Source organism: Girardinichthys multiradiatus, chromosome X, assembly GCF_021462225.1.
Source record: "Girardinichthys multiradiatus isolate DD_20200921_A chromosome X, DD_fGirMul_XY1, whole genome shotgun sequence".
Classification (NCBI taxonomy): Eukaryota; Metazoa; Chordata; class Actinopteri; order Cyprinodontiformes; family Goodeidae; genus Girardinichthys; species Girardinichthys multiradiatus.
In genome coordinates, this window is record NC_061817.1 from 30,271,760 (window position 1) to 30,332,707 (window position 60,948).

A 60,948-nucleotide genomic window follows, 5' to 3' on the forward strand; every position below is an offset into this window, starting at 1 on the left:
AGGTCGCTGAGTGAGATTCATCTTCCTACTCTCAATTCTCACTTCAGGGGCACTTCAAAAAAGGCTGCATAATTAAATGGTATCCTTCCATCAAATATTCTGTGCTGATTGATATGAACTTTCCATTTCTTTGACAAAACCAAAGAAAAGTCCAAATTCTGTTTGTACTTCTATTTTAAAATCTGTGGAAGAACTTGGAAAAGTAGTATTTGTTATAACAGGCTTAAGGAACAATGCTCTCTAACATTTACTTGAATTTTCGGTCAAGACATTTTAAATCATATATTACTAAGTATTCAAGCAGTGGTTGGTTTGCTATTTGGCCATCAATTGCTCATACTGTACACTGTCCAGAGATAAGACAGTTAAGTATTAATCCTGTTTTGTGATTCTGTACTTTCAATAGTAATATTAGATCAATTCTGGTGGCAAAAACTACAGAAGACTAACAATAGTCTGAAAATAGTGGAAACAGGTGATTAATTAATTAGTTAAATCTGAGCAATTGTGGTGGGAAACTACATTTCAGTTTACTCAGTTACTTACTTATTTAGCTGAAATCTCTTTAGGAGAACCAGGGTATTTTTATGTAAACTGTACTGCCTTCTAACTTAAAACAAAGAGGCTGAAACAAAACACATTATTTGCAAAGGTAAGAAAAAAAAATTTGATGCTTCTACAGATCTGTAATAAATGCAAACAGTCATGTTGGTTTTAAACAAAGAGTGACGCAAAAACAATGTCAGTTTGCCATTTGGTTAGTGGTTGAATAAATAATGAAATATTTGTGCAAACACAATTATAAGGAAAGTGTATTTGTGAACTCGTTAACATATCTGCAAGTAATTCCAAACACAAGTGGTTGGTGGTTTTAATGATTCCGAGGTGATGCATTTTTGTGTAATAACCGGGTAAATAAAACAACTAATTAAAGCATGGTGTCACGGTGTTGTATGCTTTGATCATGTGTCTGCATTGTAAAATCAGAGAACTGACCCCACACACTTAGATAATACTCACAGCTGGCTCAAAGGAGCATTAACTCTAATGTCTAGCTTTGTCTCCATACATTAAACAGCAGAAGGCAACTCACATGCAACAACTTTGAGTAAAAATGTCAGACAGGTTTAGACCAGTTTCCTCCTGAAATTAACTGATCAATGCAAAAAAACACCATCCCTAGCTTCCTCTTGTCCTTTTATTACAAATGTAGAGATATAAGAGCTTGTGTATTGCCAAAGTACACTATGATAATATAGAAACTAAAACAAAATCACTGTATTATTTTCTGCACTCATATATTCAAATGAGATGTGGACTAAGAAATCTGAAAAGAAGTCATCAGCAGTTGATTAAACAGCTTATCCAACAAATTGACTAGCATGACAAAGATTTAATTTGTTAATACAGTTTTTGCCACAGTGTGATGAGAAATCCTCTTGCCTGAGAAGAGGGGGAAACATGCCCAATACACATGCTATTTTTTACTTTTACGCACTGCCTGGTTGTTCTAGGCTCTGCTTATATTCTGTCATGTTAGCACTGCAATAGAGGATATGTTGACAGAGAGAGGACATTGCATATCGAGTCTGTAGGGTTCTTCTAAGCCTGGTGGCACTGGGACACGGAGACAAGCGTGCATCTGTGTGTGCATGTATGCGTGTATACAAGTAGAGGGTTGCCTGTGGAACAGAGCATGTGGATCCCCACCCACTCAGCCGCCTCGCGGCAATCGTCATTTCGCATCAATCCACAGCCCTTCAGTATAAATAGGATAGACGTCCTAAAGCTACACACTACTATGAGAGGCACTGGCATTATTCATCGACCCTAGACCTCTGAGCTGGAAATACGGCAATGGCAGCTTGCTTCCCTCTAACTAGTGCACCACTTTATTAAAAGGGAATTCTTTCTGTTGGTAGTTACAGATCTTTACAGATTTCTTCTGTTTTTGCTTTTCTGGTACACTTACAAATCTCAGATTATTAAAAAAAAACAAATTCCTGATCAGAAAAAGATAACCTGAGTAAATGTAAAATGTGGTTTTCAAATGAACATTTCATTTATTAGGGGGAAAAACAATCAACACCAATCTGGCATGATTGCTCTACTTGATAAATCATGAATTAACTGATTAAACACATTTTTGGTTTAATTTCTCTAGTCACATCCAGCCCAGATTACCGTAGGAATAGAATAAATGAATTAATCAATAAATAAAACCGTAGAATAAATAAATCAATTCATGTCTGACAATACTAAGTAGGCCAAAAGATCTCCAAAATCAACATATCATGATATTCAAGAACAGAGGAGAAACAAAGTAATTGATATTCATCAGTCTGGAAAGGGTGAGAAAGCCTTTTCTAATGCTTTGAGTGCCAGAGAACAACAGTGAGAGTCATTTTCCACAAATAGACAAATAATGAAGAAGAAGAATGAAACCTTCCAAGTAGTGGTCAACGAACCAAAATTACTCCAACGGCACATCGACGACTTAACCAGCGGGTTACAAAAGAACCCGATACATCATCTAAAGCACTGCAGACCTCACTTGCCTCAGTTAAAGTCAGTATTTGTGATTCAACAATAAGAAAGTGGGCATAAATGGCATCCATGGGAGAGTTCAAAGGCCAAAACCACTGCTGACTAAAACGAACACAAAGGGCTGTCTAACAAAACATTATGATGACCCCTAAGACTTGAAGAAATACTCTGTGGACTCACAAAACAAAATTTGACTTACGGTATTAGAAGGAGTAAGTCCAGTTGCATTTGGCATGCAGCCCTTTAAGCTCTGGGCCTCCCTGGTCCCTATAAAGGCCACTCAGAAGGTGAACATGGACTAAATGTTTTCAGTGCTGCATGCGAGGGATCAGCATTGTGGAGAAATTGTATAAATGCAGACTATAAATGGCACGTTTTAAAGAGAGAAGAGGAGGAAAGAGGGTTCTGGGCCAAGTCCCAATGTTTCAAAACCCTAAAAATGTCCTTGCGTACCACAAAGACAGAATTTCCCTAAAAAAAAGGCAACATAGGAACATTCGAACACATTAGTGGTAGTGCCTGCATTGCTTCGTCAGGACTCGGACGATTCGCTATAATTGAACCTTTTCTACTCTCAAGCAGAAAATCCTAAAGCCAAATGTCCAACTGGGGAACCTCAGCTTAAGTGCAATTGGGTAACGCAGCAAAGCACACCAACAAGTACACTTCTAAACTGCCCTAACAAAAGTAAATGAATGTTTTGGTTTGGCCCCGGCAAAGTCTAGACTTAAATCCAGTTGCTGTGGCGTGACCTTAAACTGGCCTTTCCTGCTTGAAAACCCATATATGTGGCTGAATTGAAGCAGTTCTACAAGGAGGAGGGGACAAAAAATCTTGACTCCGCCGGTCACTGCAAACCTTTGACAGCAGTCACTCCTCTCGCAGGAGGTAATACTAATGATTTTGTATAGAGGGTAGGTACTTTTTACATAACACATAAAAAAATAAATAAAAAATAAATTATTTGAAAAGTGCATTTTTTTCGATTCGGGTTATCTTTGTCTGAAGTTAAAATTACTTTTGAACTTTTGCAAACATAGTAAACTTTATAAATAGCAAAACAGAACTGAGAAGAAAACAGCACTAAAACACTTTTTATAAACTCTTAAGATTGCTGGCATTTATGTTGTTAACGTGCGCTCATTAATGGTCTCTAGAGTAAGTTTAACTTTAGAAAATGCTCATAGAAACAAATATTTTAGCTTATGTATGTGACCTGCAAGGAACTGAAGATGGTGCAAATAAAATAAAGATTAGAGTTCCACCTGGGAGCCTCCCTCTAGCATCACAGAAACTTCTGTGTGCTCTATTATGAAAGAGCAGCAGAAAAGGCTGTATCTGCATGGTTCTGTGTGTATTTGTGTGTGAAAAACCCCACGCTGGAGGTGTAATTTGTAGATGTGCGGTAACTAATAAGCACCCCAGCACAAATTCCCTGCACAAAGCAGAATCCACCTATTCACATGAATACTGACTGTGCTTCATATCCACTAATCAGCTGGGAGGTGTTGTCTGCTGTTTCATTGTCAAATGAAAGAGAATGCTCAAACATCTGGCAGGGCATTATTTTGTTATGACTTTGTGAACAGTTCTACTGTAAAAAAAAAAAAAAAAAAAACACTCTAAAGTGCATGCACAGAGCAATTCAAATGAATCACACATTTATTAAGGTCAAAACGATTGGGTTGAATCTCAAGGTAACTTTTCTGTCAAAAAATGAGTACTACTTCCACCTAGTGGACAACATTAGAATGACACTCCTATTTGTGCAGTACTGAATTCACTAAATACAGGTCCTTCTCAAAAAATTAGCATATTGTGATAAAGTTCATTATTTTCTATAATGTAATGATGAAAATTTAACATTCATGTATTTTAGATTCATTGCACACTAACTGAAATATTTCAGGTCTTTTATTGTCTTAATACGGATGATTTTGGCATACAGCTCATGAAAACCCAAAACTCCTATCTCACAAAATTAGCATATTTCATCCGACCAATAAAAGAAAAGTGTTTTTAATACAAAAAACATCAACCTTCAAATAATCATGTACAGTTATGCACTCAATACTTGGTCGGGAATCCTTTTGCAGAAATAACTGCTTCAATGCAGCGTGGCATGGAGGCAATCAGCCTGTGGCACTGCTGAGGTCTTATGGAGGCCCAGGATGCTTCGATAGCGGCCTTTAGCTCATCCAGAGTGTTGGGTCTTGAGTCTCTCAACGTTCTCTTCACAATATCCCACAGATTCTCTATGGGGTTCAGGTCAGGAGAGTTGGCAGGCCAATTGAGCACAGTGATACCATGGTCAGTAAACCATTTACCAGTGGTTTTGGCACTGAGAGCAGGTGCCAGGTCGTGCTGAAAAATGAAATCTTCATCTCCATAAAGCTTTTCAGCAGATGGAAGCATGAAGTGCTCCAAAATCTCCTGATAGCTAGCTGCATTGACCCTGCCCTTGATAAAACACAGTGGACCAACACCAGCAGCTGACACGGCACCCCAGACCATCACTGACTGTGGGTACTTGACACTGGACTTCTGGCATTTTGGCATTTCCTTCTCCCCAGTCTTCCTCCAGACTCTGGCACCTTGATTTCCGAATGACATGCAGAATTTGCTTTCATCCGAAAAAAGTACTTTGGACCACTGAGCAACAGTCCAGTGCTGCTTCTCTGTAGCCCAGGACTGGGGAATGCAGCACCTGTAGCCCATTTCCTGCACACGCCTGTGCACGGTGGCTCTGGATGTTTCTACTCCAGACTCAGTCCACTGCTTCCGCAGGTCCCCCAAGGTCTGGAATCAGCTCTTCTCCACAATCTTCCTCAGGGTCCGGTCACCTCTTCTCGTTGTGCAGCGTTTTCTGCCACACTTTTTCCTTCCCACAGACTTCCCACTGAGGTGCCTTGATACAGCACTCTGGGAACAGCCTATTCGTTCAGAAATGTCTTTCTGTGTCTTACCCTCTTGCTTGAGGGTGTCAATAGTGGCCTTCTGGACAGCAGTCAGGTCAGCAGTCTTACCCATGATTGGGGTTTTGAGTGATGAACCAGGCTGGGAGTTTTAAAGGCCTCAGGAATGTTTTGCAGGTGTTTAGAGTTAACTCGTTGATTCAGATGATTAGGTTCATAGCTCGTTTAGAGACCCTTTTAATGATATGCTAATTTTGTGAGATAGGAATTTTGGGTTTTCATGAGCTGTATGCCAAAATCATCCGTATTAAGACAATAAAAGACCTGAAATATTTCAGTTAGTGTGCAATGAATCTAAAATATGAATGTTAAATTTTCATCATTACATTATGGAAAATAATTAACTTTATCACAATATGCTAATATTTTGAGAAGGACCTGTACATCACAGTGAATGGAGGAAAATCTTAAGTCACAATGATTTCCAACAATTTTCATAACCTTCAGAAACACAGTCCAACAAATGAATATTCATTTAGATGAAAGAAATAAAAGGTGCTATATTTTTAGTATATTGAGCTCAAATTAATTATTATGAATATGTTGTTTTAAGAGCAGCTATAGCTATGCAGTGGCTTTAAAGAAAATAGCTCATTAGTTTGAAATCGGAATGTAGAGTACCGCTGACACGTCCAGTCCTCAAACCATAAGAGTACCCTGGAACTTCAGGGAACTGTGAGACATTCAGACATTCATTCTTAATCCATTGTTTTGGATTAAGAATGAGCCCCATAAATGCTTTGACATTTGAGGCAAAATCCCCAGCCAAAGTTGGAGGTATAGCACTGCCTGCAGTTAGAGCACTTACAATTAATATAGCAATTCATTTTAATTTAATTAAAATTAACTAAATACAGGTGGTAGTATATTTGGTTACAAATAACATAGGGACATTTTTTTTTATATTTGCTGCTCATAAAATATTGTTTCAGGAGGTAAACTACTTAGCCTTAACTCAAAAGGCTCAAGTCAGTAAAGGGGGGGAAACATTTAAGCTCCCCTTAATTACACCACTAAATAAGGCTGTAATTATTTCAGCATTTTTTTAAAGATTGCATTTGTTTACTTTAATTTTAAATACTGGCTGGTTACTTTTAATCCTGATTACGCCATAGTACACACAAGTCTCCTGTCTGTTAAGTCACTTAATTCTGACTTATATATTATTCAGGCCTAAAAGAGGCTCCTAAGCACAAGGAATGAACCGTCACATATTTTGACATTAAAAAGTATAATGATACTAATATACTAATACTGCATCGACAAGCTTATTCCCAAAAAACTGTTAGCAAAAACTTGGCATTCAGTAAATAGTTTTGAAATCGTGGGAAAAGTATCACTGGCCTGCTTTCAGTGTGATTCCAAAAAATTTTGTTAAGGTATTTTTTGTGAGGTAAATACAAACACTGCTGTAATGCCGGTGGCTACTTCTGCTGTGTTCCAGTTACCTCTGAAGTCCAATTTATGGGGATGATGTCAAACCAGATTTAACCACATTCAAGCTCCAAGTAAAAAAAAACAAAAAACAAACGACATTTATAGTTGTGAAAATGAAGGAACGCGTCTTAATTCACCAGTATCGTATACCTTTATGTTGTTAGCTAAACCAGAAGTGCTACGCTTCAAGAAAGCCTCATTTTGACATCACTAACTAGAACCATAATCATGTGCATTCATTCGTTTGGTTATCTAATTAGTTATGCATTTTTTAAACAGGCAGTGACTTAAGGCAACTGTCTGAAACGAAGGACCTCAAAGCGCCAAGATGGCGGCGCCCGTGGGCGATACCGGGGAGTTTGAAAGCTGGCTGAACGACCGACTGGACTCGTTAGAAGTTGATCGTGAAGTGTACGGTGCATATATTTTAGGGATTCTAAAGGAAGAGGAGAGCGACGAGGAACAAGAAGATGCGCTTCAAGGAATTTTGTCTGCTTTTCTGGTAAGTAGTCAAGCGGCGTGTCTCGCTCTTTTACCGAGGCTGTTTTCACATCTGATTCTGTCCTTCTTTCCTCTGTCGGGTCCTATAGTGCTGCTGATACCTGTTGGTGTTGCTCGAGTTTGTCAGGATTAAATTATCAATGTGTCCTTATCCGCTGTCCGTTTAACTCGGAGAGAGGAGGTTTACTAATCTGCCATGCTAAACTTTACCCTATATTTATTTTAGCTAACCAAAAGTGTAGTTTGTGCTAGGTTAATGCTGACAAGAGTTGCAGGATATTGTATTTCTGCTTTAAAATTAACTTTCTTTATTCTAAATCCGGAATAGTTGTCGTTTGATAATTGCCTCTACTTTGGTTGAAGTTCACTTGAATTAGCGATAACTGTGTATTTACATGTTTCATAATCAAAATGCTTTATTATCCACTATGCTCTCCCGTGTTAAGGATGAAGATACCATAGAAGAGGTCTGCAAGCAGATCATCAATCACTGGAAGGAGTGTTGCAACCGATTGGCTGGCAGACAAAACACCGATGACGGTATCTATAAGGATTTGGTTTTTACTTTAATCATATTTCAACAAGTCATTTGGTAATCACTGGTTGGAAAAGCCAATATTTCAAGACATAACATCATAGTCACCTGTCACATACCTACATGTTAATTTAAAAAGACACAGAGAAGCTTTCCCGCAATGTATATCTGCACATATCAGGAAAATATGAAAATGCAATATTAGATATTTGCAATATAATGATTAATCCACATGTTCCTCACTACTCTTCATTTTCTTTAGTCTTTACAATTTCCCACCACTTCGTGAGCTTTAGCATCAACAGCAGGAAAGACAATGCAACTGCCCAAACATTTCACTGGCATAAAGGGAACTAGAGGGTGACACGGGAGTGGATTTTCTCTCCTGTCCCATCCCGCTCCCACAGAAAAATGTCTTGTCCCATCCCAATCCCAGGCCAGCATAACGAAAAAAATCCTGTCCCGTCCCACTCCTGTGCCACTCCTATTTTTGTTTTCTTCATTTAGTCTTTTGGCAATTTCTTTGTTTGAAGGACCAGTTAGGTCCCTGTTTTTAGCTGTAGTAAAGGCCAGTTAAAGTAAAAAGAATAATAATGAAGAAATAATAAAATATTAAACAAGGAAACAGACCATGCCTATCTTAGTTGAATAAACAAAATGTACCTAGTTGTATTTTACTCATTTATTAAGTGACTTTTTCCTTTGAACAATGACATTACTTTTATGTTTCAAGTTGCTGAAACGAAAGAAAAATGCACCTAGTAAGAGAACTGTACTTGTTGAACAAAAGGCCAAAAAGGCATTACCTTCACAATTTAGAAACTCTACCTCAATGGTTCACAGCCCTGGTCCTCAGGGACCTCTTCCCTGCAGGTTTTAGATGTGTATCTGCTCCAGAACACCTGATTCAAATTCTGACATGACCTCCTATACAGGCATCAAGAGTGGAGGGTCAAACTGGACAAAATTAATACAATAAAATCATAATTAAATAAATAAATGTTGTGAATGTCCCATAAGTGAAGTAAATGTAACATGAAAGAAATGTAACATTAAATGTGCCATTAAATTAAAGGTACCATTTATTTATTTAATACATCATTAGAAACAATAAATGTACCATTATATCATGAAATGGACTATAATGCAATTAAATGTGCCACTGAATAATTAAGTATAATTTTAAAGACGACATGACGTAATTAGTGGTACACTTAATATTTAATGATGTATTAAATAAATTGTACATTTAATGGTACATTCAATTTTTTTCTATTTCACAACATATTTATTTAATATCTTCCCTTGATGAAGCCTTCTACGGAGTCCGCGAGGGGACAAGGGGGGATTTTTTCTCTTTTGTGTCCCCACGCAATAGTCTTTGCGTTATTTCGCAATACTTTGTGGGATAGTTTCTAAACCAGATAACTGCAAAATTGAAACAAACACTACACCTGTTTTGAGATTTATTGAGTTTTATTTTGAAATCAGCCTTAAATAAAATTATCTTCAAATGAGACTAAAAGACAGTTTTTATCCACAAGCTGTCAAACAAACTACTGAACAATAAAACTGCACGAAACCACATCTGTGACACTTTATTTCCTTATTACTGCTGCATTTTGCACACCATTAGTGTTTTTGTTTTTATCGTGATTTGAACGGTTCTTCTTATCCTAAGCATTTTATCGCATTGTTTACTGCATGTTAACCTGCATATGACAAATAAACCATATCAATGACATATCAGTGTTTGTTTTATGAGCAGTTTATCATCTGTGCTGTTGTTCCAAAATGCCGAACGCAAAAGTATTGCGTGGAGACGCAAAAGTAATACATTTCCCCATGTCCCCTCACGAGCTTCCGTACCTTACCTCTTAAATCTTTAGTGCACATGCAGCAATTTTGTTGGTCAGATGAGACTTGACACATGTTGGTACTTTTGGTTTGATGAATGAAGAGATGCAGGGCTGATTTAAACCAGAATCTGTTTTACAAGTGTCCTTTAATCACTGGTGAACTTGATTACAACTAAACACGTTTTATAAGCAGCAGACTGCGTGTTAAAACCGCTACATTCAACTCTCCTGAAGTTCGGTAATATTTGCGACTTTCCTGTCAGCTCTATGAGTTTTATAGATAAGTCCTTACTTCTGACTTTACGTTACAAATCCAATTTTACCACGTCCAGTTCTCCACCTGCGTTTGTTCCCTCCATCCTGAACGCAGGTGGAAAACACCGAGCAGAAGCACTGTTGGCTTGTGGGTCGTGTAGTTCGTTTGACTCACATTATAGTATAGACTTCTTGGAAAAAAACTACACAATGGTGGCGTCGATCCAAGTTTTTTTTTCTTAAAGTTTATAACAAAGTCTCAGTTTACATTTCCAAGGACAATTGATCCTAGTTTATTTTCCCTCCTATTAGTTAGCTCCCGCTCCCGTCTGCTCCCGTTCATTTTTTATCCTGTACCGTCCCAATCACGGGATCTTTACTGATGCTGTCTCCCGTCCCGCGGGTTTCCCGTGGGAATCCCGTGACCCGTGGGACTCCCGAAAAAATGTCAGCCTCTAAAGGGAACATCAAATATAATATACCACCATCCAAGCAGTTCTTTGCAATTTAGATATGTTACATACGTGGGATGCTTTTTGTGATTTAATGAATTGTTCAACTCTACAAAAATGCCATCTAAATGCAATAAAATACCAAGATTTATTGATATAATATCACAATGAGGTGGTATGAAATTAACCAAAATGTCAGTTTTTGATAATCCGTGTTTGAATGTGGAGCAAATTACAGAAGTAAATTTTTGTTTCAGCGGATGGAAAGACGTTTGTGCCACTGAATTGTTTTCACAGAGTAATGTTCCAGGAATCTGGTAGCTCTTACGCTTTGTTTAATTAAAATGATTTGTTGAAATACTCGATGTAAGGCCCTGGACCCCAACAGGTCCCAATCATACTTTGTAGCAGCAAATTACACATGCTTTCATGAGTTACTGAACCAAAGTACTGTATTTTAGCTCAATGTGACAATTTCTGTTTCTTTCCCTTTTCTTAGCTGAGGTCCAGGCCATTGCTAGCATGATAGAAAAACAGGCTCAGATTGTCGTGAAACAGAAAGAGCCGTCTGAGTCGTCGAAGAAAAGAAAAGAGGCTCTTCTTGCTCAATACGCTAACGTAACGGATGAAGAGGAATATCCTTGACGATAAACATGACTCGCTTTTAGAAGTGTTCTGTATTTGTCAGTTAGCATATTGACATTTCTGACTGTGCAAATGTAAGGCGTATGAATGTAATCATGGAAAGTGTTTTTGTTTCATCCAGAGCAGTTGAATTTCAGATGTTAACCCTTTCCTTGACAAAAGCACTGAAGCAGAAGGGGAGCCACTGGCTGGAAATGAAGTTCCTGGAAGTGATAGATGTATCCTTTCCGACTGTTTTTATCTGAAATCCCATACTATTTAGCTTTATCAAATGAATGTTTCATATTTCATTCCTTAGCTGGATTATTAAACTTGCACTATGCATTTATGCATCCACACTGGTTATATGTTGGTAAATAAATAAATAAATGTGAATTTTAAAAGTAGTTGTCCTTTACTGTTGGCATCAGCCCTATTCAAGAACACCAACGTGGAAGAGGTGCTCAACAGACAGAAGCAAAAACGCGACCAGGCCCGAGAAGATGCCCAGAAGAAGAAGGAAACGGACAAAATGCAGCGAGAGAAGGACAAATTAACCAAGCAGGACAGAAAAGAGAAAGAGAAGAAACGTACACAAAAAGGTGAACGTAAAAGATAAAATCGGTAGAAAGGACAATTTTTGTCGTTTGTTTTGTAAGAAAACTAAAGAATGAGAAGTAAAATCTACAAATGTGCTTCTCTGTACAACTAAATCTAATATGTAAATCTCATGTTTGTCAGAAGCTTGGTAAAGATTCTCTTATTTGTGAGAAACACCGAATTGGATGTGCAGAACTACAGTTTATTCATAAATACATTTACATTAAGTTACCTTACGGTAAACTTGCACACTTTGTATGACAGATTAGGTGATCAATAGCAATGCTGGAAACTGTGTGTCGCAAACCTGGGTTAGGATTGGACAAGATCATCCCTTAGGTAATAACAGCATATAACGGAAACTCATGATGAGCATCAACCAAAACCCGTTTCCACTGTTGTTCTTGGAGCAAACATCTGATAAATGCTGGATATTTCTGCACAACCCTCAATAGCAAGTTATCTGCATTTTTGCCGCATTAGGTTTTGGTTTTACTTTCTATGCATTTTGACAGCGAATAAGAACAAAATCTGCTAAATTAACCTCAAATGTATAATGTTCCATCGTTCCAAATGTTTTCAGGTTAATCTTTTTAAAAGTATTAATAAAAGCAGATTTTCCAGAAAAGTGTGTTTATTTTTCTTTTATTTAGTTGTACAGAACAGATAACATGAAAAAAAAAAACTAATTTACGAAAAATTTAAATACATATGTTAAACAGACACCTTTCACACGTAGCAATTTGCTGACATTGTGATCTCAAAATTTACACTTAAACATTTAACTATTACGATTTTAGAAGATGTAACACTTCAAAAACTAGAACATTACAAGTTTAATTTTAAAAACTTTCAAAAGGTTCAACTTTTGTACTAAACTTTAAATAACAATTTTGAGAACTCTTTATTTCACTGATGTTTTTCACACATTTTCTAATAAGTAGTGTGATTAAAGCATTTAAATTGACGTTTTCTCTTAATACCGTCTAATCATTTTAAATCAAACTACAGATGAAACAAAAACATTTCTAATTACAGAATGTTATGGTTACAAAAGAAATATGAAGGATTTGATTGGGATTTTACTGAAACCAATTTAGTATTTATGTTTAAACAACTGCGCTTGTGATTCAGTTATTTCTGGGTAATACATAAAACCGAGGTTCTATTATACCCCAATAAATAAGTAAAATGAAGAATTCCCTAAATTCTTCTGCATAAATAGTGTCTTTAAAAAAACTGATGGTACAAGATTGTGTTGATCTGGAGAGGACACTAATTAAGTCAAATGAAGACGCTGCAAATTATAAATTACATTTCATGTAACTCCTGAGCAAAAAAATGTTTATGCTGTCAGAAAAATCAGTTATCTTCAAGGTTCAAACTGCTTGTTGTGATCATTCTTTTCCTCATAAATGGTTATTTACTCATTTGAAGGTAAGTAATACTGCAGAAATGTTTGTTTCTATCACCTTATTCGATATTTCCCATTTGTATCTAGATAATTCATAAGCAAAAAAAGTAACCCGGGAAAGGAGAGGAGCACCTCTCTGTGCAAGCGGCCTCCTCATACGCATCGTGGTCCTGAATCTTGACAGGTTTCGGCATGGTCGTTTGGAGAGCACACCACAGAGCTGTTCGGAGCTTCTTGGTGGTAGCAGTCAGGTCCTTCAGTGCCATTACCATCAACAGGTGATCTTTGAAAGACAAGCTAGTTAGGACTATGAGCATCTTTAAAAGAAGAGGCAAAAGTATGTGTGAGAATGATTACCTCTGTCCTCAGTGAACTTATTTCCCTGCTGCTGCTTTGTCATGTTTCCAATGTCCTCCTTACATCGAGTCTGGGTGATACAAACAGCCATGTGGTGCATTTTCAGCGCTGCGTGGATGTTGCTATGCAGGGGAACGCCACAGAGGTACTCCATTCTATCAAAAAGGCTTGTCACCTGCAACATATTAATATTACTAACATTTTATTCACTCACGTTTCTTTAAGAAACTGATCTGTACAAGTATAAGTAAAGAAACACAACAACTCATACTGATTTATTTATCAAGTATGTTATTTACTTTCTAGCCTACAATTACATTTAAGGACCAAAATGTTAAGCTGAGCCAGAGTAATTTGCATGTCACAGCAACCATTGTATGGCATATACATATTAACTGGATTGAAAAAAACATAAAGGTCAAAAGGCCAAAGTTCGATTTCTCTCATTACGTTTCATAATCAGCCCTCTTAAGTCTGCATTTGGGATATTCCTCCTTTGTTGGGATTCAAGATGGCCAAATGAAACATTTCTTTGATGCAATAAAACTGCTGCAACCAAGTTAACCACCAGGTGGAAGTACTGAAGACAGTCTTACCTGTGCTTGCTCCTTCATCTGATTAACAATAAGGTAGTCAACTCTTCTGGGTCTCGATGGAGTTTTAGGGGAATTGGTGTGGGTCATAATTGCAGTCCTTTTCCCAGGGAAAGCTATTTTAAGGATGACCTCTGTCTAAAATAGAAAACACATGAGACAGTGATGCCATAAAAACGTCTGATGATTCTAATGGCAAATTGAAATGAATTGTGTGCAGTTTGTTTTGAGCAGTTGAATAAAAATGTCAGGAAAAATGGCTTCAATATCATCCTAAAAGAAACAAAAATAGATATATATAAAGTAATACCTTTTGTCCTTCCATCTCCAAACTCTTCCACTGCTCGTAACACTCATCAAGATAGAAGTGTAGCTGGAATGCAGGCCCTCCTTGATTCATCACAAGAGAAGATGTCACAGCTGAGGCCATGCCATGATAGGTGCTCTCTCCTCTGTGGTTCTTCACATCGCTGATGAAGGAGTTAAATGCTGCAGCATCATTAGTGGACACGATACCACCCATATCCAAGTGATAACCACGGTTTTCACAGGGCAGTATAGATCTAGAGCTGAGGTTTGAGTTTACGGCCATGTTAAAGTATCTCCTGAGGTCATTTTGAAAATGTGGAAAAGGTGTGAACTGCTGTACATTCCCTGCACTGATCATGATGTTTTCTCCATCACGTCTGTGGGCCTGCATGTTACCCTGGAAATCAAAGTATGGATGTTGTGAGAAGTGTTGTATGTCTCCCTCTACCATGTTAGTATTGGTTTGCCTTCTAGTGAAGACTTCTTCTGTAAATCCAGGCACTTGCATCTTCTTGTTTTCTTTCTCCATTTGTGGCTTGATCTTTTTCTGGCTCTGCCTGGTATATTGTTTTGAATACTGGTTCATGCTTGGATGATGGTTCTCTCTGTGCATTATCTGGTTGTGGTGTTGGTTTGGGATGCTCAGATGTGCTGAGAATGCCTTTGGTTTCTGGAAGTACTCCATGCTCTCCGAGTTGAACTCAGAAGGATCTTGGAAGTCATCAAGTTTAAATTTTTGTTTCCTCACTTCTCCAATCCTCCCATTCTGCATCAGCTCCAAGTGGCCAAAGAGCTGCTTTTGGGTCTGTGTTGCACGGAAATTCTGTGTTGAGACTGCAGGATCATAGATTTTCCTAACTTGTTGAGCCAGTTCTTCTTCTCTGAGCATGTCCATAACTGGCTTATGCATGCTTGGAAAGTCTCGACAACAGCTGCTGTCACGATCCGGTGGCATGAATGACCGAAAACTGCTGACTAGTTGGTTCATGTCTGCTGGTACACAGCGCTCATTAAAGAACAGATTAACACTCTTTTGATTGTAGTGGTCTTCACATAGATCATCAAGGCACGAGTCATTTGCATCATTTTGAGGTCTGAAGATGTCACTGAGAACAGGGAAGTTTTTCAAAGGCATTTCATTCCCTCTGCTGTGATAAGGAGGCATTCCGATGTGATTATACTGTTGCATTTGTGATAGGTCAGCAGGTACGTTGTTGGACAACGGTAGACCTGGTGGCAGCTTTTGAGGACGGATGGAATAACTGCCTCCATTTGGTAAATAAAAAGACCGCTGCTGGTTGCCAGATAGACCACTGGACAGCTGACTCAGCTCATTGATTTCTTTATCTACTGACTGTTGTGATTTACTGAAGGTCTCATGGGGCCAGTGGTTCGAAATAAAGGAAGGGTTGTTGAATGTTTTGGGCTCTGGCTGAAAATACTGTAACAACTCTTCTTTCACTGTCTTCGGAGACCAGATGGGGTTGCATGTAGGTAGGCTAAAAGAAGATAATTGAAATGATTTACTGTCAGTGTTTCTGGAACATATGTTTAGTTTACTTAACACTGTCACACCGACAGATGTCATAATCCGTACAGCAAATTATATAGACTCGGTATTAAACGTTTAATCACTGAAATACCTTTCACTGTAGAAGCTATCCCGTGCATCTGCTTCATCCAAAATATCTGAAACAAGACCCTGCAGATCTGCCTCCCCATCACAGTTGCCATCAGTGGGTTTCCTCCGAGAAAAAAAAAAAGATCTGATATTACAACTATATTCTGTTCATTGAACACCTTCTTTATTTAAACAGAAGATTTTCTACACAGCTCTTTAACTCTCTAAAACACAATTAAAAAGTCTAACCTATTTGAGTATTACATAAATTACGCATTGACAACACTATATTGTATATCACATTACTTTAATAATAATAATACCTGTTTTTGATGGAGCTCTGGGCGTAACTGACTTCATACGGATCATCTTGAGACTCCTGAGACCAGTAAGGGTCCAAACTTGATGTAACTGGGCTGGGAATGAAGGGGACTGGCATGCAATCACTTTTACCACCCCAATTAACACCTGTCTAAAAGAGAGAAAATATTACATTCAACATTGTGCTACTTTCCCTCCTCTCACATGAACAGGTATTACAATTCCGAAGGTTTATAAAGCCTTTACACCTAATTTAAACATGTGTCTGACCTATACTGAACCCAGTGATTCTGTGTTTAGTGTGAATCTTTCCTTTGATTGCTTTAGTCTTTGCAAGCCTCAGCAACAACCCCTATTTAATCAGACTATCCATATAACATCCTGGATCGTAAAGAGCGACTACAGGCTTATCAGAATGGCCACCTTGCAAACAGGATTTTTTTGTTCCCTTTTTAGTTTTCACAAAATAATTTTCCTCCATTTATCACTGTTCAACTGTACAAGATGTTTCAACTAAAAAACAATTATGCTTCTCTTGTCTTAACAGAATGCAAGCAATATTAATGAAAGGTTCAGTGGAAGGAAGAAGTGTGAAAGAAAATACCTAAACCACATAGAGAAACAATAGCCTTTTGTCAAGAGGTAAATGAAAGACATCAGTAGACCCAGTAATGCAGACGGGCTGAAGGATTCAATTAAAGCAACCTGACAGTACTTTAATACTTCAGAAGTGCCAAAGGCCGATTGCCTTCATCCTACGCCACACTGATGTAGTAATTCATGCAAGGGAAACCAACCATGTGTTGAGTGCATACATTGTAAAGTACATGGACATACTTTTAAGTAATAAAACCTTTTTTTTATTTGTCTTTTATGAATCGTAATCCAGGATTTTTGTTATCTGTAAACCATAGAAATCAACATAAACACTTTAAATGTATCACTGAATATGTGACGAATCAAAGTGATGGGTTTCCCTTTTTGAATTGAATAACTGAAATTATTTAACTTTCCAATAATTCTCTAATTTCTAAGGTGCATTCTTGACTGGAGCTGTTCCAACTTTTTAAGTAAATAAAATAAAATACAGTTTGCTGTTATTTGTAGACAGTTTCAAGGTTGATGAATCAAAACCAAAAAAAATAATTGCATCATTTTTAACTTTCCAGGTAAATATAGACTAAAATGGTATTTCATTTGGTAGATTTATAACCGCGGTTGTGGGATAAAAATTTATTCCAAGGATTTACAAGTACTTTGTAATAAGATGAAGGTTATGATCAGTGTCTTGCTTCGGTCCAAATAGTTTTACAGAACAACCATTTAAACCCCATTTTAGAAGGTATTAGATGCAGAAACCACGACATAATATATAAAAAAGTCCGAATGTTAACTTACCTGACGCTGGCACGTCTGGAAAAGTGAATTTGTCAAACTGGTCTGATGCCCGTCAAAAGCCATTCTGAGCGCTGGGCGATTCTTTATTACTGGGCTAGCAAAACATAAGTATTTCATTGTTATTGCCATTTATACCCCTATATAGTGAATACAATTATCTGGTAAACAAATTTTCAACAATTTTAACCTAACTCTATTGCAAGAAAAGCAAATCAAATGGGTACTTTACCAAATGTGACAAGAAGTGTATTAAGCTAGTAAAATCTGACGCCGCTTTAGCTAGCTTTCTGACGTTAAAACCCGTAGCCTCACGTTTCTAAACTGACGTACGTCAACCTATCTAAGTCGTGATAACCGTCGAACGCCAGTAAAATATTTCCGAATTAAGTTTTATTTTTAAAGTAATAGTACATTTACGGGTTTTGCCGTTTTCTCCAGAAGTCGACCGACTTATTCTCGGGACCTTTGGAGTCCCTTCCCCACCCCCCAACTTGCCTGTTCCAGTCCGAGGTTCGATAGTTGCCGTTGACGACTTGAACGCGCATTGGCTGAAAGGAAGGAAAATCTTTATTTGGTCCAATTATCAAAAAGCAGCATATCTACCAGCATAGCAACAGCTGATATCAACTCCGCCTCTTTGTTTCAGTAATGTCCACCAGCAGTTTATGCTTAGTTCTATTAATATATTTATAATATAATACTAATATAATACTGCTTGTTTTTGTTCAACATCATGTAGTCCCTAAGTTGAGTTTTAGTCACCATTTAGCTTAATACATTGCCTTGCAAACAGTATTTCTGGCTTTAATAAGAAAGCATACTAAAGGGATAAAAGTAAAACACAGATCGACCAGGGAAAAAATCTGCCTGTAGCTTTCATCCTCCTTGTCTTTGCCTCCATTCTAGTGCTTTATATGCATGTAAGGCAGTAGAATGGTGCTGGGCCTCAGTAATACAGGTCCTTCTCAAAATATTAGCATATTGTGATAAAGTTCATTATTTTCCATAATGTCATGATGAAAATTTAACATTCATATATTTTAGACTCATTGCACACTAACTGAAATATTTCAGGTCTTTTATTGTCTTAATACGGATGATTTTGGCATACAGCTCATGAAAACCCAAAATTTCTATCTCACAAAATTAGCATATCATTAAAAGGGTCTCTAAACGAGCTATGAACCTAATCATCTGAATCAACGAGTTAACTCTAAACACCTGCAAAAGATTCCTGAGGCCTTTAAAACTCCCAGCCTGGTTCATCACTCAAAACCCCAATCATGGGTAAGACTGCCGACCTGACTGCTGTCCAGAAGGCCACTATTGACACCCTCAAGCAAGAGGGTAAGACACAGAAAGACATTTCTGAACGAATAGGCTGTTCCCAGAGTGCTGTATCAAGGCACCTCAGTGGGAAGTCTGTGGGAAGGAAAAAGTGTGGCAGAAAACGCTGCACAACGAGAAGAGGTGACCGGACCCTGAGGAAGATTGTGGAGAAGGGCCGATTCCAGACCTTGGGGGACCTGCGGAAGCAGTGGACTGAGTCTGGAGTAGAAACATCCAGAGCCACCGTGCACAGGCGTGTGCAGGAAATGGGCTACAGGGGCCGCATTCCCCAGGTCAAGCCACTTTTGAACCAGAAACAGCGGCAGAAGCGTCTGACCTGGGCTACAGAGAAGCAGCACTGGACTGTTGTTCAGTGGTCCAAAGTACTTTTTTCGGATAAAAGCAAATTCTGCATGTCATTCGGAAATCAAGGTGCCAGAGTCTGGAGGAAGACTGGGGAGAAGGAAATGCCAAAATGCCAGAAGTCCAGTGTCAAGTACCCACAGTCAGTGATGGTCTGGGGTGCCGTGTCAGCTGCTGGTGTTGGTCCACTGTGTTTTATCAAGGGCAGGGTCAAAGCAGCTAGCTATCAGGAGATTTTGGAGCACTTCATGCTTCCATCTGCTGAAAAGCTTTATGGAGATGAAGATTTCATTTTTCAGCACGACCTGGCACCTGCTCACAGTGCCAAAACCACTGGTAAATGGTTTACTGACCATGGTATCACTGTGCTCAATTGGCCTGCCAACTCTCCTGACCTGAACCCCATAGAGAATCTGTGGGATATTGTGAAGAGAACGTTGAGAGACTCAAGACCCAACACTCTGGATGAGCTAAAGGCCGCTATCGAAGCATCCTGGGCCTCCATAAGACCTCAGCAGTGCCACAGGCTGATTGCCTCCATGCCTGCATTGAAGCAGTCATTTCTGCCAAAGGATTCCCGACCAAGTATTGAGTGCATAACTGTACATGATTATTTGAAGGTTGACGTTTTTTGTATTAAAAACACTTTTCTTTTATTGGTCGGATGAAATATGCTAATTTTGTGAGATAGGAATTTTGGGTTTTCATGAGCTGTATGCCAAAATCATCCGTATTAAGACAATAAAAGACCTGAAATATTTCAGTTAGTGTGCAATGAATCTAAAATATATGAATGTTAAATTTTCATCATGACATTATGGAAAATAATGAACTTTATCACAATATGCTAATATTTTGAGAAGGACCTGTAGATGGTCTCTGTACCTTCTTTCTATCGCTTTGGAAAACAGAGATAGAAACCGTAAAAGAAAAGCATAATTTATATGATTAAAGTGGATTTTGTTCCTGCCTGAAATAGTAATTCTATCTTCTATTATAAAAAGAAGTGATTATTGTATAACTTAGTTCAAGACCACCTGGCTAACTGTAACCATCTGTTCCTCTGCGTACTGCCTGTATGTCTGAGCCTTCCCCTTAAGATTGCAAATCCCAATGTATTTCATTTGGGATTTGTGTAATGGATCAACATAAATTAGTGCATAATTGTGAGGCAGAAAGAAATGATTCATGGTTTTCATTTCTTATGACTAATAAAAATCTGAAAGGTGTGTTATGCATAGGTATTCAGACCCCTGCTGTTCTTTGATGCAACCTTGACTGTATTTACAGTTGCACATCTTTTGTAGTATGATTCTAGTACTTATGTTCATTTAAATACAAAATTTCTGCCCATTGTTCCTATGCAAAGTAGCTGAAGCTCAGTCATATTACGCGAGTATCTGTGAACTTAAATCTTTAAGTCTTACCAAAAATTGTCCTATAGGTGTACGGCATTTCAACACACAAATATGCTTTGATCTAAATCATTCTATTGTATCTCTGGCTGTACATTAAAGATCATTGTTCTGCTGAAAGGTGGAAAGGTGAAACCTAACATGGCTTGTGGTAAGCCAAAGAGGGGAATTCAGTCTTTCAAAACTTCAACAATCTTGCCTTTCTTCCATACAGCCCAGATTTGTGGAGTAAGGACAACTAGGACAGTTTCTTCCAACTGAGCTCTATTAATACTGAGATGAAATTAGTATATCTACTAATTAGAATACTTTTTAAGGCAATTTGTTTCACTGGATTTTATTTTAGGGGTGAAGTAGTAAAAGGGACTGAATGGAAATCAATGCCATACTTTTTAAATTTTTATTTAAATTTTGAAAACCATGTATTCTTTTCCTGCCTTTCCACAATTATACATTGTGCTGGTCTGTCACATAAAATCCCCCAAAAATATATTGAATTTTGTGATTGTAAGATGACAAAATGTGAAAATGTCTAAGGGGGTATAATTGCTTTGTAAAGCTCGGTATACAGGTAAAACCCAGTGGTCCAGCTCCAGGTTGGACCACAGGGTGTAGGTTGACTCGATTTTTATCTTAGTTTACATGTTAAGATTAAAATGTCTTTATTACTGGGCTAGCAAAACATAAGTATTTCATTGTTATTGCCATTTATACCCCTATATAGTGAATACAATTATCTGGTAAACAAATTTTCAACAATTTTAACCTAACTCTATTGCAAGAAAAGCAAATCAAATGGGTACTTTACCAAATGTGACAAGAAGTGTATTAAGCTAGTAAAATCTGACGCCGCTTTAGCTAGCTTTCTGACGTTAAAACCCGTAGCCTCACGTTTCTAAACTGACGTACGTCAACCTATCTAAGTCGTGATAACCGTCGAACGCCAGTAAAATATTTCCGAATTAAGTTTTATTTTTAAAGTAATAGTACATTTACGGGTTTTGCCGTTTTCTCCAGAAGTCGACCGACTTATTCTCGGGACCTTTGGAGTCCCTTCCCCACCCCCCAACTTGCCTGTTCCAGTCCGAGGTTCGATAGTTGCCGTTGACGACTTGAACGCGCATTGGCTGAAAGGAAGGAAAATCTTTATTTGGTCCAATTATCAAAAAGCAGCATATCTACCAGCATAGCAACAGCTGATATCAACTCCGCCTCTTTGTTTCAGTAATGTCCACCAGCAGTTTATGCTTAGTTCTATTAATATATTTATAATATAATACTAATATAATACTGCTTGTTTTTGTTCAACATCATGTAGTCCCTAAGTTGAGTTTTAGTCACCATTTAGCTTAATACATTGCCTTGCAAACAGTATTTCTGGCTTTAATAAGAAAGCATACTAAAGGGATTAAAGTAAAACACAGATCGACCAGGGAAAAAATCTGCCTGTAGCTTTCATCCTCCTCGTCTTTGCAGCTCTTCCAAAGTTACCTGTTGGTTGCTTCTCTGATTAATGTTCCCCTTACTCAGCCTGTCAGATTAGATGGACATCCGCGTCTTGGTAGGTTTGCAGATGTACCATACTCTATTTTTGGGTGATGGTAGAACAGTGATGTGGGAAATTTTCAAAGCTTGAGATATTGTTTTATTACCCAACCCTGCTTTAAATTCTTCTACAGGTTTATTCCTCTGAGACCTTTAACAAAACAGCTGTATTAATACTGAGATGAAATTAGTATATCTACTAATTAGAATACTTTTTAAGGCAATTTGTTTCACTGGATTTTATTTTAGAGGTGAAGTAGTAAAAGGGACTGAATGGAAATCAATGCCATACTTTTTAAATTTTTATTTAAATTTTGAAAACCATGTATTCTTTTCCTGCCTTTCCACAATTATACATTGTGCTGGTCTGTCACATAAAATCCCCCAAAAATATATTGAATTTTGTGATTGTAAGATGACAAAATGTGAAAATGTCTAAGGGGGTATAATTGCTTTGTAAAGCTCGGTATACAGGTAAAACCCAGTGGTCCAGCTCCAGGTTGGACCACAGGGTGTAGGTTGACTCGATTTTTATCTTAGTTTACATGTTAAGATTAAAATGTCTTTATTACTGGGCTAGCAAAACATAAGTATTTCATTGTTATTGCCATTTATACCCCTATATAGTGAATACAATTATCTGGTAAACAAATTTTCAACAATTTTAACCTAACTCTATTGCAAGAAAAGCAAATCAAATGGGTACTTTACCAAATGTGACAAGAAGTGTATTAAGCTAGTAAAATCTGACGCCGCTTTAGCTAGCTTTCTGACGTTAAAACCCGTAGCCTCACGTTTCTAAACTGACGTACGTCAACCTATCTAAGTCGTGATAACCGTCGAACGCCAGTAAAATATTTCCGAATTAAGTTTTATTTTAAAGTAATAGTACATTTACGGGTTTTGCCGTTTTCTCCAGAAGTCGACCGACTTATTCTCGGGACCTTTGGAGTCCCTTCCCCACCCCCCAACTTGCCTGTTCCAGTCCGAGGTTCGATAGTTGCCGTTGACGACTTGAACGCGCATTGGCTGAAAGGAAGGAAAATCTTTATTTGGTCCAATTATCAAAAAGCAGCATATCTACCAGCATAGCAACAGCTGATATCAACTCCGCCTCTTTGTTTCAGTAATGTCCACCAGCAGTTTATGCTTAGTTCTATTAATATATTTATAATATAATACTAATATAATACTGCTTGTTTTTGTTCAACATCATGTAGTCCCTAAGTTGAGTTTTAGTCACCATTTAGCTTAATACATTGCCTTGCAAACAGTATTTCTGGCTTTAATAAGAAAGCATACTAAAGGGATAAAAGTAAAACACAGATCGACCAGGGAAAAAATCTGCCTGTAGCTTTCATCCTCCTCGTCTTTGCAGCTCTTCCAAAGTTACCTGTTGGTTGCTTCTCTGATTAATGTTCCCCTTACTCAGCCTGTCAGATTAGATGGACATCCGCGTCTTGGTAGGTTTGCAGATGTACCATACTCTATTTTTGGGTGATGGTAGAACAGTGATGTGGGAAATTTTCAAAGCTTGAGATATTGTTTTATTACCCAACCCTGCTTTAAATTCTTCTACAGGTTTATTCCTCTGAGACCTTTAACAAAACAGCTGTATTAATACTGAGATGAAATTAGTATATCTACTAATTAGAATACTTTTTAAGGCAATTTGTTTCACTGGATTTTATTTTAGGGGTGAAGTAGTAAAAGGGACTGAATGGAAATCAATCCCATACTTTTTAAATTTTTATTTAAATTTTGAAAACTATGTATTCTTTTCCTGCCTTTCCACAATCATACATTGTGCTGGTCTGTCACATAAAATCCCCCAAAAATATATTGAATTTTGTGATTGTAAGATGACAAAATGTGAAAATGTCTAAGGGGGTATAATTGCTTTGTAAAGCTCGGTATACAGGTAAAACCCAGTGGTCCAGCTCCATGTTGGACCACAGGGTGTAGGTTGACTCGATTTTTATCTTAGTTTACATGTTAAGATTAAAATGTCAAACTACAAGTAGGTAATGTCTATATATAGAAAGCTATTGTTGTAGTCCAATCATTTTGTGAAGTAGCAGGGAGTTCTGGATGACTACCTTATGCACATTAGTTTCCATTATGACATCAGAATATTTTGTGGACTTGTTTTGCCTCCTGTGGCTTTCTTATGGTTCTCCTCGTGTACAACTGTTAAATTGTTGGCTGTCTGGCCTAGTGTCTGTAGGCCAGACAGTCACAGTCAATGTGTGAAACCAATGAAGTAAAAACCAAACAGGACCTTTTCATACAACAGGTCAAAGTTCAAACACACATCATTGTTGGGGGAGCTGCAGGGAAGACTGTGTTGGGACTCTTTGGCCTTAAACTGTCTAAGCATACAATGTAACTAAACCTGAGTCATGGGGGGTCAAAAATAAGATGCAATTGTGATAAGCTCATGTTTTGGTTACAAAGAAATGAATGCATTTATAAAAAATATATATATATTACTAATTTGCATATATCCTGGATAAGGATCTTCATATTAAAAAAAGGAATCCCCATTGCAGAAAACATATTTGATATGGCTAGTTGGAAAAACTTTGTTTATTGGCAATTTGGGTACCATACTCTAACCATATTTAGGAGTTTTCCGCCACTACTTGTCACATAATGGTGCAAATGACCAAATTTAACAAGAATCACAATTTCTTAAAGTAACGGGCCTGCTGGCATGTACAGAGTTAACCTCTAGGTGGAGCCAACTCTCTCCCTCTTGGTGTTAGAGCAACTCCTTTTACCAGCTGTACAAACGTGTAGCTGATTATGCTGTTTCAGGCCCAGGGGCTTAAAATGACTCTTAGATGACTTAGTTTTTTAGTGTTCTAGCTCATTTCCAGTTAACTGAACAGCTCGCCTCATGTGTTTGTGAAGCTTTGCTAATTGTGGTATTTGTTGGTTGTGGTAAAACTATTGGTTACTGTTTAACCTGTCTGTTTTCCCTGGCGACTTAGTTAGAGCTGGCTGGCTTGTTATTGTTATTAGTTAGACTTGTTAAATAGGCATCAAGTCTAGGGTTTGAGCTCCTTTGTGTGAGTTTTGACTGTTATTTGTTCCATGTTAACTAATTGCCTACTCACCAAGAAAACCTTGAGTGATTTATTTTGGGTTCTTTTCTTTTGTGCTACAGGCTGTTACATTTGTTGCCTCATGTTAGTGGTGCTTTCTTTTGCACACGTGTCTGTGACGTTAAAACATTACAAATAAACAACATTCATTAGACTTCCCATATCTCCATTTTCTTTATGTTACTTCCCCTCCTTCACCCCTGGCTGAGCCGGGTCATAACAGTAACTCTCCCAGATGTGGGGAAAACAGTAAAGGTGGACTCATCAGAGAACAATACATGTTCCACATTGTCCACAGCCCAAGATTTGCGCTCCTTGCACCATTGAAACCGACGTTTGGCAGTGGCATGAGTGACCAAAGGTTTGGCTATAGCAGCGCGGCCGTGTATATTGACCCTGTGGAGCTCCCGACGGACAGTTCTGGTGGAAACAGGAGAGTTGAGGTGCACATTTAATTCTACCGTGATTTGGGCAGCCGTGGTTTTATGTTTTTTGGATACAATCCGGGTTAGCACCCGAACATCCCTTTCAGACAGCTTCCTCTTGCGTCCACAGTTAATCCTGTTGGATGTGGTTCGTCCTTCTTGGTGGTATGCTGACATTACCCTGGATACCGTGGCTCTTGATACATCACAAAGACTTGCTGTCTTGGTCACAGATGCGCCAGCAAGACGTGCACCAACAATTTGTCCTCTTTTGAACTCTGGTATGTCACCCATAATGTTGTGTGCATTTCAATATTTTGAGCTAAACTGTGCTCTTACCCTGCTAATTGAACCTTCACACTCTGCTCTTACTGGTGCAATGTGCAATCAATGAAGACTGGCTACCAGGCTGGTCCAATTTAGCCATGAAACCTCCCACACTAAAATGACAGGTGTTTCAGTTTCATTGTCCAACCCCTGTACTTGATAATTCTAGCCAGAGTTTATTTGAAAAAGTAACTCTTTATATAATCATTTTGTTGCAGAAGACTTTTTGTGATCTCACATTTTTGAGCTGCAGTGTATGTTTTTTTATTTAAAGATTGGTTTCATGTTCACTCATATTGCATCACGTTCGCTTGAATCTTTAGACTTCCGTCTTTTTCTTCTTTGAAGGATAACTGCTGTCAAGCTACATGCATGTATAAAAATCAATAAACAAACCGTAGGAGATGCATGCTCTAGAATCATTTTATGTGTACCTTCAGCCTAAATAATCTTCCTTTGATTTGCTCCATGTCAAAACTCTGATAGTTATGCCGTATGTTCATAAAGCATTCTTTTAATAGGCAGCTGAGCATAAGAGTTTCACCCAACTTCATCTGACTGTGTTCTATTCTCAAGAATCTGTCATGGCTGATTAAAAGCTTTGTGTCATGTCTTATTAGTAACCGTGTCTATCATGAAGAGTAGCACTGGACAAAAGGAGTGTCTTGTTTTTCGTACTCTGCCATTTACCTCTAATTTCACAAGAATTATCAGGTTTTTCTCAAGAGACCAGGGCTCAATAAGCACAAATGTGCCATTTAAAAAAATAATCCCATCCTGTCTGAGTTGCAGTTTTGACAAGGTTTGTAGCAGCTTTTCATTCTGACTGGAAAACAACATTTACCTCCTACAGTTCAATGCCATCTAGATTGCACCTATCACTGGTGCTACACCAATCTCAGGCTACCAACCTGTTTTCAGTAAACCCTGACAATGCTGTCTCTGTGAATTCAGCCTTTTTTGTAAATGTTTGATTTAGGAAGTCTGCTCACAGAAACTAACACAAGCCCCCTGCAGCGCTATTCTGTGTGATCGCTGATGTGGAATTTGGGAAGCTGGGATGAGAGTGAAGTGGAAACCATTGCAGTGCCCATCTTAGGAGCTTTGTCCCGTCACATGTTTTTAACACATTATTCACCTCATTAGGGCTTGTATTTCAGTTTTCTGTGCAGTTTAGTGCAGATTGTCTTATTTGTCTTAATTGCAACCTAACTGATTCTGATTGTGCAATTCAATTCAGTCTCCTGGAATATAGTTGGTTAGTGTGTTGACTACCTGTTCAACAAACCGTCCTAAAACATCAGTCCCCATTAGAGAAATTATCCATTTAACCTGGCAGCAGATGAGTCGGTTGCCTTAGAAAAGACCATCCTGTGCTGGGATATACTATCGGACTCAAACTCATGATGGATTTAAAACCTTCTTGTTAGCAATCAAAGCTTTACGGTCCTCACACTTTGAATGAATGTGCTGATGTCAAACATTACAAAGTTCAGCTGGAGCATCGATAAGTTACAAGTCAAACAGAAACCAGTGGACAGCGGTGCATTCAACAAACGGTGCACAATATGACCTTTGCCTGGGTGGTGGAGATAAGCCATTCCTTTCTATTTTTTTGTTTTTTGTTTTCTCCATTTCCTTATGCAAAGTGCATGTCTGTAATCCATGACTATAAAAACAGAGGTTTATAGTAGATGCGGGTTCTGGTTAAAGGGAGAAAGTCTACGAAGATAAGCAGCTGCCTGTTATACCTGAAAGGGTCTGGGTAAAACAAAAAAGATTTGTTACGTAGGTGGAGTCAGTGCAGTTAAAGGGAGGGGTGAGAGAAGAGGGTCTTAACATGTGCAGAAAAATGTGAGGGCAGAAGGCAGAGTGGTTGCTGGTTTAACTGCTTGAATATAAGTGGCTTGTTGATTTTTTTTTTTTTTTTTTTTTTTTTTTTACAGAAGAGAAGGCAAGCTGTGGAGGCTCACACCACAGTGTCAGAAAGGAAGTGTGATAACCAGCCAGAGAAATGACTCTGTAACTTCTTTTTTTGTTCTATTTAGACCCTGGAGGGCTCTCTAAAACAGACATGAACGGTGACAGCAGTAAAAAGCGTTATGTGTCAACTTTCAAGCTGCACCTCCAGCCATCACATCCCCCATATGGTCAAACAAATGGGAAAAGAACAAAAGACACCAGGACTTCTGGCAAATGCTCTGAAATAGGTAAGAGCTGAGGAAAATCAGATGATGTCTGTATTATTCTAATATATTTGACTAACTTAGTAGCTTATTATTCCAATATATTTAGCTGGTTGCATTTTCCATGTTACTGATGTCAATAGTTCAACCAACAAGTCTGAACAAGGCAGGTCGGTACACTGAGTAAACAGACTGCAAACAGATCGCATAGCAGTTTGAGGTTTATTTTTTAAGTACAGTTTACAGTCATAAGTTATTCAGATAGATTATCTTTATATGTGTACACTTTAATTCATATACATCTTTTGCTTTCCTTTTAGCTCAAAATGTCTAATTTTCTATGCTAGCAAATAAAGAAAATTATCTTCGTCCCTCTTTCTTGTTTTCTTACCATTTAAAAGTGTTAAATTGTATTATTCCTTTAAACTCATCATGTATGTCTTTGTTGTTTATTCAGAGTATTGCATGATGTATTTGAAAAGACAATAATCATCTGGCATGCATGACTGCACACTTTTGTTTGCCAGTTGACGTGCTTGTCTGCTGAATTTGACGTGTCACAATTTTAGTAACTGAGAGAAGGAAACCATTATTGGGCTATCGGCAGGCTTTAATTGAAAAAAGATGGTGTCCGGAGCAACCTCTCGATCTTCTTAGCTCAGCTTGAATAAATAATGAATAAATATAAAGAAAGGGTTGTAAAGATCAACCTCTCACAGGACAATTTTCATAACTGTTCGTACATTTTACAGTGTATTTAAAGCTGTAAATGCCAGCTAAAGGTTGCAGTTAAAATACCTGCTTTGTTAAATGATAACTTGCATATTCCAAATTGGTTTATATGAATTAAAGCTGCTAAATCAGATCTTGTCCATTTTGGGATGTTCTGTTTTCTCAGCTTTGTTGCTTAGCATGCATCTGAAGTAGAACCGTGCAGGTGATGACACTTCAGTTAGCCTGCATCCCCAACATAGCATTTCATTTCTTTAACAAGACCGTGCCAGAATGAGGAAGGGAAATTCTTGAGAAAACAGAAACCAACCCCCACATGGCTGTGATCCAAATCTAACAAAATAACTGCTTCTGTCAAACAGAACACGACATTTACCTTTTGTGCATTATCAATCAAAGATTTGCACACACTCTCCAAAAAACAGCATAAGCTTTGACCAAATTATGCAGGTTTAAAATCAAAGTACATCACTAATGTCCATATATAGTTTTTCTGTGCAATGGTCACATCTTTTAACAGAAAAATGTTTAAAAAAGAAATACAGTAGTGCAACCATTTTTGGTAACTGAAAAAAAAAATAAGTTGCACACCATTCGATACTTCCTTGCATACTATTTTAATTTCTGTAGTGAAACATGTTACTTAGAAAACAGAGACAGAGCAAACTTTATACTCGGCACAATGGTTTACAATATTGATATAGGTGAAAGACCACGTTTCTTTTTTTAAATGTTCCTAAAAAATCTCAGGTGGAGACATTTTTTAACTTAAATTGAAGGTATACTTCACGGCCACTTCATTAGGTCCACCTGTTGGACCTAATAAATAGCCAGTCAGCCAATCTTTATGGGGCAGCAACTCCATACATTTAGGCATCTATATAGTAAAAAAGACTTGCCAAAGTACAAACCAGGCCTCAACCCAAGGCAAAACACAAATGTATGTGGCTTTGAATGTGCCATAGTTTTTGGAGCCAGATAGGCTGGTCTGAGTATTTCAGAAACTGCTGATCTGCTGGAATTTTAGCGCCCAATTGTTTGAGAAAATATCCAGGGAGCGGCAGTTGTCTGGACTAAACTGCCTTGCTGATGTCAAAGGTCAGAGGGAAATGAAAATACTGCTTTGAGTAAGAATGGCACCTTAAATGACCACTTATTACAACCAAGGTGTGCAGAATATTACCTCTGAATGTCCAACATGTCGAAACTTGAAGCAGATAGGAAACAGCAGCAGAAGAGCACACCAGGTGTCAGTCATGTTAACTAAGTACAAGACACTGAGACTCTGAGACAATTATTCACACAGGCTCACCTCAATTGGATAATTACTATTTGGAAAAACACATTTTAATGGTAAAGCCAGAATTTGGTGTAAACAACTTAAATCATGTATCCATCCTGCTTTGTATCAACTGGTCACAATGGTGGTGGTGCTGCAAGGGTAAGGGGGATAGTTCACACAACCCGTTAGTACCAATTGAGCATTATTTAAACACCACAGCCTACATGAGAATGTCCATTTTTTTATGACCATAGTGCACTCTTCATGTGATGGCTACTTCCATGAGGATAATGCAACATGTCACAAATATCGACTAATCTCAAACTGGTTTAGTCATCAGATCTCAATTCTGCAGAACCCTGTTGGAACAGGAGATTTACATTAAAGATTTGCATTCAACAAATCTGCAACTACTATGTGATGCTAACATGTCAATATGGACCAAAATCTTTTTAAACCTCTTCTCCTTGTAGATTGTCCCCAAACTCTGGATCCACCCATCTTTATAAAGCCGCTTGAAGATTGCTGTGTGGATGAAGGAACTGACTTGGTGCTGCGAGGAGTTCTCACAGGAAGTCAACCCATTAAAGTGACATGGCTGCACAATGGTAAGTAAGACACTATTTACACTGTTGTATCTTTGCTCAGTGGTAGACATTGGCTCAAATAAACAAAGCCTCTGACTTCTTATAGATTTTACTAGGTTTTATTTGAACACAGGTTCACATGTAAATTGTACTTCCATTCACCTAATTTGTGTAAGTTGGCAGTAAATATTTGGAAAAAAAAATCAAATATTGATAACTTAATTTTACTGCAAACATTAAGGATTAGTTTCAGATCATGCCATACTTATCTATTTTTATCTTTGCGTATGTAGCAGATACCAGCTACTCTAAAACATATCAGAGTTCATAATTTAACCAGTCTTATTAGTTGTCAAAAATAAAATTTTTCTCATAAATTATCAGTGAACTTAATTCCATGTGAAGCATGAATTTTACCTTTCCAGGGAGTTAATTAGTATTAGCATTAAAAGAATAAATATTGAAAATATAACAGTTCACTAAAATAAAAACAAAAGTCCAATATAAACCAAAAAACGTCAGTCAGGAATTTTTTATGAAATGGTTTGAAGGATTCAAAAACTTACTGAAGGTTAAAGCACATGTTCAAGATGTAAAAACAAAAATGGAGTCTAGCAGTGCTTCATTTAAAATAGACAACATGGCTTGGCATACAATTTACAACAAACAAGCTACAGTTCACAAGGGTTGATCAAGCCTTCGTGAATGGATTGGGTTTATGGCCTTTAATTAGTTTGGTTGTGTGTCTTCCAATACAGCATGGCTTCTGTGTGCTGCAAGCTTTCAGAAAAACAATCATCATGAGGTTTGAAACAGCCAACCAGAAGTCGATTTTGGTCTAACTGTGCCCATGGGTCGACAACAAAGGAAATATTACTTACTTACCTAAATTGGACTTTGCTTATGGCGTCTAAGAAGAAAAGCAGAGTATCAATAATGTCCTCAGATGCAAAAATAGTGGTGTTGGTAGCACAGTACAAAAGAATTTGAAGGTCAGATAAAAATGTTTGGGAAACTTGCTTATTATTTTGTAGACCTTTTTAAGCCCCTGGAATGGCTGAACTTGGAACTTGGACTAGATTAAGTAACTATATTGGTAAGGTAAGTTTATTTATGTAGCGCTTTTCATTAACGAGACACTCAAAGCGCTGTACATACAATTACAATACAATCACAAAGAAAATAAAAACAGATACAGACACAGAAAAACAAATCAAATGATACTACAATCCTTCTAAGAAATCTAAAAATCTATGAATCCTTCTGAGAAATCAAAAAATCTCTGGCCAACATTACAATGATACAGATAACATTAATAATCCTTTGGGTTTTACTGGTAAACGCTGGTTCTAAACCAATCTTTCTAAAGAGGTAATTATATACAGGTCCTTCTCAAAATATTAGCATATTGTGATAAAGTTCATTATTTTCCATAATGTAATGATGAAAATTTAACATTCATATATTTTAGATTCATTGCACACTAACTGAAATATTTCAGGTCTTTTATTGTCTTAATACGGATGATTTTGGCATACAGCTCATGAAAACCCAAAATTCCTATCTCACAAAATTAGCATATCATTAAAAGGGTCTCTAAACAAGCTATGAACCTAATCATCTGAATCAACGAGTTAACTCTAAACACCTGCAAAAGATTCCTGAGGCCTTTAAAACTCCCAGCCTGGTTCATCACTCAAAACCCCAATCATGGGTAAGACTGCCGACCTGACTGCTGTCCAGAAGGCCACTATTGACACCCTCAAGCAAGAGGGTAAGACACAGAAAGACATTTCTGAACGAATAGGCTGTTCCCAGAGTGCTGTATCAAGGCACCTCAGTGGGAAGTCTGTGGGAAGGAAAAAGTGTGGCAGAAAACGCTGCACAACGAGAAGAGGTGACCGGACCCTGAGGAAGATTGTGGAGAAGGGCCGATTCCAGACCTTGGGGGACCTGCGGAAGCAGTGGACTGAGTCTGGAGTAGAAACATCCAGAGCCACCGTGCACAGGCGTGTGCAGGAAATGGGCTACAGGTGCCGCATTCCCCAGGTCAAGCCACTTTTGAACCAGAAACAGCGGCAGAAGCGCCTGACCTGGGCTACAGAGAAGCAGCACTGGACTGTTGCTCAGTGGTCCAAAGTACTTTTTTCGGATGAAAGCAAATTCTGCATGTCAATCGGAAATCAAGGTGCCAGAGTCTGGAGGAAGACTGGGGAGAAGGAAATGCCAAAATGCCAGAAGTCCAGTGTCAAGTACCCACAGTCAGTGATGGTCTGGGGTGCCGTGTCAGCTGCTGGTGTTGGTCCACTGTGTTTTATCAAGGGCAGGGTCAATGCAGCTAGCTATCAGGAGATTTTGGAGCACTTCATGCTTCCATTTGCTGAAAAGCTTTATGGAGATGAAGATTTCATTTTTCAGCACAACCTGGCACCTGCTCACAGTGCCAAAACCACTGGTAAATGGTTTACTGACCATGGTATCACTGTGCTCAATTGGTCTGCCAACTCTCCTGACCTGAACCCAATAGAGAATCTGTGGGATATTGTGAAGAGAACGTTGAGAGACTCAAGACCCAACACTCTGGATGAGCTAAAGGCCGCTATCGAAGCATCCTGGGCCTCCATAAGACCTCAGCAGTGCCACAGGCTGATTGCCTCCATGCCACGCCGCATTGAAGCTGTCATTTCTGCAAAAGGATTCCCGACCAAGTATTGAGTGCATAACTGTACATGATTATTTGAAGGTTGACGTTTTTAGTATTAAAAACACTTTTCTTTTATTTGTCGGATAAAATATGCTAATTTTCTGAGATAGGAATTTTGGGTTTTCATGAGCTGTATGCCAAAATCATCCGTATTAAGACAATAAAAGACCTGAAATATTTCAGTTAGTGTGCAATGAATCTAAAATATATGAATGTTAAATTTTCATCATTACATTATGGAAAATAATGAACTTTATCACAATATGCTAATATTTTGAGAAGGACCTGTACAGAACATCCAGGAGAAATGTTTTGATAAGAAGCCTGTGAAGGCCATCTCGGGGCACCTGAATTAGACATACAATAAATGTTTTGGTTCAGGCCGGCTGTGATTTTCCGCCTGCCTTCAAAGTCTTATTGGCATTCTCAATTTCAAATCCAAATAGCCAAAATTCTGGTACTTTCAGTAGATCCTGAGCAAACAACTTTTTCCAAGATTAAATCATATCACCTTTGAGTCCGGGAAACGCTGCCAGCTGCAATTCTGCTCTCTTAACATATCAGTCTAAGTGCTGAGAGCTCTAAAGATCCCTTCAAACATCCCAGGCAGCTTTGGAGTGCTTTGAACAGCTGCCGATGTTTTACAAATCTTTCGATAAGCCAGATAACCGCCAACTCCAAAAAGCAGAAATCCTGTTAACAGAAATCCAATTATGTACAAACCTTCCACGTCCTCAACTGACATTGTTGTCAGGCACACAATCTTCCACTGCTGCCAGGAATCCATTGCGTATCCGGAGAAGAACGTCCCGCCTGGACAAGAGGGTTCTCCTTTACTCTGTCTTCCCGTCGAGAAAATTTGATCAATTCAATTCAGTTTATTTATATAGCGCCAATTCACAACACATGTTGTCTCAAGGCACTTCACAACAGTCAGGTACATACATTCCAATTAATACTAACAATGGAACAGTGCAGTCGGAGTTAGCATTTTATTCAAATTGGATAAAAAGTTTTTCTATCTAAGGAAACACAGCAGATTGCATCCAGTCAGTGACTTGCAGCATTCCCTCCTCCCGGATGAGCATGTAGAGACAGTGGACAGTCACTGGCGTTGACTTTGCAGCAATCCCTCATACTGAGCATGCATGTAGCGACAGCGGAGAGGGAAAAACTCCCTTTTAACAGGAAGAAACCTCCAGCAGAACCAGGCTCAGTATGAGCGGCCATCTGCCACGACCGACTGGGGGTTTGAGAGAACAGAGCAGAGACACAAAAAGAACACAGAAGCACTGATCCAGGAGTACTTTCTATGGGAAGGAAAAGTAAATGTTAATGGATGTAACTCCTTTAGTCGTTTCACCTAGAAAGAAAGAACCGATAAACTCTGAGCCAGTTTTCAAGGTTAGAATCTGAAAGAGAGCACATAGAGTTTGTTACAGTTAAGCTCAGTCAATCGACATGTCTAGGAGAGAGAAAGGGTTAAACACTAAACGACAAGGCTATGTGGATCATTGGTAGAGGGTGAGCATTAAGTTGTTGTAAGGAGAAGCCCAGACGATTCCCCTCTCCAGAAAGGTGTCACAGGTAGACACAGAACCAGGCCAGGTGTAGCTTCTAGGAAGAAAATAGAGAGAACAAGGTTAAAAGCTGAAATAACAGGAAATAATGCAAAATTGGAGAGTAGTGTGAGAATGTAGCGAAGAGGGTGAAAGTGGTCATTATGTCCTCCAGCAGCCTAAGCCTATAGCAGCATAACTACACAGATAGTTTCAGTTCAGATCATTTAGTTAAACGGTGCTTATTTACAACAATATCGTCTCAAGGCACCCCACAAAGGGTCCCACTGATGGTCATTGTTATACTAAAAACCACAAGGATTGGGATACCTCTCTCTTTTAGACTGATCACAACCATCGGAAAAGAGAAGGGGTCACACATGTAGCAGAAATGGAGGGTGTGTTTGCACCTCAACCATAACTGAGCCGGTTTAGGCTAAACCTGACTCCCCCTTACTCCAACCAACAGGGAGGGAGGAAGGCTCCCTCCCTGATAAACTAAGACACTCTTACTATAAGCTTTATCAAAAAGGAAAGTTTTAAGCCTAGCCTTAAAAGTGGACAGGGTGTCTGCCTCACGGACTAAAGCTGGGAGTTGGTTCCACAGGAGAGGAGCCTGATAAATAAAGGATCTGCCTCCCATTCTACTTCTAGAGACTCTAGGAACCACCAGTAAACCTGCAGTCTGAGAACGAAGTGCCCTGTTAGGAACATATGGAACAATCAGATCTCTGATGTATGATGGCGCTAGATCATTAAGGGCTTTATATGTGAGGAGGAGAATTTTAAATTCTATTCTGGATTTAACAGGGAGCCAATGAAGGGAAGCTAAAATAGGAGAAATATGATCTCTCTTTTTAATTTTCATCAGAACTCTTGCTGCATCATTTTGAATCAGCTGAAGGCTTTTAACTGCATTTTGTGGACATCCTGATAGTAACGAATTACAATAGTCCAGCCTTGAAGTAACAAATGCATGGACTAGTTTTTCAGCGTCACTCCTGGATAGGGTATTTCTAATTTTGGCAATGTTCCGGAGATGAAAGAAGGAAATCCTAGAAACCTGTTTAATATAGGATTTAAATGACATGTCCTGGTCAAAAATAACACCAAGGTTTTTTACTTTATTACTGGAGGTCAATTTAATACCATCCAGGTTTAGTGATTGACTAAGCAGTTTCTTTTTTAAAGACTCCGGTCCAAAGACGACAACTTCTGTCTTGTCTGAATTTAGAAGCAAAAAATTTAAAGTCATCCAAGTTTTTATATCTTCAAGACATGCTTGTAGTCTATCTAACTGGTTGGGCTCATCAGGATTTATGGATAAGTAAAGCTGAGTATCATCAGCGTAACAGTGAAAATTTATCCCATGCTGCCTGATAATTTGACCTATTGGAAGCATATATATAGTAAAGAGAATTGGCCCAAGTACTGAACCCTGTGGTACTCCACAATTAACCCTGGAGTTTAAAGATGATTTATCATTTACATGAACAAACTGGAATCTGTCAGACAGATAAGATTTAAACCAGCCTAGCGCTGTTCCCCTGATCCCTACAGCATATTCCAGCCTTTTTAAGAGAATATTATGGTCGACTCTATCAAATGCAGCACTGAGATCTAACAGAACCAGAACAGACACAAGTCCATTATCTGAGGCCATAAGAATATCATTAGTGACTTTCAGCAGAGCTGTTTCAGTGCTATGATGAGCTCTGAAACCTGACTGAAACTCTTCAAACAGGTCATTGCTGTGTAAATGCTCACACATTTGATTAGCAACAATTTTCTCAAGAATCTTAGATAAGAACGGAAGATTGGATATAGGTCTGTAATTTTTCCAAGTCATCTCGATCAAGCAAAGGTTTCTTAAGTAAAGGTTTAATTACAGCTAACTTAAAAGCCTGTGGTACATATCCATTTACTAAAGATAGATTAATCATGGGGCTAAAATGGGGCTGGTAATCAGAGGGAACACGTCCTTAAATAATTTGGTTGGGATTGGGTCTAACATACAAGTTGAAGGTTTAGATGAAGCTAATATTTCTGATAACTCAGGAAGCTTCACAGGATCAAATCAGTCCAAACACAAATCAGGTTCTGCAGTTATTTCCAATGTTGTCTCACTTGCTGAGGATGAAGTAATCATCTTCGGGAGTATGTCAAAGATTTTCTTTTTAATAGAATCAATTTTATTTAAGAAGAATCCCAAAAAGTCATGGCTGCTAAGAGCTAAGGGAATCGATGGCTCAACAGAGCTATGACTCTGTGTAACTTTAGCAACTGTACTAAAGAGAAACCTAGGATTATTCTTGTTCTCTTCTATTAATGATGAGAAATAAGCTGTTCTAGCTTGGCAAAGTGTCTTTTTATACAACAGTAGGCTATTTTTCCAGATTAAGTAGGAATCCTCTAGGTGTGTAGAGTGCCATTTTCTCTCCAATTTTCTAACATTGTGCTTTAAAGTACACAGCTCTGAATTAAACCAAGGAGCTAGCCTCCTATGAATGATTACCTTCTTTTTCAAGGGGGCTGCATTGTCTAATGCATCACGCAATGATGAAGAAACACTATGAACAAAATAATCAATTTGTGAAGGGGCAGAAACAGAGTTATTACCCTCCATTGTGCTTTTCAGTGATAATGAGGAAATTAAAAGTGGAACAGATTATTTAAAGGTTGTTACAGCATCGCCTGATAATGATCTACTATAATGAAATTTTCTTTCAGGTGTGGAGTACTCGGTTAAATTAAACTCAAAGGTTATTAAGAAATGGTCAGACAGGACAGGGTTATGAGAGAATATTGTTATGTCTTTACACTCAATGCCATATGTCAGCACAAGGTCCAGAGAATGAAGACAAAGGTGGGTAGGTTTGTTAATGTTTTGAGCAAAGCCAATTGAGTGTAAGATAGCATTAAACGCTATAGTTAGGCTATCACTTTCAGTGTCAACATGAATGTTAAAATGCCCCACTATAATAACTTTATCTGTATTTAACACTAAATCAGATAAAAGGTCTGAAAACTGATCTAAAAATTGAGAGTAAGGGCCTGGTGGATGGTACAAAACAACAAACAGAAGAGGTTTTAGTGCTTTGCAATTTGGATGAGGAAAACTAAGGATTAAATAATTCAAAAGAGTTGTAGCTATTGATTGGTCTGGGACTAATCAATAAATCCGACTGAAAGGTGGTTGCTACTCCTCCTCCTCGCCCAGTAATTTGAGGAATGTGAATATTTTAATAATTAGTAGGAGTTGACTCATTTATAGTAACATAATCCTCTTGCTGCAGCCAGGTTTCTGTGAGGCAAAATAAATCAATCTGATTGTCACAAATCAGGTCACTAACTAGCAATGTCTTTGAAGAGAGAGATCTTATGTTCAGTAAGCCACATTTAATAGTTTTATTTTTCTTTTCGGTCTGAGTTGTTTATTTTTATGAGATTTTCCTGATTTCCTCCTTTTAGATTATTTTTTAACCTATTCAATTTTGGCCGAGGGCGAGACACTGTCTTAATAGGGTAATGGGTGGGTAGCAGTACAGAAGCTGCAGAGAGGAGTATTAAACTACAACCCTGCTTCCTGGTCTGAACCCTGGGTTGTCAGAGTTTTGGAGAACTAATAGATTGCGTTGAGAGACCTCCTGACCAAATCCATAATGAACAAATTAGGAGGATATGCGAACAGAGGCTCTAAGAAAAGCTTAGACAAAAAGCTGAAGCAGGGCAAAAAATGGGGGAGGATCAAGGAGAGAATGGAAAAGCGTCTGACCCCACCGAGAGCAGAAGAGAAAGCAATATTGACTACTTAGTCAAAGAGAGAAAAAGCAAAATATATTTTACCACCAAATTAACATTACAAGATAAAAAGTGAGGTAATTCTGTGTTTCAAGAGAGATTGTTACATAGACAGTAACAGCAGGCATGTGGAAACATGATTTTAAAGGAGTGAAATCAAATTCCATAGTATGATAAAAACACAGTGCTTTACTTGGAACCTCCAATTGTCTATAAGCTGTTTTCTCCCATGATTGCATTTTATTAGATCACCAGCCAGATGTGATACATTGTCAGCAAAGTTAAAACAGTACTCCACTCTGCAAAACATTTGTCTTACAACTGACTGAAGATTTGGTTTGAAAGGTGATATTTTAATGTTAATCTTTTTATCTGTAGAAGAGCTTTGGGAAATGATATTTTTGATTAAAAAGGAGAAATCTGAAAGCCAAAAATACTGACCACAAAAATTGTGTATGTGTGTGACTGAATTTCTGTTCCTACACTAAAAATGACCACACTATTTACAGAAAAGTATGTTTTTCATTATATAATTGTAAAGTTTCACATTGATTGCGTGTCGATTTTAGTTGTTATTGGTATAACAAGTACTTGCCTTTGCAGCAACACAGTCTTTGTGTTAATGGACAGGAGTCAGAGGGGTGTAAGTTTGGAGAACCAGTAGGAAACTCTCATGAGGAGCTCAAGGTTATATTTACTCGGAATCAAGCTAATAGCTATTGAGATTCTTGCTCCCGTCTAGTCAGAACAGGTCCTGTTCTAGACTTATTTGTCTGCTTCAGTGAATGCTGTATTAAGTGTTTTTGTTACACCTCATCACCTTTGCTTTTGATAGGTCTTCATATTACCACCTTCTTAAATCCACCACCTTGCACACCTGACTTTGTGTGCATTGTTGCCACAATGCTTCCACTGCCAACTCTAAAGTTCCTCTTTCTTCTAATCAACATGTTTTCCTCCGTGTATTTTGTTTCCTACAGATTTCTTATAATTTCCTCTCAAAAAAAAGCACAACGTCTCTTTTTTTGTAATACACTGAACATTAATGAATCTGTAGGAACTATCTGTTAAGCATCTGTGGATGTAATGGCCCAGTTTTGGACTTGACAGTAGAAAAAACAGTCATTGTAAATGAAAGTTCTGGGAAAATAGTCTAATAGTCAAAACGTACCTCATTTAAACAACAACCATTTCATTCATATATTTTCTATCCACATCCAGTCCAAGGTGCACCTTGAACAGTTCTCTAGTCCATCACAGGGCAACACATAGACACAACCAACTGACAAATGACTTTGCACACATTCTCACACCCAATTTAGAGTGGCCAGTTACCTTAACATGCATGTCTTTTGACTGTGGGGGGAAGGTGAGTTGACCTGGGAGACCCTGTACAGAAGGTTGCTCTGTTGGGATTAAAACCCAGGACCTTCTTGCTGTGAGACAACAGTGTCAAGAACTCTACCACCACACTGCCATTTAACCAGCTGTCTAAACCAAAAGTAACAAAGTGTACAACATTTAGTACAGCGTTAGGTCAAGTAACCTCTAGGATAGCGTTAAGTGTGGATGTTTTTTTGGAAAGTTGTTTTCAACAACAGAGATTTGACTCCATGCGATTATTTTTTCCTGTTTCTCCAAACCAGAATACCTCTGACCTCTGCAGGCAAGACACAGACTGATAGTATCTACAGTTCCCTACACAACCCCACTTTAGTTAAAGCGAACTTTCCCCTGAATATAGTGGAGAAGAATGTTCCTATTGTTTTTTTAATTGGCAGGTGAATTGGCGCTTTTTGGAAACTCCACCTTAAATGGCAGGGATGTGAGTTTTGTGGTGAGGGAATGCTTACCAGAAGATGCTGGGGCCTACACATGCTTGGCTGAAAACGGTGCAGGGATGACATCCTGCAGTGCAGCTGTGTTTGTTAAAGGTAAGACAGATCATCTTGAGACACATTTTCATGCTAGTTTATAAAAAAAACAGCTTTTGCAGTTTTATTGTTTGACTTCATTAACCAGCAAACTACTTTCCAACACAGTTAATGACAGTTATTTCTTCTGAAAAAAGTGCTGTGCAATGGAATTAATACTCATTTAACTGTCTCATATTATGTTTCATTACAATAGCAAGCCATCACGCATTCCGTGGTGGAAACAGAGGCTGGGGACTCGGGGTTGGACTCTTTCATCACCCAGGCTGAAGTCACCGAGGTGGTTAAAAAGCTCCGCGGTGGCAAGGCTTCGGGGGTGGATGAGATCCGCCCTGAGTACCTCAAGTCTCTGGATGTTGTAGGGCTGTCATGGTTGACACGCCTCTTCAACATTGCGTGGCGGTCGGGGACAGTGCCTCTGGACTGGCAGACTGGGGTGGTGGTCCCCCTTTATAAGAAGGGGGACCGGAGGGTGTGTTCCAACTACAGGGGGATCACCCTCCTCAGCCTCCCTGGTAAGGCCTACGCCAGGGTATTGGAGAGGAGAGTCTGACCGATAGTCGAACCTCGGCTTCAGGAGGAACAGTGTGGTTTTCGTCCCAGCCGTGGAACACTGGACCAGCTCTATACCCTCTACAGGGTGCTCGAGGGTTCATGGGAGTTTGCCCAACCGGTTCACATGTGTTTTGTGGACCTGGAGAAGGCATTCGACTGTGTCCCTCGTAATGCCCTGTGGGGGGTGCTCCAGGAGTATGGAATCGGGGGCCCTTTATTAGGGGCCATCCGGTCCCTGTACGAGCGGAGCAGGAGTTTGGTCCGCATTGCCGGCACTAAGTCGGACCTGTTCCCAGTGCATGTTGGACTCCGGCAGGGCTGCCCTTTGTCGCCGGTCCTGTTCATAACTTTTATGGACAGGAGTTCTAGACGCAGCCAAGGGCCGGAGGGGGTCTGGTTTGGGGACCAGTGGATTTCGTCTCTTCTTTTTGCAGATGACGTGGTCCTGCTGGCCCCCTCTAGCCAAGACCTACAGCATGCGCTGTGGCGGTTCGCAGCCAAGTGTGAAGCGGCTGGGATGAGGATCAGCTCCTCCAAGTCCGAGGCCATGGTACTCGACAGAAAAAGGGTGGCTTGTCCTCTTCAGGTTGGAGGGGAGTTCCTGCCTCAAGTGGAGGAGTTTAAGTATCTCGGGGTCTTGTTCATGAGTGAGGGAAGAATGGAGCGGGAGATCGACAGACGGATCGGTGCGGCTGCCACAGTAATGGGGGCGCTGTGCCGGTCCATTGTGGTGAAGAGAGAGCTGAGCCGAAAAGCAAAGCTCTCAATTTACTGGTCGGTCTACGTTCCTACCCTCACCTATGGCCATGAACTTTGGGTCATGACCGAAAGAACGAGATCACGGATACAAGCGGCTGAAATGAGCTTCCTCCGTAGGGTGGCCGGACACTCCCTTAGAGATAGGGTGAGGAGCTCGGCCATCCGGGAGGGGCTCAGAGTAGACCCGCTGCTCCTCCACATTGAGAGGAGCCAGTTGAGGTGGCTCGGGCATCTATACCGGATGCCTCCTGGACGCCTTCCTCGGGAGGTGTTCCAGGCACGTCCCACCGGGAGGAGGCCCAGGGGACGGCCCAGGACACGCTGGAGGGACTATGTCTCTCGGCTGGCCTGGGAACGCCTTGGGCTCCCCCTGGAGGAACTGGAGGAGGTGTCTGGAGAGAGGGACGTCTGGGCGTCTCTGCTGAGTCTGCTGCCCCCGCGACCCGGTCCTGGATAAGCGGAAGACGACGAACGAACGAACAATAGCAAGCTTTCATGTGTTTTATTGGGATCTTATGTGATAGACCAACACAAAGTAGAAAATAATTGTTCTAGAAGTAAATAACTTACATTTCTTTCTTTTACCGATAAAAATCTGAAAAGTGTGACCTGTATTTGTATTTGACACCTTTTATTCTGATACCACAAATAAAAGCAAGTGAAACCAATTGCCTTCAGAGGTTCACTGATATGTGTTTTCACCTAAAGTGGTAGGCTAGGCAAGGAGACCATTAATCAGAGAAACATAAGAGGTTGATGGTAACCCTGGAGGAGCTTCAGACATATACTGCTCAGGTGGGGGAATCTGCTGACACAGCAACTGTTAGTGGTGTACTCCACAAATCTGACCTTTTATCAAGAGTCTCAAGAAGAAAACAATTGCTGGGGTATAAAACTGCAATTGGCCCAATTTTTAAAATGACCACAAGGCACATAGGGTAAATAGCAAACATGTAGAAGAAGGTGCTCTGGGCAGAGTTCATGGGAATATGGATTGAGCTGAATACAGGACCATCCTGGAAGGACACCAGTTAAGCTGCAGAAGACTTGACGTTGGGAAGGAGGTTCTTTTCCAGCAGAGCAATGACACTACATATGGAGCCAGAGCTACAATGGAATGGATTAGATGAGTCATATTCATGTGTTCAACCAAAATGCAGACCTAAATCCAATTGAAAGTCTGAGTCAAAACTTAAAAACAGCCGTTCACAGATGCTCTCAATCCAATCTAAGTTCCAAGCTCTTTTGCAGAGAAGTATGCACAAACAATTGTGCATCTCTATGTGGTGGTAAAAGGTGTTTTCCAAAAGACTTGCAACATTAAACGCAACGTCGGCTCTTACAACAAACTATGAATACAAAAAAACATGATTTTGTCAAATAATATATATATATAATAATATCACATTTCTTCCTATTCACTTTATGCATTGCTTTGCTTTTATTATCAATGCTTTTGCCAGACACAGTAATAGCTTGTTGGCGTTTTGTTTTTGATGTTCCCCACTTTTCCTTTCCTCTTAATTCCAACCAATTCAGACTTCGAAACTATCTGCGGTGTCTCAAAGTTACCCGCTTCTGCATTCAAGAGTCTGATGCAAAATGGACAATCTTCGCAGCCCTCCAAAACTGAGCTGCATAAGTTTAAAGAATCAATTTGTACGTCGCCTGTACAATCTGATCAACAGAGCCCAGTCTCCTCACCAAAAGGTACAGACATTCATCACACATTTAATAGTATCTTAATTTGTGGCCATTTTCATTATTTTATTTTGAATGTTAGAACCCATATACACTACCAGTCAGAACATTTGGACACGTTATTCAATGGCTTTTTTTTTTTTTAAATTCTTTTCTACATTGTAGATACACAGTGAAGACATCAAAAAAGTATATAGAATTATGTAGCAAACAAAAAAAATGAAATTACTCAAAACATCTTTTATATTTTAGATTGTTCAAAATACGCCCCCCCCCCTTTGCTTTGATCACTGTTATGCACACTCTTAGCATTCGGTCAATGAGCTTCATGAGGTGGTCACCTGAAATGGAACAGGCTTGAGGTAGGAATAGAAATAAAGACAAAATAGTGAGAAAGTCTGTTTAAATGTTTGGCTGACATTGTATATCATGTTGTAGTCTGGAGGAAAATCTAACAGTTTTTTTTTTCCTGCATAAGGAAATTATCTTGACCTCAGGATGTTTCTTTGTAGTTTCTGAAAGGAAACACACTTCCAGTCCTTGCATGATTGGCTGTCAGGCGACATGTATACCAATTTTACAAGCCTTCCACAACAATGTAGCTCCCTGATACACCCACTGAACGTTTTCAGTCCCAACTAAAAGCCATGTAGGGTAGTGGACATTGCACTGTGGGAACACTGAAACTTCCTGAGTCTATAAACTGATAGCCATAGTGCTCAAATTGAGCCACACCTTCAATTCCAGCAGCTTAAACCTACCTGCTCTTCATCTCTCCCCACAGAAGTCATCCCGAAGAAGAGAACCAACTCAGCGACAGGTCAGACAAGCAAATTACTTTTTTTTTGCCAAACTTTGATATGCACCTGAGCAACATTTTTTAACTTTGTGCCAGATGTTGTTTTCAATATTAAATATATTTTTCAGTCACTGCTTTTTCTGTGATATAGCTGTTGCAGTTTAAATTGGGGCTGTAAATTCCTTTTAAGTCTTTGTTAGAAAAGAAAAATATTTGGCACTAAGGTATTGGGCTTCTTTATACTGAGAAACATTGCCTTAGGGTGTTGGCTGCGTGAACAAAAGCATGAGAACCGCACATGATAATGCCTGGACATCTGTTGTTGAGAAAACATACTGTGTTATATTTGTTTTTCCTTGTTTTAACTTTGTGAATTAGATATGACAGTCGGCTAGAAATAAAACACAGTGAGTTATCTGTTACCACTAAAGCTGTTTAATATAAGGTTATCTTATTGAGCTCATTTAAATTTACCACCCTGATTCCACAATATTTACATACAGACAGTATGTGAGAAGAAGATAATTTAAGCTCTTATATGGACTTATTTTCAAAGACTGAGCTGTTTTATCTGTATTTAACATGCTTGACCATAAAAAGAACTGGGTTAGTGAGTATATCATCATTGTTCTGCTCTGTTTCTATATACAACTTTGTATTCTGTAAGCAACAATAATAATGGTATCAGGGTGACTGAAAGACTCTCTCTCATACTGCACAGCACAGACCCCAGATCCCTCTGTCAGACATTTTTTAACCTTTATCTCTAAGTCACACACCATGTTTCATAGTTTCCTTCCAGTGTTATAAAATTCAACTCTGACCTCAAAGTCAAAACACTCTTGTTGCTTTGTCTTTGCAGGCCCAGTGTTAAGCTTCCAGAATTCACCCCAGCATTTTGAAGTGAAATTGGGACAAACTGCCAAACTAACCTGTTTTTTTACCGGAAGCCCCCCTGTGGTATCCTGCTGGATCAGGAACAAAGAACAGGTAACAGCAAAGTAAATGAGCAGCTGTTTGTTTTTCCACAGCATTTCTCTAACCCCATGGGTTTTTTTTTTTTTCTTTTTTGTGTGCAGTTAGTCGATGGTCCAGACGTGTGGACAGAACATACAGAACAGAGCAGTACACTGGTCATAGTAGAGGCTAAACCACAGCACACAGGCTGCTACACTGTTGTAGTAAAAGACCGCAAAAGCTCAGCCCAACACACACTTACCCTTTCTGTCCTAGGTAAGGCTGTACATACAGTATTACATATTAATTTTTTGTAGTATAGATTCAAGAAGATATCAAACATTTCTCAGGGGTTTTATTACATTACACAGCTGCTAAGTACAGATTCAAATTTGAAGGGTAAGTCCTTCTGTTAATTTAAAATTTTATAAACCTACAAGAATTCAAAAGGTTGATATATTGCATCCAATGTCTACCCCTAAGCAAAGATACATCAGTGTAAATAGTCTCTTGCGTACCGTGGTGCAGCAATGTAACTTTGATGGGGTGACTTCCTGTGAGAACTCCTCCTACTACCAAGTCAGTTACTTCACCACACTGCAGTGTTTCAGTGGCTTTTTAAAGACAGGTGGATGAAGAGTTTTAGGAAATTCTACAATGGAAAAGAGGTTAAAAAAGATTTTGGTCCATATTAACATCACAGTGTCACACAGTTGCTGCCAACACTAGAATGAAAGTCAACCGAACCACCACATCCCAAAGGAGCTTTGTTGGACTGAGATCTGGTCGCTGTGGAGGTGGTTTGATTACAGTAAACTCATTATGTTTAAGAAACCAGCTGGAAATTAGTTGAGCTGTGTGACACAAAGGGATGGACATGGTCAGCCACAATCATTTGGCAGTCTCCATTGGTGGTAATGGGGCTCATATTGTGCCAGGAAAATATTCTCCACACCATTACACCACCAGCAGTCTAAACCCCTTGATATAAGACATAATGGATCTATATTTACCAAACTCTGACCCTACCATCTAAATGTCACAGCTAAAAGCAAGACTTATAGGACCAGCCATCGTTTTTTCCTATATATTATTGTCCACTTTAGGTAAGTCTGTATGAATTGTGACCTTAGTTTCCTGTTCTTACCTGACTGGATGACAGACTGGTGTGGTCTTCTGCTGCTGTAGCTCATCTTCTTCAAGGTTCAAAATGTTGTGCATACTATTTTACACACCCTGCTTAGTTTGAACCAGCCTGCCCATTCATCTCTGACCTTTGACAATCAGCAATTTACTTTCTTCCACATGACTGACGCTTAGTGGATATCTTCTATTTTTTAGAACATTCTTTGTAAACCAGAAAGACAGTTGTACTAGAGAATCCCAGTAGATCAGCACGCATGGCATCAAAAACCATGCCACATTCAAAGTCACTTAAGCCCACTTTCTTCCCTTTTTACATGCTCTGTTTGAATTTCAGCAATCCGAGTTCAGATTTAACAGGTGTACCTACTAAAGTGCCAGTGAGTGTATGAAGTGTTTAAACCAAGTGTGGCAGTGTTTTATACATTTCAAACACACCATCCTTCCAGACAAACCAGAGCCTCCTGCTTCGTGTCCGGTGGCCTCTCTCATATCTGTATCCAACCTTGTGTTGTCCTGGTCCGGACCCTGCTACGACGGCGGCAGTGCCATCCTGGGTTATGTGGTGGAAGTGAGAAGCCAGGGACCTTCTGAGTCTGGGGAGTGGAAAAAGCTCACTGTCGAGTGTGCCAGTACCTCATACCAAGTGTCGTCCGGGCTGCAACCAGAACAGGAGTACTGTTTTAGAGTGAAGGCCTATAACGCAGTGGGGGAGAGTGAGCCCAGCCCACTTTCAGCAGTGGTGAAGATGGAGAACACAGGTTGGGTGTAATTAATATTTGAAACCATACCTGACAGCTGTAATTATAATAAGAAACCTTTAATTTAATATGGGTTGTGTTTGTTTTTGTAGAGTTTAAGAAAACACAAGAAGAAGCCACTCAACACTCCTGTGTCATTATTGAATCTTCCCACAAGGTTACAGATCACTACAACGTCCATGAGAAATTGGGAACGTAAGTATCTGCAGCACACACATTCACTAGCACTTGTTTTTCTTTGAACTTGAGCCAAAATTATCTTTCTCGAGAACTTCAATGATTGCATATGGGAGGAGATGAACAAGAAAATGTGACGTAAGAGTAGCACGATAGAGGGGAAGTTCTGCCTGAAGCTGTCATTGCAATGTGAGCTTGTAGAAACATGTTCCTCTAAAAAGGAAAAAGAGTTTATGGCATAAGGTATCATGATGTTTTACTGTAAGTAATAAATAAGATGTCACTTTGACAGATGAAGCAAAGAGGAATCACTTATCTGAAAAAATACATTTAGTATCCAGGTTTGGTTTTTAGCACAAGCATCACTGCTCAAAAGCTTTAAACCACAGCTAATTTTTCTTATGGTTTACTCCCATAAAGCCAGATTTTCTTGTAATCTTTTAATGTAACCTCAAACTTCAGACTACCTGAAGGTTTCTCAAAGTTTGCTTTTTGGGAATGTGGCTTTGTTTCTCTCTCATTTTCCATCCAGTCCTCTTACCTGACCATGACAGCACATGAAAATACTGGGCAAAAACAGTTTAAGGGTTCAAACATACTACACAACATAAAAAGTGTCTTAAAGTCATGTTTTTGATAAACAGAAATAAAATCCAGTTAAGACCTGACAAAGGACCTACAATCTGCAACATCTTTCAGTTTGTCCATCCACTTTATGCAAAGATTTCTCTTCTTAAGAAATTTACCTTGTTTGTGCAAGAAATCCTATTTTATGTATGCCAAAAGTAACATTTTTCATTAAAGTAGTGGTAATAAAATAACTTTTTGTGATAAGCTGCCAGTAATAAAGTGCTTCGGGGTCTGATTGATTCTATGTAAATAAAACATTAGATCATCTATTTTTTGTATACCTTGATGATTGACAAGTCAGAGTAAAGTGACTGGACTAAAAAAATATATTCTTCTAAAATAATGCCTGGAATATAAGAAACTAAAAAGGGGTCCAGAGAAAATCTTGAGACCTTCGGAAGGTTCCAGGCCCAAGATCAGCAAAATGAGGGATGACTGACCAGCTTTGCAGAGTAATAAGCTTGCTCACCTTTATCTGCTGAGATGTTCTGTAAGGCTCACATTTCATCCCTAAAGTTCTTAAGTGGAACTGACATTTGTCCCCTTCAGGGGAAAATTTGGCCTGGTGTTCAAGCTCACCCACAAGGACACAGGGCTTGTGTGTGCGGGAAAGTTTTACAAAGGACGTCGGGCCAAAGAGAGGGAAGCTGCTCGCAAAGAAATCGAACTGATGAACCACCTCCATCACCCCAAACTGGTCCAGTGTCTGGGAGCTTATGATCACAAACCGGAGATGGTCATGGTAATGGAGTTGTAAGTATCGTTATGTTAAACTCATTGCAATACTTAATCCTGGGTGTCTGCCAGATGTCAGAGTTGTATTTCTTCCTGCAGTATTGCAGGCGGGGAACTCTTTGAGCGCATTGTGGATGACAACTTTGAGCACACAGAGCCTGCCAGTGTGCGCTACATGCAGCAGATTCTGGAGGGGATCGCCTTCATGCATCAGCAGAACATTGTTCACCTGGATCTGAAACCTGAAAATATTGTTTGTGTAGACACCACTGGCACCTCCATAAAGATTATTGACTTTGGATTAGCCAGTAAACTTGGTACAACAAGGAAAAATTATTTTAATATTTATCCATCTCAATTGTGTTGGATATGCGTCTTCAGTTTTGTATCTCACATTTGCACAGATGGCAACACAGCTCTGAAGGTGATGCATGGCACTCCTGAGTTTGTAGCACCTGAAGTTATCAACTATGAACCCGTGTGTTTGGCTACAGACATGTGGAGCATCGGCGTCATCTGCTACATCCTGTGAGTCACCTTGTTGTCCCATCTGCATCAAAAGAATATTTTGACAAAGTTATTCACTTTATTTCCAAAATGTAACCCCCTCAGAACTAATCCTCCTTTTCTCAGGTTTAAACTACAAACTTCAAAGTATTTCACTGGGATTTTATGTGACAGACCAACATAAAATAAAGCATAATCATTAAGTGGAAGGAAATAACACTCTTTCTGGAGGAAAGCTAACGCTGCACCATAACTTGAACAAATTATCCCCACAGTGATGCATGGTGATGGCAACATCATGCTGTGGGGATGGTTTTCCTCAGCTGGAATAGGGAAGCTGGTCAAAGGCGTTCCTAAAAACACAGTTATGGGGGATGAAGACATTAACGCCACACACCTTTCTGATTTTAATTTGTCAAAAAATTTTTAAACTGTTTCCTATTTATTTTCATTCCGCTTCTCAAATATGTGCAGCTTGTGTTGGCAAAAAATCCCAATAAAATTAATTAAAGTCAGTGGTTGTAACATTACAAAAGGGAAATTGTTTAAAGGCTATGAAGAGTTTTGTGAGGCATGTAGATGTAAAAATATAGTTTTAAGATTTTCAACTATAAAGAATACTAAATCACACTGAAGTATGATTTTGAAGGGATCTTCTTACTCCAAATGCCCAACAGAATGAAATATCCTTTGAAACCTCAGACATTGCCACCTAGTGGAATAAAATTTGCAAAGACTCTTCTCAATCTGTCTGTTTTAGGCTAAGTGGTGAGTCTCCATTCCAGGGAAACAGTGATGCGGAGACGCTGGCCTTGGTCACAGCAGCTCAATGGGAGTTTGATGAAGACAGCTTTGAAGATATCACAGAGGAGGCCCAGAATTTCATCAGCTCTCTACTAAATAAGAACCCCAGGTCATTGTACAGACATATGACCAAAACCTTTCAACAGACACTGTTTTCTGACCTTCTAACCTAGCTTTCTTGCATCTACAAGGCGGAGAATGTCTTGTGAAGAGGGCCTGGCCCACCCCTGGATGGAGAAGTTTGACTCTGAAAACCTATCTTCCACAAAGAGTCTGTCGAAGGAGAAGATGAAGAAGTTTTTAGCTAGGCAGAAGTGGAAGGTAGTACACTATATTTGAGCATTTTGTCCTCTGGAGCTGAGTTGGTTTGTTGTCTCATTAAAATGTGTCTTATAGAAAGCCGGCAAGGCCATGCTAGCCCTAAAGAGAATGGCTTTGTTGTCTAAAAGTGATAGCACTGCAGTCCTCTCAAGCCCTGGAAAGGGTGAGGCACTTTCTGTTCTTTCCTCATCTTACCTGAGCTATTTTACTTTATTTGTATGACATTATTTATTACTTTTGTCTCCTAGACCTTCCACTGAGCCCTGAAGCAGAGGATGCCCTGCAATCTTTGGAGCGTAAGATGCAGGGACCACCTAAATTTGCCAAGAGCCTGGAGGACCAGAAAGTAACTCAGGGCTCCTGTGCCCGCCTCTCATGCCACCTCAGTGGTATGCACCTGCCCCTTTCAAACAAAGCAGCTAGCACTGAAATTAAGAATAGACTTTCTGCTGAAGTTAATTCAGAATGGTTAAAATTAAAGCAAGTTATGTAGATCAAAACCTGTCAAGACTGTATGTTCATTAAGATTTATGTTAACCAGAGCCACTTGTCCATCCTGTTGGTCTTTTTGCTATTCATCAACCTGGTCAACAGGTTTGGTATTTTAGTCTCATGATCTAAGGTGCACCTGATTGTGAAACCAACAAGAAAGGAGAGGTCAAGGTTGCATAATTCCAACAACCAGTTTTAAAGCTGGAACTTCCAGCAACAGGAGTGAGTTCAGTCTAAAAGAGACTTAACAACCAAGAAAAGATGTTTAATTTCTTTCAATGCAAAAACTCACAGCAAGATGATAACTGGAGTCTACATAGAAGTCTTGCATTTAAGAAATATTGATTGGAAGACAAAGGTAACAATTGAAAAGTGAACACTAATAAAAACCATTTTCAACATTTTTGAACAACTGAATATTTTGTTTGATTACTAAATATTCTGTAGTAGAGGTAAAGGCAAAGTTCCCTAGAAAGGTTATTTAGGATTAAAATTGACATATGTAATATTTCTCTGAACTGAAAGCAAACCTTACACCAGGTCCACGTCCATATATACACAAACAAAACCAAAATAAACGTATATACACATTAACCCAAAAAAGCTGAATTAATAATCATACATTATATTTAAAGTATAATTAAAAAGAAAGTAATTTACATAGAGAATTTTCAGCCAGCAAAGTGTAGAAGACAAGGTCAGCTTGTCCAGCTGATCAGAAACTTTTTAATCTACATTTACAGATTTAAAGCTGCGATAGAGGAGAGTAACTCAAATCTTTTCGTTTTATTGCTTCATTTATGCAATTTCAACATTATTTTTTCAGATGCAGCTTTGTTAGAAAATCATTATTTTAAACAGTTTCTTTTTAATATACTAATAAAAAAGAAAAGAAAAAAAAAAAACAATTGGACTACCTATTTACTTGTTACTGTATTCAGCCCCGGATGGCTCTTATTTGACTTCATGGTGTAAAAAAACGCTCCAACACTAGATATCTCACTCCTCTTATTTTTTTTGTTGTTTTTTTACTGCAGGATATCCTGATCCAGAGGTGGTGTGGCTGTGCGGAGATGAACCTGTAGAAGAATCGTCCACAGCCCAGATAGAGTATGAAGACGATGGCCGCTGCACCCTAATTCTTTCAAACGTTGGACCAGAGGACGCCAATGTTTACACCTGCAGGGCAACTAATGATCATGGGGAGATATTCTCCAGAGCTAAACTAACAGTTCTATAATAGTCAATCTATCATATCTATCTAGCTATATGCAAAGAGGAATTATCGAAACATGATGATCTTGAGTGCCTTGAATATGTACAGTTACAATATCCTCTGATGTGGGGAGGTCAAATGAGGAATGTACTATAAAGCTTGTGGTGCAACTGGAAAAGTATAACATACACGGTTTATATAAAGTACCTGAATATAGTTACAAAGCATGATGCCTAAGTGATATTTCCTTATACGGCTTAGATACATTTATACACTGATTTAAACGTAGTTTTAGCTCATATTGTGAACAACGGAGCATAGCTGCACTAGTCGATAAATTGATTAATTTTAACTGTTGGTATCAAATTGTGAAGATGACATATTATCTGCTTTAAGGTTTTGGGGGAACATTTTTAAAATGTCTTAAGTCTGAATATATTGCTAGAATGAATGTAATAAACTCTTATTTAGTTTTAAATAAAATGCATCTTAAGTTTTTGTCCTACAGTGTGCCACCTTTGCTGCTGTTTGTCCCATCATTTGGTTGTCAAGAACCTGTGAAAATTTGTATGCTGCCAAACATTGTGCAGAGTCATGGAGACATTGTGCAGAAATATTTTTATAATAAAACTTGGTGAAATGTCTTGGGTTTTTTTTTACTTGGTAAATGGATTCAATATCACCTCTCTGCCTTTTCAGACAAATAGCTGCTACTCCTTTAAGGGGAAGGTAAACGCTATGGTTTCATTGGGAGTCAGTGCAATATGATGCAAGACAAGGCCAACAATAACGTAGCTGCTAGTCACTAATTTGTAAAGTTATACAGAAAAACTTTAAAGGAAAGGGGCTTGCAATAGAGGCAAGCTGAAGTGTCTCTTTACTTTGTTTTTCAGTCTAATAAACAGCAGACAGAAGTAACACATACAGGTCCTTCTCAAAATATTAGCATATTGTGATAAAGTTCATTATTTTCCATAATGTAATGATGAAAATTTAACATTCATATATTTTAGATTCGTTGCACACTAACTGAAATATTTCAGGTCTTTTATTGTCTTAATACGGATGATTTTGGCATACAGCTCATGAAAACCCAAAATTCCTATCTCACAAAATTAGCATATTTCATCCGACCAATAAAAGAAAAGTGTTTTTAATACAAAAAACGTCAACCTTCAAATAATCATGTACAGTTATGCACTCAATACTTGGTCGGGAATCCTTTGGCAGAAATGACTGCTTCAATGCGGTGTGGCATGGAGGCAATCAGCCTGTGGCACTGCTGAGGTCTTATGGAGGCCCAGGATGCTTCGATAGCGGCCTTTAGCTCATCCAGAGTGTTGGGTCTTGAGTCTCTCAACGTTCTCTTCACAATATCCCACAGATTCTCTATGGGGTTCAGGTCAGGAGAGTTGGCAGGCCAATTGAGCACAGAGATACCATGGTCAGTAAACCATTTACCAGTGGTTTTGGCACTGTGAGCAGGTGCCAGGTCGTGCTGAAAAATGAAATCTTCATCTCCATAAAGCTTTTCAGCAGATGGAAGCATGAAGTGCTCCAAAATCTCCTGATAGCTAGCTGCATTGACCCTGCCCTTGATAAAACACAGTGGACCAACACCAGCAGCTGACACGGCACCCCAGACCATCACTGACTGTGGGTACTTGACACTGGACTTCTGGCATTTTGGCATTTCCTTCTCCCCAGTCTTCCTCCAGACTCTGGCACCTTGATTTCCGAATGACATGCAGAATTTGCTTTCATCCGAAAAAAGTACTTTGGACCACTGAGCAACAGTCCAGTGCTGCTTCTCTGTAGCCCAGGTCAGGCGCTTCTGCCGCTGTTTCTGGTTCAAAAGTGGCTTGACCTGGGGACTGCGGCACCTGTAGTCCATTTCCTGCACACGCCTGTGCAGGGTGGCTCTGGATGTTTCTACTCCAGACTCAGTCCACCAAGGTCTGGAATCGGCCCTTCTCCACAATCTTCCTCAGGGTCCGGTCACCTCTTCTCGTTGTGCAGCGTTTTCTGCCACACTTTTTCCTTCCCACAGACGTCCCACTGAGGTGCCTTGATACAGCACTCTGGGAACAGCCTATTCGTTCAGAAATGTCTTTCTGTGTCTTACCCTCTTGCTTGAGGGTGTCAATAGTGGCCTTCTGGACAGCAGTCAGGTCGGCAGTCTTACCCATGATTGGGGTTTTGAGTGATGAACCAGGCTGGGAGTTTTAAAGGCCTCAGGAATCTTTTGCAGGTGTTTAGAGTTAACTCGTTGATTCAGATGATTAGGTTCATAGCTCGTTTAGAGACCCTTTTAATGATATGCTAATTTTGTGAAATAGGAATTTTGGGTTTTCATGAGCTGTATGCCAAAATCATCCGTATTAAGACAATAAAAGACCTGAAATATTTCAGTTAGTGTGCAATGAATCTAAAATATATGAATGTTAAATTTTCATCATTACATTATGGAAAATAATGAACTTTATCACAATATGCTAATATTTTGAGAAGGACCTGTAAGTGCTTACCTTGTCCGCCATTGTATCCATGCATGTAACACTCGTTTACAATATTTATTGGCTTATTTTATGCTTTTAGGGCTCCAAAAACCTTAGGTTTTGCATTAACTCCCGTTCAAACAGTAGTTACCACTGGGTATCTCCAGAAAATGAAGCTTTGGAGAGAAGGATACAGTGGAAAAGTAATCCTGTATCCCAGTGGGTCTAAATACCAAAATTTCCACCATCTTAATAGACAATTTAAAATAGTAGAACAACATTGGAATATTTCAGTTTGTTTGTTATAAAAACAACTTTATGCACTGGTACTGCATGATTCATTAAAGGATGTGGTGTAATTGCATATTCTATTTTAATCGAGAATTTAAAATTACCCAGTTTGAAATTGAGAAAGCTCACAGTGGGAAAGTCAAAGCTTTCTCTCCAACCCCAACCTCAAAAGCCAATATGGCTGCATTGTACATAAAACTTGGTGATAGCTGTACACAGTACTATAAAATCATATGTCGGGTTCAGTTGAACTAGAAGTTCAGAAACATTTCTTTACTGTGCATCTCTTTAAGGAGCTTCTGATGAATCAAAGCTCAGCTTGTCTGAAAAAATGTGTTTGCCTGTTTATGCCTTTTGGTTCTACTGAACAATTTGTATTTACCTTGGAAATAATTATGACCAAAATCTCTTCTGAGGACCACTGAAGGCAGCCTGAGGACCACCTGGGGTACTTGTGCCACAGTTTGGGAGCTATCCTGTGTGGAATTAAGTCCTTTTTCTATAGTTGTAAAATTATTTTGAAAATTAAAAGCTCATCTACAAAATAACCCTATTATTATATTATTATTATAACCCCTGCTCAGGATATTGCTCGAGTATCCAGTATGCATGCAGATGAAACACACAAATGTACACACACAGGTCAAAGTGAAGTAATTCTGATTTATTTTTTAAACATCTTCTACATATCATACTAATTTGGAACTTGGATAAAAGAAACTTACTTTACTGTAAAATAAAGAATCATGCTGGCATGAAGGCGTGTTGTTTGCCTCACATGGGGAAAAGCAGGAAGCCGCTGAATGTGTTGTAGTTCATCCCGTCATCATAGACGACCCTGTTTCGCTCCAGCTGCACGTACACGTTATCTCCCACTTTCAGAGGGATGACCACGGCGTTGCTGCCCATGTCGTTACTGTCAGTCTCGTTGGTGTCCCACACAGACGTCAGCCGCTCATTGTTCTTCATGAGGCTCACAACCGAGTTGGGAGTAGGAGCCAGGTTGTTGAACATTGAGAACCGAAAGAAGTACATTCCACTGATCATTGCTGTGAAAATCCCTGTCAAAATAAGGATTAGGAGAACTGTAAGGAATGCAATCCATTGATAGTTTTTTTCCTTGTCTTTGTTTACATTTCTTCCTAATGCTGTACACACCTGTTGAAGGATTATAGCTATTGCCAGTGTTGGAGAAAACCTTTGCATACTGCAGTGGGGTAGCAGTGTTAAAAGGTCCCGTGTTTCCAGAGCCAGAATTCCTGAGAGCTGCAGAGAAAACCACCTGAGGAGTGCCTGAAAACATCGGAGTACCAGAAATGCATTGGAGAATTGGACAGGGAGGAATTATATTTCATCATAAGGTTGATAAATGTATTACTTCCAGTGAGACTCCGTAACTCCAAGACTTCTTTTTCAGCGTGTTGCAGCCTGGTCTCCAGAAAAGTTATTTTTTCTGATAAGTTCGCAACTTTCTCCCCCAGCTCTCCCATTTTTTGAGTTACAGACGTGGGAGAGCAGATGTTACAGCAGCTGGCTGAGCCTTCACACTGAGATACTTTGTCATTGTCCTCATCAGTTCTAGGATGAGACTGACAGAGGCCGAACGCTAGTATCAGAACAACAACCTTCTTCAGACTTGTAGCTTTTCTGCTCCTCTCTGCAGACGTCTCCAACCTTTTATAGGTGCTTGTGTTATTTTGCAAACAGGTTAATCAACTTTAAGCCCACAGTGGGTCATATAAACCAGAGGAATGGGTCAAAGTCAAATTTTTTCTTGTAGGTCCAAAGAAAACAGAGCACCTTGGCTGAAGAGTCTGAAGTACTTCATGTATGGCTCTTGTTATACACCCGTCAGGCCTCAATTTCAGTTATACTACTCTAAATATATTAAAATGTCCAAAGTCGTAACTTTTTCAGAAACTAAATCTCTTGAAAAGCTGTTTTAATATCAAAACTAAAGACACACCCACTAAATAACGAGAACATTCTTTGAAAAGATTTCCCGAAACAAAACCCAACCCATCATTAAGCTTGCTTATCTGTTCTCAGAATAAGTAGTTGGAAGGGACAGGTCAACTGCCCCCTCAGGTCATTGTGCAACTATTCCTGTAAGCAGTCCCTCCCCCATTCTTTGTATGCTCACCCAACAATGAGTTAGATGTTACAGATTACAAATACGATCACCTGCATGTTAGATCTTTTCTGGCTTTGCGTTTTGACCTGTTGCTGGACACCAAATTAGGGACTTAGTTGCACTATAAGAAATCAGAATCAGTTCTCCAAGCATTCCCCTTGAAAAAAAGCCTTTTATTTGATTTATTTAAACTATACATTTATCGTTGTTAAAATAAATAAAAATGTACAGAAATGTAAATAAATTAGAATTTGGCTAAAAAATAAATAGTTGAGTACATTGCATTAACATATCAATAAAGTACAGGTGTGTGTAAATAGGAGAACAGGTCTCAGACAAGAGTCAAGTGTTGACTGTAGTTAAAGCAGCACGATGGCTGGGTTTTGATTAAAAGCCAGACAGAATAAGGTCACTGAAGAGGTCAGAGATGGTTGCTCAGAGCTGCACGACTCCTCAACGAAGCAACTCGCTTGTTTCTGTAAAGTGTCGCTGCTTGGGACTCGAAGGCACTGACCATTTGCTTCACAACTTCATCGAAGAACACGCAGGCCAACTGAGAGTGCAGCAGAGATTTGAACTCAAAGGACACCTGCAGAAGACAGGAAAAGCCCAAAGTTAATCAGTTAAAAATTATAAATGATCGCAAAAATCAACAGCCAGGGCATTTTTAATATTAAGGCTTTGAAAGTTCAGAAGTCAGCCAGAAGATCAGAGCAAAAAAAGAGCCTCCATTATTAACACGTTGAGCTGAAACCAAACTAGTTTCTGATTAATCTTGGTGTAATCCATACCAACATTAGGGTTAAACTCCTGTCAGCAGCTCCTTAATATGCTACATTTCCTGCTATCCCATCCTTACACAACACCAGCATTCTGCACAAGACTAAATTTAGAGCATAATGAGATTTCATTAAACACTTCCTCTCAGCCAGTAATCCATTCACAACCGTAAAGAAAGGGTCAAAAATAGGAATCCTAGGACTGCAATCTGATCTCTAAATGTATTCAAATCAACATCCTGAGCCATTTTAGATTTATAGACATAGTAGGTATTTTTAGTCTTTGTTTAAATCTCAAAGTCAATAATTAATTTAATCCAAAACAATTGCTTACAAAGAAATCCACTTTGCAGGAGCCTGGTAGGTCTTTGGCTCCAGGCGAAAACCTCCACACTGTTTCAAGATGGCTGAAGAGGGATCCATCAGAGCACACACCCTGTTTCAGAAACAAATAATGTGTCAATGCTAAAAGTTAAATCACTATACCCAGTAGAACTATTAAAATGAATTAATATAGCTTTAAAAAAATGAAACCCATTTAAACACACAGGACAGTCTCAAACTTGTAAACTGTAGGAATCCCAGCAACAGAAGAGTCCAAATTACTTTATTTGAAAGATAAAAGCTTTTCTAGGGCTTGTTTTTTTAATTAGTGTTTGAACTCATGCCAAGGAATGAACTCTTTCATCCGCTGGTCTAAGGACTTACTCTGACTTGGTGGTTAGGAACAAAAGTGAGCTTAGATGTATATCGCTCAGTGATGGGAGGAAAACCAATTTCAAGCTCTGCCCGGATGTCCCCATTCGGTCCCTTCGTCATTCGAGACTTCTTGCACCAGGGAACAAAATACTTGTACTCTTCCACATTGGCCACTACGTTGTACATTTCTTCTGGAGTGTACCTGAACACACATGCACATAACACACTTACCCAATCAAATTATATAGCTTTCATATATTTTCCTATATTTTAGAATATTTTGTGATGTTTTTGCTCTACAGTTAGAAGGTAATATATGATGGGATCAGTGAGACCATTATTATGTTTTTTTTTTTTTTTATCTTTTAAACTGTTTGATTTTAAATTGAGCCATTTACTCTAATATCCTGGACTCGGTGTACTCCATCCTGCGGGTGCTGATGGGAGCAGCCAGGTTGATGAAAGTGCGCCTGGTTGTCCTCATGGGGGTGGCAGGGCAGAGCTGAAGGCTGGTCCTCCTTTCCGCCAGGATTCCACAGGATCCCAAGTGCCTAAAGTAGGAGAAATTATATTTCTGAGCACATTCTCCCTACTTTGAAATTTCTTATTCAATGAGTATACCCCAATCCAAAAACACTCGCTTTAATTTGCGAACATGAAAGATTGTCTAATGACAGCAAATGCACACCTTTAATTGAAGAAAGGCTCAGGTATATTTAAGCTCTTCATGCACTTTCTAATTAAATAAGAAAAAAACATTTAATCTAATTAAATAGAAACACTTAAGGGAAAAATATTTAGGTGGAGCAGAGTGAGTAAACGCATCTCGAGTGGAAGAAGTCGGACGCACCTAAAGTGTGCTCTTCTGGAGTTTCCACGCACAGCCTTTAAAAGTTTTCCATCCTCCATATCCACCAGCGCCTTAAACAGGAGAGAAGTGGTTCTTTTGGTCATTTTGAATTTTTCCATCAAATCCGCGTTTATCCAACTAAACAGTGAAACCATACAGCGCAGCTTCTGCCGGAGTATTTTATACTGACCAGTGGGGCGTGGCGACGCTGCCATATAAGGAAATATCTTACGTAAAGCGCTCCGTCTTTGATGCTGACCAATCAGAGTACGCATAGCTGGTTTTTAAATAATACGTTTGAAAGATGGAATAGTTACAATCGAGTATGTCATTTGTAATTCCAGATTTAAATATTATGAGAAATAAAGAATAACAGCTAAATTAGCAGTTTATACAAGAGACCTAATGGCATTAAACTGTGTAGAAGAAGTCAGAACGAGGAAGATTTTAGTTTGTTTAGACTCAAGTAGCACATTATCAAGTATTCAATACATGCATTCGGATTCAAGAGGAATTATTATACTAGAAATAATTGATTTAGTTTTCAAGATAAAAGAAATTTCACAGAGATCAAGCTAATGTGGGTTCCTGCACATACTAGCATTGAGGGTAACGAGCTGGCTGACAAATTTGCTAAAAGTGCAGCAAAGGAAAACATTTTAGATTTAAATGTTAAAATGAGCAAAAATTAGGTTAAGACATTGTTAAAATACATGCTAAGAAGAAATGGCAAGGACAATGGGATAGAGAAGTCAAGGCTAAATATTTTTATAATATTCAAATGGAAGTTTCATAGAAAAAAGAAGAGAACATTATATCAAGATTTTAGCATACAGGATTAAATAGCACAGTTAAAATAATTAACAAACATGCTACAAGAAATAGCAATTATTGCAGACAAATGGAAACAGTAGAGCAACTGTGCTTAGATTGTAATAAATATTCAAATGAGAGAGGTGCATTAGTCAAAAACCTTCATAAGAACCAATATATATATATATATATATATATATATATATATATATATATATATATATATATTA

At 38.9% G+C, this 60,948-nt stretch overlaps 4 protein-coding genes across 8 annotated transcripts; 1 reads left to right on the forward strand and 3 right to left on the reverse strand.

The window, feature by feature from the left end:
* Positions 1–7,248: 7,248 nt before the first annotated feature.
* On the forward strand, positions 7,249–53,298 carry LOC124863206 (myosin light chain kinase, smooth muscle-like). The gene is made up of 22 exons (XM_047357496.1): positions 7,249–7,461; positions 7,907–8,000; positions 11,061–11,196; positions 11,372–11,424; positions 11,617–11,787; positions 28,361–28,522; positions 30,986–31,120; positions 40,945–41,097; positions 43,951–44,121; positions 44,897–44,932; positions 45,774–45,901; positions 45,991–46,144; positions 47,461–47,772; positions 47,865–47,967; positions 49,129–49,332; positions 49,414–49,631; positions 49,719–49,842; positions 50,582–50,734; positions 50,817–50,946; positions 51,022–51,109; positions 51,195–51,335; positions 52,476–53,298. Exons 1-22 carry the CDS (start codon positions 7,288–7,290, stop codon positions 52,676–52,678), a joined length of 3,243 nt encoding a protein of 1,080 aa, XP_047213452.1. The 5' UTR covers positions 7,249–7,287; the 3' UTR covers positions 52,679–53,298.
* LOC124863207 lies at positions 12,415–18,455 on the reverse strand. Of its 5 annotated transcripts, none has more exons than XM_047357497.1 (8): positions 18,216–18,455; positions 17,799–17,892; positions 16,403–16,551; positions 16,102–16,203; positions 14,460–15,957; positions 14,153–14,287; positions 13,557–13,731; positions 12,415–13,482 (listed from the first exon to the last, which is right to left on the reverse strand). In XM_047357497.1, exons 1-8 carry the CDS (start codon positions 18,341–18,343, stop codon positions 13,292–13,294), a joined length of 2,472 nt encoding a protein of 823 aa, XP_047213453.1. In that variant the 5' UTR covers positions 18,344–18,455; the 3' UTR covers positions 12,415–13,291. The 5 variants fall into 5 exon arrangements, with proteins under 5 accessions (XP_047213453.1, XP_047213454.1, XP_047213455.1 ...); XM_047357498.1 differs by having other exon boundaries at positions 18,028–18,310; XM_047357499.1 differs by having other exon boundaries at positions 18,210–18,294.
* A 2,788-nt stretch (positions 53,299–56,086) lies between the features above and the next one.
* On the reverse strand, positions 56,087–57,133 carry LOC124863211 (complement C1q-like protein 2). The gene is made up of 3 exons (XM_047357507.1): positions 56,822–57,133; positions 56,602–56,736; positions 56,087–56,504 (listed from the first exon to the last, which is right to left on the reverse strand). The coding sequence occupies exons 1-3, from the start codon at positions 56,931–56,933 to the stop codon at positions 56,218–56,220; spliced, it is 534 nt and encodes a 177-aa protein (XP_047213463.1). The 5' UTR covers positions 56,934–57,133; the 3' UTR covers positions 56,087–56,217.
* Positions 57,134–57,711: 578 nt separating this feature from the next.
* LOC124863210 (coenzyme Q-binding protein COQ10 homolog, mitochondrial-like) lies at positions 57,712–60,081 on the reverse strand. The gene is made up of 5 exons (XM_047357506.1): positions 59,906–60,081; positions 59,454–59,606; positions 59,065–59,257; positions 58,691–58,792; positions 57,712–58,166 (listed from the first exon to the last, which is right to left on the reverse strand). The coding sequence occupies exons 1-5, from the start codon at positions 60,058–60,060 to the stop codon at positions 57,999–58,001; spliced, it is 771 nt and encodes a 256-aa protein (XP_047213462.1). The 5' UTR covers positions 60,061–60,081; the 3' UTR covers positions 57,712–57,998.
* Between the last annotated feature and the right edge of the window lie 867 nt (positions 60,082–60,948).

Bases quoted from the DNA above. Each gene is read 5' to 3' on its own strand.
- LOC124863206 (XM_047357496.1), top strand. From the start codon at position 7,288: ATGGCGGCGCCCGTGGGCGATACCGGGGAGTTTGAAAGCTGGCTGAAC. The intron at 44,122-44,896 runs GTACAGACATTC...CTCTCCCCACAG, and splicing joins CCCAGTCTCCTCACCAAAAG to AAGTCATCCCGAAGAAGAGA. The intron at 47,968-49,128 runs GTAAGTATCTGC...TGTCCCCTTCAG, and splicing joins GTCCATGAGAAATTGGGAAC to GGGAAAATTTGGCCTGGTGT.
- LOC124863207 (XM_047357497.1), bottom strand. From the start codon at position 18,343: ATGCGCGTTCAAGTCGTCAACGGCAACTATCGAACCTCGGACTGGAAC. The intron at 17,893-18,215 runs GTAAATGTACTA...ATGTTTTGCTAG, and splicing joins TGGAGAAAACGGCAAAACCC to CCCAGTAATAAAGAATCGCC. The intron at 16,204-16,402 runs GTATTATTATTA...TTTTTCTCGGAG, and splicing joins CAGAGCTCCATCAAAAACAG to GAAACCCACTGATGGCAACT.
- LOC124863211 (XM_047357507.1), bottom strand. From the start codon at position 56,933: ATGGGAGAGCTGGGGGAGAAAGTTGCGAACTTATCAGAAAAAATAACT. The intron at 56,737-56,821 runs GTAATACATTTA...CGATGTTTTCAG, and splicing joins GTTACGGAGTCTCACTGGAA to GCACTCCTCAGGTGGTTTTC. The intron at 56,505-56,601 runs GTGTGTACAGCA...TTATTTTGACAG, and splicing joins TAGCTATAATCCTTCAACAG to GGATTTTCACAGCAATGATC.
- LOC124863210 (XM_047357506.1), bottom strand. From the start codon at position 60,060: ATGGTTTCACTGTTTAGTTGGATAAACGCGGATTTGATGGAAAAATTC. The intron at 59,258-59,453 runs GTAAATGGCTCA...ATGTGTGTTCAG, and splicing joins ACCGAGTCCAGGATATTAGA to GTACACTCCAGAAGAAATGT. The intron at 58,167-58,690 runs GTAAGCAATTGT...TGTCTTCTGCAG, and splicing joins CCTGCAAAGTGGATTTCTTT to GTGTCCTTTGAGTTCAAATC.